Below are 72,089 nucleotides of genomic sequence, written 5' to 3' on the forward strand. Positions count from 1 at the left end.
ACAATTGCAGCAGAGATTGCTAGAGACAGTTCTCAAGATAGTCAGAGTTCTGCTTCATTGAGTCAGGATCCACTAGGAGGACCAATTATACAAAATGAAGCTGCCACTGCCATGGATGAAGTTGAAAGAGCTATGGAACAAGCTCAGGAGGATGGAGTAAACTTAGAAGATTTGGAAAAAGAACCAAACATTGAGCAGAGACAAATATATGACGAAGTCACAGAACACATTGAGCATGGTTTATCTCATGAGAAAAAAGAGTGCTCATGTACATCATTTATACCTGTCTGACTGGAAAAAGTTTCCTGATTAAAGCAATTGCAACATATCTGCAGAAAAGAACGGAGTCATCGCTCTCCTGTGTTGTTACTGCTCCAACTGGGTTGGCAGCACACAACATTAAAGGGATTACTTTACATCGCTTATTGTTGTTGCCAGTAGAGCTTGATAATAAATTACAATACCACAAGCTATCTGGAGAAGCTTGTTGTGAAGTTTCAAGAGTCCTACAGAAAATGAAACTTCCTATCATTGATAAAGTAAGCATGGTATCAAATGTAATGCTTGCTTTTGTGCATTTAAGAATGCAAGAAATTCCTAAAACAGACTATGATGTGTTATTTGGAGGAAAACACATCATTGTTTTTGGAGATCTACTGGAACTAACTCCAGTGAAAGGAGAGCCAATGTTTAAAATGCTTATGCATGAAGATATCAAAAAGTGCTTAGAAGCATTGGAAATGTTAACATATGGTTACATTTCAAATATGCAGAACTGCTTCAAAATATGCGACAGGCAAAGGATGAAGATTATAAAAATATTCTACAAGATGTAATAATTGGAAAACTAACTGAGCATGGCATAGAAGCTTTACATGGACGATTAATTTCAAATTTGTTTCCAAATGAAAATATTCTCCCAGAAAATATTTTTATGAAAATTCCTGAAAACAAATCTGTCATATGCTTGACGCCAACTCTGCAAGAATGTTTAATCTTCAACAACAAAATGTTAAAGTTGGAAAATCAAGAGATTGTGAAACTGGAAGCTATTGATAAAATCGAACATGAAGGAGCAACTATTATTTTGTCAGAAAAGTTTAAATCAAAATTGGACTCTTTAGAGAAGACAATATCTAAAACTGCTGGTTTGGAAAAGACTCTATATGCATCTTTAAATTGTCGTATAATTTTACGACGTAATTTACATGTGGAAAGAGGTTTAGTAAATGAGCAATGGGTCATGTTGTGGATTTTGTGAATTACCGAAATAGAGATGGAATTGAATTTATAAAAATTTAATTTGATGGTATTGAAGAAGTACAACAAATCAGTCGTTGTTCTGCCTGATTTTTGCTTGTGAAAGATTTATATGTCCGCAGAAAACAGTTTCCTGTTTCTTTGGCATATGCAGTGACTATTCATAAATCCCAAGGTTTAAGTGTAGATAGTGCTTTGGTGAATATTGGAAGTTCTGTGTTCAAGGAGGGTATGGCATATGTTGCTTTATCTCGAGTTAGAACTTTATCTGGATTGTACTTGATTGATTTGATGACACAAAGATTAGTGCAGAAGTAAATTGTGTAAAAGAATATAATAGGTTAAGAAGAGAGTATGCTCCAAATTTACCTCAATATCCCCTATTTGAAAAGCATGTAGTAGGCCGAAAAAGAAGAAATGAGAAAAATTGTAGTGAAGTTGTAGCAAAATGAAAAAAAGTAGATGAGCCAGTAATTGTAAGCAGAAAGGAAAAGGATTCAGTTAAAGATGTTGTTGGATTTCAGTTTGAAAACAGTTCTGGTGTCAACTGCTATGCTAATGTAGTGGTTAATGTTGTTTTTTTCTCCAAACTGTACAAGAGCAGATTGCTGAAAATCGAGATCAAAGATTTTGTTGTTTGTTGAATTATGTGTTTGAGAAATGTAGCAGTGATAGAACAAAAATACAAAGTGTTTCTGAAATTCGAAATGTTTTAGACATATGTTCTGGTCTAAATCAATTTTCACAGAATATTCAGCAAGATTGTCAGGAATTTCTAATGTATATGCTTGTTGTATTGCAAGATGAAGGTGTAGATGTAGAAAATCTTTTTGGCCTTTCTTATAAATGGCAACATTACTGCGACAGTTGCTCCTTTTCAAGTAGTACTACAATAGACACTGAACGATTTATATATTTGACTATACCAGACCGCAAATCAGTGTCTTTTAATAATCTAGTTAGAGAAGCAAATCAAAACATGGTCTGTACTCCATGTAAATCTGCAATGCTATCAACATTATTTATACAAAGTTATGGACAGTATGTCATTTTAATGTTCCAACGATGTAGACCTGATGGAACTAAATTGACAACTTTAATTAAAAATGTTGTGGCTTCTCAATTGTCAATTTCAGGAAGAACCTTTGCAACTGCAGCAATTATTTACCATGATGGTCCTTCTACAACATCAGGACATTACACAGCTTATTTAAAATGTCAAAAAGGCTGGAGTAACTGTGATGATACTCAATTGACTTCAAACAACGTTTGCCTTCAGACTTACAAAATTCTTACCTAGTGTTCTTACAACCGAAATTTTATGGAAGGTAACTGGCCTATGAAGATTGAAGCAGTTAATAAAATTTAGTTTGATGTTCAAAATTACTTTCCGAGTGAGAGTGCTGAAGATAATACAAAACATGTAGTTTTCATAGAGGTAGTATAAGTGTATCACGTAGTGTGTGATGTGAGTATTGTAGGAAATATTAATGAAAAATAAGCGAGGAGTTGGAAATAAAACTATTGTTTCATAATGTAAATGATGTTGAAGCTTTTCTTTCAGAAACTCGGGTAAATGGGAGATTAAGAACACTCTTGAGTAATTTCCAAAGAAAAGGACTTTCCATATACTATTTGGCATCGTGGAAAAGTACGTGGATCAAAAGTGACTTAAGATACGTTTTTTTCTAAATTTTACATTATTTATTCAAACGTTGAATGTGTTTTTTAAACACAATCATTTTGATTGTGTTTTTTTTGCCCGCTGTCATATGATGAGTAGTATTGAAGTCACTGTTTTAAGTGAAATTCAATATATTCTGAGAACAGAAAAAATAAACCATATAACATGTTGTACAAATTATTTTGTATTTTGTATTCTCAAATATATATTATTCTCCCCATGTCTTATGCTCACTCACCTTTTTCCACCCTTTATCACTCCTCTTAACTCACCCTCACTAGCCTTCTCTCACTCTCCCTGACCTCCCTTTCCTTATTCCACTTTCCTCACTTATCCTCATTCTCTATTTCCCCACTGCCCTTTCCCTCTCTCCCATCCACCACTTTCCAGCTCTCAGTCACTCTACTTCAGTCCCCTCCCCTTCTTTTCTTTCTTTGCTTCCTGAATAATTCCTGTTGTCTCACTAACCTTACTCCACTTTACTCACTACTTCTTTCACTCCCTCTGTCCTCTCACATCCTCACTCCCCTTACCTCACTCCCTCTCTCTTAGCCTCACTCTCTCGGTCCCCTCACTCTCTCACTCTTCTGCCATGACGGTCACTCCCTATAACTCACCCACACTCCCTCACTTACCTTTCTTAGCTCCCTTACTCAGTTATTTTCTCTCACTCTTTCTTTCACTACATCTATGTCCTCACTCCCTCAGTCCCCTTGTCTTATAATCACTCGCCTTTATCCACTCTCTATCACTCGTCTTTCCTCAACCTCACTACCCTTCTTTCAGTCTACATCACCCCCGTTCCCTTACTCCACTTCCCTCAGTTATTTTCATTCCTCATGTTTACTGTCCTTTTCCTAACTCCCCTCCCACACTTAACTTCTTTCAGTCTCCCTTCTTCACTTCCCTTCCCCTCTCTTTCTTTCATTTGCTCCCTCACTCATTCTTATTCCTTTACTCACCTTACTCAAATTCTCTCACTCCTTAAGTCACTCTCTTTGTCCTCTCAGTTCCTCAGTCCCCTTCCCTCAGTCCCTCTCTTTTAGCCTTACTTTCTCCGTCCCTTGAGTCTCTCACTTCTCTTTTGTCTCACTCACTCCCTATATCTCACTCACACTCTCTCACTTACCTTTCTTTGCTCTCTCACTCAGTCTCTTTTTGTCTCTCTTTCTTTCACTACCTCTATGTCCTCACTCCTTCACTCTCCTTGTCTCATTCTCACTTGCCGTTATCCTCCCTCTATCTTCCCTCTTTCCTCAACCTCACTGCTCCCCACTCACCCTCCCTCACCCTTGTTCCCTTACTCCGGTTCCTTCAGTTATCCTCATTGATCATCCTTAACTCCCCTTCCTCTTTCTCTCCTCAAGCACTCATCTTTTCCAAGTCCCTTTGCTTCACTTCTCTTCCCCTTCTTTCCTTCCTTTGCTCCCTCAGTCATTCCCCTTCCCTCACTCACCTAACTCCCCTTTATTCACTCTTTTTCTCACTTCTTTCATATTCTCACTTGTCTTCCCTCACTCCCTCTCTGTTACCGTCATTTCCATTGTCCTCTCACTGTCTTACCCTCACTGTCACCCTCACTCACATTCCATCCCTCAATGTCAAGAATCCGCCATCAATCACTCCTGCTTCCCTGTCACTCACTCCCCTTTCTTTACTCTCCTTTCTTTCTTTAGTTTTCCTAATGCACATTCCTTTACAATCTTACTCACTTTCACTTCATTTCTCTCTCTTTCTCTTGTTCTCTGTCACTGAATGTATCCATGACATTTTCCTCTTAGTAATTTGCTTGCCCTCTATTTCTGTTTCACTCTCTCTAACTTTCACCATTCCTTTGTTTTCCTTTCTGAGTCCTTCACTCCTACTTTATCTCTTACTACCCTTTTATGACCTTTAATCTCCTGCTTTCTCTCTTGTATTGTAAAATATATAGTATAAATATTATAACTTACTTTTCTTTCTCTTCCACAGATATTAAATTTACTGAAAATATGTAAGTAAGTTTACATTACTTATAAGGTAAGTTTGACATACAAAATTTAGTTTTTAAAACTCTTTTCCTTAACCTCACTACTGTTCTCTCACCCACCCACACCCCCGTTCCCTTACTGCGCTTCCCTCACTTATTCTCAATCCCCATGTTTACTCCCCTTTTCCTCACTCCCCTCCCACACTCACCATCTTTCAGACCTTCTCCTTCATTTCTCTTCCTTTCCTTCACTCCTTCACTCTTTTCCCTTCCCTTATTCTCCTTCATCCACTTCATTAACTCCTTCTCTTACTCCCTCTGTCCTCTTACTTCTACACTCCCCTTCCCTCATTCTCTCTCTGTTAGCGTCATTCTCTCCGTCCTCTTAGTTTCTCACTCCTCTTCTGTCACGCTCACTCCCTATAACTCAGCCACACTCCCACACTCACTTTCTTTTAGAGCTCCTGTTTTACTTACCTTCCTCTCTCTTCCCATCCTTCACTCCTTCACTCTTTTCCCTTCTGTTACTCTCCTTGCTCCACTTCACTAACTCCTTCTCTTACTCCCTCTGTCCTCTTACTTCTACACTTCCCTTCCCTCATTCTCTCTCTGTTAGCCTCATTCTCTCCGTCCTCTTGGTCTCTCACTCCTCTTCTGTCACGCTCACTCCCTATAACTCAGCCACACTCCCACACTCACTTTCTTTCAGCTCTCCTGTTTTACTTCTCTTCCTGTCTCTTTCCTTCCTTTGCTGCTTCACTCTTTTCCCTTCTGTTACTGTCCTTAGTCCACTTCACTAACTCCTTCTCTTACTCCCTCTGTCCTCTTACTTCTACACTTCCCTTCCCTCATTCTCTCTCTGTCAGCCTCATTCTCTCCGTCCTCTTACTCTCTCGCTCCTCTTCTGTCACGCTCACTCCCTATAACTCAGCCACACTCCCTCACTTATGTTTCTTTGCTCCCTCACTCAGTCCTTTACTGTCACTGTTTCCTTCAGTACCTCTATCCCCTCACTTCCTCACTCCCTCTGTCTTACTCTCACTCACTTTTATCCACCCTCTTTCATCCCTCTTTACTCATGCTCTCTGCCGTTCTTTCACTCCCATTCTTTTAGTCTGGTTCCCTCACTACCCCTCATTCCCTATCTTTTTCTCCCTTTCCCTTTACTTTCATCCCCCAATCATCTTTTCTCAGTACCTATGCTTCAGTTCTCTCCCCCTCTATTCCCTTCATTCGCTTACTCACTCATTCCCCTTACCTCACTCACCTTACTCTACTTCACTCACTCTTTCTCTCACTACCTCCGTCCTGTCACATCCTCATTCTCCTTCCCTCAATCCCTCTCTCTTAGCTTCACTACCTCCATCCCCTCACTCTCTCACTCCTCTTCCGTCACGCTTACTCCCTATAACTCACCCACACTTCCTCACTTACCTTTCTTTGTTCTCTGACAGTCCCTTTCTGTCTCTCTTTCTTTCACTACCTCTGTGTCCTCACTCCTTCACTCCCCTTGGCTCATGCTCACTTGCCTTTATCCTCCCTCTATCTTCCCTCTTTCCTCAACCTCACTGCTCTTCACTCACCCTCTCTCATCCTAGTTCCCTAACTCCGGTTCCCTCAGTTATTCTCATTCATCATCCTTAATTACCCTTCCTCTTTCTCTCCTAAAGCACTCACCTTTTCCTAGTCTCTTTGCTTCTCTTCTCTTCTCTTTCTTTCCTTCCTTTGCTCCCTCAGTCATTCCCCTTCATTCACTCACCTAACTTCCCTTTACTCACTCTTTTTCTCACTCCCTCTATTCTCTCATATTCTCACTTGTCTTCCCTCACTCCCTCTCTGTTACCGTCATTCCCATTGTCCCCTCACTGTCTTACGACCCTACATTCACCCTCACTCACATTCCATCCCTCAATGTCATGAATCCACCATCACTCACTCCTGCTTCCCTGTCACTCACTCTCCTTTCTTTACTTCCCTTTCTTTCTTTAGCTTTCCTAATGCACATTCCTTCAGTATCTTACTCACTTTCACTTTATTTCTCTCTCCTTCTCTTGTTCTCTGTCATTGAATGTATCCATGCCATTATCCTCTTAGTAATTTGCTCTCCCTCTATTTCTTTTTCACTCTCACTGACCTTCACCATTCCTTTGTTTTCCTTTCTGAGTCCTTCACTCCTACTTTATCTCTTACTACCCTTTTATGACTTTTAATCTCCTGCTTTCTCTCTTGTATTGTTAAATATATATTATAAATATTATAACTTACTTTTTTTTCTCTTCCACAGATATTACATTTACTAAAAATATGTAAGTAAATTTACATTACATATAAGGTAAGTTTGACGTACAAAATTTAGTTTCTCAACATTCTTTTCCTTAACCTTACTACTCTTCTCTCACTCACCCACACCCCGTTTCCTTACTGCGCTTCCCTCACTTATTCTCAATCCCCATGTTTACTCCCCTTTTCCTCACTCCCCTTCCACACTCACCTTCTTTTAGACCTTTTCCTTCATTTCTCTTCCTTTCTCTTCCTTTCCTTCGCTCTTTCACTCTTTTCCCTTCCCTTACTCTCCTTACTCCACTTCACTAACTCCTTCTCTTACTCCCTCTGTCCTCTTACTTCTACACTCCCCTTCTCTCATTCTCTCTTTGTTAGCCTTATTCTCTGCGTCTTCTTAGTCTCTCACTCCTCTTCTGTCACGCTCACTCCCTAAAACTCAGACACACTCCCTCACTCACTTTCTTTCAGATATCCTGTTTTACTTCCCTTCCTCTCTCTTCCCTTCCTTTGCTCCTTCATTCTTTTTCCTTCCCTTACTCTCCTTAATCCACTTCACTAACTCTTTCTCTTACTCCCTCTGTCCTCTTACTTCTACACTCCCCTTCTCTCATTCTCGCTCTGTTACCCTCATTCTCTGCGTCCTCTTAGTCTCCCACTCCTCTTCTGTCACGCTCACTCCCTAAAACTCAGTCACACTCCCACACTCACTTTCTTTTAGCTCTCCTGTTTTACTTCCCTTCCTGTCTCTTCCCTTCCTTCACTCCTTCACTCTTTTATCCTCTGTTAGTCTCCTTACTCCACTTCAAAAACTCCTTCTCTCAATCCCTCTGTCCTCTTACTAACTCTCTCCCCTTCCGTAACTCTCTCTCTGTTACCCGCATTCTCTCCGTCCTCTTAGTCTCTCACTCCTCTTCTGTTACACTCACTCCCTATAACTCAGCCACACTCCCTCACATATCTTTCTTTGCTCCCTCAGTCAGTCCTCTTTTCTCACTCTTTCCTTCGCTTCCTCTGTCTCCTCACTCCCTCACTCCCCTTGTCTCATGCTCACTTGCCTTTATCCACTTTCTATCTCCCCTCTTTCTTCAACCTCACTGCTCTTCTCTTACCCTTCCTCACCCCCGTTCCCTTACTCCGCTTTCTTCACTTATCCTCATTCCCCATGTTCACTCCCCTTCCCCTCATTCACCTCCCACACTCACCTTCTTTCAATCCCCCTACTTCACTTCCCTTCCCATCTCGTCCCTTTCTTAGCTACCTCACTCATTTTCCTTTCCTCTCTCACTGCACTCCTCTTCATTCAGTCCTTTTGAATTTGTAAAGAATACAGCTCTTTTTGGAGAATTGGAGGTAGTTCTAAAAAGAACTGGTTTTTTTCTTCTTTTTTTGTTTTTTTTTCTCAACAAAAACAAAAATAGGGAATGCCAAACTGCTCAACAGGAGCAAAAAAAAGGGAAAAATTAAGGCTGGGGAGGGCACTGATGGTCTTCTCTTTTGCGTACAATTAGCATGATACTTTGCTCTCGTAGCAAAGCAGTTCATCACACTGCTTACATTTGATGGTGATATCTGTAAATACAGGTTGAATGTTAGGCTCCACTGCTCTTCGTCTCCCCGATGTTGTTGCTCCTCTGGTGGATGTTGAGGCGCCATCCCTTGGGGGATTACGTGCCAGGTCCCTGACACTCTCACGGGTATAGTTCTGGGGGTGCCTCCTTTGAACATGCTGAATCATTGAGGAGTTGCCAAAACTATATTTCCTTCTAGGGTCACCCCGAGAAAGAACTGTTTGGCAAATCTTACACTCCACCTTAGGAGCATTAACCTTCTTTTCCCCTGGTGGAATTGTAAAAAATTTCCATATAAAGTGCTCCTTCACCATAGGCTGAGGAGGCTCCTCCTGGGTAAACTCATCAGAGTCTTCACTGATGCTGGGTGGTCTTGCAGCCATTCTTTCAACACTGATGAAGAGAAACAGGAAACAGGTCTTGCTCTCTCCAAAGTGAAAGAGGTAGTGAAGGAAATGGGTGGGGATTTCATAAGTTGAAAAAAAACTGTAAAGAACCAACGAAAAGTGTTATTTTAAGGTCACATGACTTGACGCGCTTACGCTGCGCGCACTGGAGCACTTTCGGGGGGGCTTACACGGCACGAACGTAGGCGCTTCCAGGGGCGCTTATGCGGCGCACCTACATGATGTTTTGCTACCTTTTCGGAAATACGTTTAAAGTTAAAATACGGGTATTTTAAATCAAAAATTGTACTTTTATAAGTATGCCACTAAATGTCTTGCATTATTTTTTACTTTAAATACAAATTTGTTTTTTTTCTCGCACGCAGGAATAACGCTCTCGCTGCGCTCTCGGGTGAGCTTACCGGTGCGCGCACCCTGAGCGCTCCGATACAAAATGATAAAAAAAAAACGACATGAAAAATACATTAAAAAATTAATTTTTGAAAATAAAAAATAATAATTAATAGTTATAAAAAACAGCTACAAAAAAAAAAAAAATTCACTTTAAAAATCGTAGGTTTCAAACTCGATATACAAAGGAATTAGCTTTTAAAAAACATTTGAAATTCACTGAAAAAACCATAGGTTTCACAATCGTTATAGTTAGGAATTAGCATTTAAAAAACCTTTGAGATTCACAAAAAAACATAGGTTTCACAATTGTTATAGTTAGGAATTAACATTTAAAAACCTTTGAAATTCACAGAAAAAAACATAGGTTTCACACCAGTTATAGTTAGCTGAACATTTAACTCATACAAAACCACTGGACTCACTATAACTCGCGCGCCCGCAATCCACTGCTGATGATGTCACATATTACATCATTCATGACATGGTCAGTGACATCACTGATGACATCACTGATGACATCTCAAATGCCATCACTGATGACATCATCCATGTGATAATATAATGCACCTCCTCACACTCTAATCTAAGCTTTGATACATCCAGTGTTGAATACAGACTACCATTCCTGAAACCATTGACACACCAATACCAGGTACGACATACACACTCACTGATTTCTAAGTCTACACACACATCCACTTATTCACCCATACAATCACTCATACATACAGTCACTCATCAATACAACACTATTGTATGCACTCATACACCTATACAGACACTCACACACTGCCACTCATTCATGGAGTTACTCACACACCTAGTCAGTCATGCAAAGAATCAATCATACTCCCATTTCCTCATCTATACAGTTATACACACAAAACCTTACTTATTCAAACATATACTAACACATACTTACTCTCTTTTACAATCACTGATACAAGTACACATTAATCCATACAGTCACTTACGCAATCACAGGCTCTCATGTTTAGTCATTTATATATGCCAACTCTCACATGCACTGTGTTTTACATATGTACTTACTTGGACATGTAGCACTGAGATATCCATTCACTCACCAACACACCCATACAGCACTTTCCACATGCACTCTTGAACCCATATACCAAGTGAATCAACTGCTCACACATCTATGCACAAAGTCACACACCTCCCAGCCACCCACACACACACTCACCCTCACATACAAATACTTGGGCAACCAATCAATAACCCATATTGCCACTCATATAGCTACTGATCAACACATGCAGCAGCTTACACAACAACAGACATACTGATGCACACATTCAGACAGTTTAGTCACTAACTAATGCATTCATTAAGACACATTTAATCACTCACTCATACAGTCAGTCACGCACCTACTAAATCCTTCATCCAGACACTCATACATCCACTCATTCTTCAATATATAAAACATATTTTAACTTTACAGAAACACACATTCACTGGATGATGTCATCAGTGATGTCATCAGTAATGTCATTTGAGATGTCATCAGTGATGTCATCAGTGATGTCATTTGAGATGTCATCAGTGATGTCACTGACCATGTCATGAATGATGTAATATGTGACATCATCAGCAGTGGATTGCTGGCGCGCGAATTATAGTGAGTCCAACTATCTATAACGTGGGAATTTCAATGGTTTTGTATGAGTTAAATGTTCAGCTAACTATAACTGGCGTGAAACCTATGGTTTTTTCTGTGAATAGATATATCATGTGACCAAGAGCCCGTTGGCTCGAAACGCGTCTGTTTTTTTGCCCAATAAACAAACCTTGAATGTACCTGGCTGGTGTGGCTTGTTGGTCCCTTCGGTAATATATTTATATATTACCTACTGGCGTTCGCCAGTAGGTAGTTATAGTTAGGACCTAGTTTCCATAGGAAATCCGCAACATTCTATTGGGAATAACTTTGGCGCCGGTTGATGAATCTTCGCGAATTTCTCAAAGAAGATGGCCCGCTCCGCTCCTTCCTTGAAAGTTTTGGGGGGATTTGTCAAGTGGGGGCTGAGAAAAAAGGGGGGTCCCAAAACGTGTTTTCCCCATGTTATTTTCCATAGGACGATTAGACACGGCTACAGCCCGAACGGCTTAATGGAATTACACCAAACTTGGCAGAATGGTAGGGACTGGTACACAGCATGGTCTTTTGTTTAAATTGTGTAAATTCTTCCAGTAGTTTTTGAGAAAATTGTATTTGAAAAAATTGATATATCTGTAGTTGCACACCATGCGCGCACCGTGCGCGCACCGGTGCTCGCACCTTCCCGTGCGCGAGTGGAATTTTGATTTGCTGTTTGATGTCTGTCAACATTCGAATCGGTAGAAATCAGGAAGTGTTGGCCGTCATCTTGTTTTCGAGGCAGAAGGGAGCCTAACAAAAAAAGTGGGAAACAGGGGCCAGGGTGGAGTCTCCCTGACCCCCTAGGCCTTCTCAGGGGGTCCCTAAAGGACCCCGAAGGGCCCCAAAAACATTTTTTATTTTTCAAAAAAAATCGTGGGGTGCGCGCACCGCCATTTTGTGTAGTTTTAAAACAGAGTGAGAAATAAAAGTGGAGAACGTGAAAAGGGGACAGGGTAGAGTCTACCTCACCCCCTAGGCCTACTGAGGGGGTCCCTGAAGGACCCCGAAGGACAAAAAAAACATATTTTTGTTTAAAAATCGCGAGGTGCGCGCACCGTGCGCGCACATCAGAAAGAAAACTGTAAAAAAATACAGTTAAATAATAAGTTAGAGTGTTTAGATGTTGGTTGGCTCTAAAAAGAGCCGTTGTGTTCATTGGGTGTTTTTTGTACCTACAGGTAAGTACCGATGCAGAGTCAAAAGTTTAAAAGGAAGACTCTATTCCCCTCATCTGTAAAATGTACACCATCTCTCCTATAGATGCCTTGCATGTTGTAACGCAAGTTGTTGTGGTATAGAGAACCCATACCATAGTCTCTGAGGAAAGCAGAAACAGACTTATTCACATGTTTCCTTGCTTTCTCAATCTGTGGACAAAATTGGTTGGACGAGTTCCATTTTTGCCTTTGGCATACATTAGAATATACCAAGGCTGTTTTTGGAAAAAGGGACATCAATTGCCCAAAGGTGTCCTTTAAAAGCATTTCCAGACCTACCCCAGTCAAAGTGCCCAGGTCATTGCCACCACAGTGCACAATTATGAGGTCAGGGTGTGGTAGATGCATAAAGGATTTAACCAATGGCATCAATTGATGACATCTCAATCCTCTCTGACCAATCCACATAATATCCACATTTGGTAAATCAAGGTTGTGAAAGCATCTATTTGCTACATACCTTTAACTCCAGAAAATATAGCTATGTCCTACTATCCAGACTTTCAGCATCTTGAAGGCAGATGTGGTTGTACTCAGATGGGTTGTGGAAATGAAATGGCAGTTTGAAAGTAGGAGTTTAGAAAAAAAGTGGTTGAGATTCAGTGCACTTGAAAAAGAAGAAATGATTGGTGGTTTCTGATAATTTAAGATTGAAAACTAGGGTGCATCCTACTGTTTTTATAAAGTAATAATGCTATTGGTTTAGAAAAAGTCATTGAAAAGAACATTGCACAGGATAAGCTGGAATGTTGAGAAGTCAAACACACTTGCTGGTTTGGTTTGCAACATTGAGTGATGAACTTTTAACCTTTTGAGTTCAGATAGGTGTTCTATGGAGAGTTGCCATGGTAACAGGCAGAGAGAGCAGTGAAGGAGGGTTGAACATTATGTGAGTTTGAAAGTGTTAAAATGTACAACCAATTAAAATGTTAGTTTGGTTTTGAATTTGTGTGGGAAGAAATTTCATTGGGTATGTACAGAGATATGTGTGTTTAATGAGAGGGAATCAGGGCCATTTGTGGTTGCAGTGTCTGAGGTACATTTCAGAGATTCTGCTGAAGAAAATCTGGTGTGTTTTTGGCACTGTTCTCAATCTTCAAAAGCATTTTGAAAGGTGAGTTATTAATTTGTGAGGGAATATATGTTGTGTATTTTAAGTTAATAATAAAAAAGAGTTGCAATGTGGAAGTTACTCACTCTCCCGCTCTTTCACTGTCTCTCACTGTCTTCCTTTCTGTACAAAAGTGTTGTTTTCCCTTCTCCTGTTTCTCTATAAATCCTTCTGTTTTACTTACACCTTTTGCCTTTTTCTTAATATGTTTTTTTTCTCTCACTCTCCTTTCATTACCCTTTTTTTTCTTCACTGTCATTATCCCTTTCCTTTACTCCTGTTTTTGTAATTCTTTCTGATCATTTGATTTAATTTCTTTTGTTTATTTTTTCCCTTTTATAGTCTCTCTCTTTTTGTCTTCCTCGCCTTTGCTCTCTTCATAGAACACTACTAGGAAGATCCTCTTCCCCCCCTTTCACTGTAGTAATTATTTGACTGAATTGCAAGGATTTCTGTTATGTGTCTAAGGTCCCAGTGTGAGTCTCATGTTTGGATGTAATGCTGGCAAAAAAGTAATGCTGCAAATTGGAAATGTATTTTGAAAATGACTCTGCACTGTATTGTAGCGCTGAAATAGATAGGATATGTTCTGTCTCTTAATCGTTTTAGTGTGGTAAATGTGTTTTGGTAAAAAGTTTGGTTTTAAACTTTTTGTCCAGGGTCACACTGAGTGTCTGTGTAAAGTAAAGAATTATATTTGAACCTTTTATTATAATCTCTCATGTCTCTTCTCACAGTCTACCTCCCTCGGGTTATACTGTTTTCTTTCATGAAAATATTGTGTCTTATGTTTGGATGTAATGCTGGCAAAAAGTAATGTTGCAAATTGGAAAAGTATTTTGAAAATGATTCAGGTTTCTGCACGGTATTGTACTGCTGAAATAGTTAGGTTGTGTTCTGTGTCTTAAATTTTACGTGTGGTAAATGTGTTTTGGAAAATAGTTTGGTTTTAAACGTTTTGTCCTGGATCACACTGAGTGTCTGTGTAAAGCAGACACAGAGATGGTACACATAGAAGAGAGATGGTGCAGGCAGAGACACCGATAGTGGAAGTAGACAAAGAGATGGTACACACAGAGGATAGATGGTGTAGGCAGAGACTCGGATAGTGCAAGCACACACAGACATGGTACACAATGAGAATAGACGATGGAGGGCTGTAGGCATAGGGACAGATAGTACAAGCAGATACAGACATGGTACACACGGAGGGTAGATGGTGTAGGGCTGCAGGCAGAGGGACAGATGGTGCAGTCACAGAAAAGATGGTGCAGAGAGAGGGTGAGGTGGTTCAAGCAGAGAGTCAGATAGTGCAAGCAGACACAGACATGGTACACACTGAGGATAGAAGATGGAGGGCTGTAGGCATAGGGACAGATAGTGCAAGCAGATACAGATATGGCACACACAGAGGGTAGATGGTGTAGGGCTGCAGGCAGAGGGACAGATGGTGCAGTCACAAAAAAGATGGTGCAGAGAGAGGGTGAGATGGTCCAAGCAGAGAGTCAGATAGTGCAAACAGACACAGACATGGTACACCCAGAGGATAGATGCTGGAGTGCTGTAGGCAGAGGGTCAGATAGTGCAAGCAGACACAGACATGGTATACACAGAGCGTTGATGGTGTAGGGCTGCAGCAGAGGGACAGATGGTGCAGTCACAGAAACGTTGGTGCGGAGAGAGGGTGAGATGGTTCAAGCAGAGACTCAGATAGTGTAAGCAGATACAGACATGGTACACACTGAGGATAGAAGATGGAGGGCTGTAGGCAAAGGGACAGATAGTACAAGCAGATACAGACATGGTACACACAGTGGATAGGTGGCGTAGGGCTGCAGGCAGAGGCACAGATGGTGCAAAAAAAGCCTGAAAGAATATTCCCAGCCAGACTCCCTTTGATTGTAGTAATCATTTTACTAAATTGGAAGGGATAGTGTTATGTGTGTAAGATCACAGTGTGAGTCTGTTTTCATTTAAGAGGAAGGTGGCAGATTAATTTGCGTAGTTAGTGTGTTTAAAAATATGGGAATATATGTACTTATAAAATTGATTAAGGTCGTTTTTATTATCTATTAGTGAAAACGATATAATTAAGTGTTTATATTTTTTTGCAAGGACCAGCAACATTATTATATTGGTGCAATGGAAGAGCATCAAGAGAACGTTGCTTTGAATTTTGAGATCTCAGGCGAATTAATAGAGGATGTCAAAGATGGACCTTTTCCAGAGGAAATTGATACTGAAAATGAAGATTTCTTTGATGAGAGTTTGGACAGTGTTTTTGTGGAAGTGGTAGAAGATTTTGAATTTGAAGATGGAAATTTTGTATTTGATGAAAATGAAATACCGGACGAAGTCCTGTTGGAAGTTTTATTGGAATATGAAATGTTTGATGAATAAATTTATAATTAAAAATTATTTGAGTGAGTCTTTTTGTAGTATTGTAATAATTAGGATCGTTGATGTGTTTTAAAAAAAGGAGAATAGATGTTCTGATGAAGTGTGTTAGGGTTTAGGGTATGTAGTATTAGAAACTGCTATGCAGTATGTCTGTCAGGCCTGTTAATTTGGAAAAAGTCTCCATGCTGTGTACTGAAGATCGTGGCTGTGCTGTAGAAATGCCATAGACAAAGAGATGGTACACATGGAAGAGAGATGGTGCAGGCAGAGACACAGATAGTGGAAGCAGACACAGAGATGGTATATACAGAGAATAGATGGTGCAGGCACAGACACAGATGGTGGAAGCAGACACAGAGATGGTACACACGGAAGAGAGATGGTGCAGGCAGAGACAGAGATAGTAGAAGCAGACAAACAGATGGTACACACAGAGAATAGATGTATAGGACTGTAGGCAGAGGGACATATAGTGGAAGCAGACACAGAGATGGTACACACAGAGAATAGATGGTATAGGATGCAAGCAGAGGTAGAGATAGTGGAAGCAGACACAGACATGGTACACACAGAGAATAGATGGTATAGGGTTTCAGGCAGAGGGACAGATAGTGGAAGCAGACACAGAGATGGTACACATAGAGGATAGATGGTGCAGGCAGAGACACAGATAGTGGGAGCAGATTCAGAGATGGTACACACAGAAGAGAGATGGTGCAGGCAGAGACACGGATAGTGGAAGCAGACACAGAAATGGTGCACACAGAAGAGAGATGGTGCAGGCAGAGACACAGATAGTGGAAGCAGACACAGAGAGGGTATATACAGAGAATAGATGGTGCAGGCAGAGGCACAGATAGCGGAAGCAGACACAGAGATGGTACACACAGAGAATAGATGGTGCAGGTAGAGACACAGATAGTGGAAACAGACACAGAGATAGAACACACAGAGGATAGATGGTGCAGACAGAGACACAGATAGTGAAAGCAGACACAGAGATGGTACATACAGAGGATAGATGGTGCATGCAGAGACACAGATAGTGGAAGCAGACACAGAGATGTTACACACAGAGGATAGATGGTGCAGGTAGAGACACAGATAGTCGGAGCAGACATAGAAATGATACACACAGAAGAGAGATGGTGCAGGCAGAGACACAGATAGTGGAAGTAGACACAGATATGGTACACCCAGAGGATAGATGGTGCAGGTAGAGACATAGATAGTGGAAGTAGACACAGAGATCTTACACACAGAGGATAGATGGTGCTGGCAGAGGGAGAGATAGTGGAAGCAGACATAGAGCTGGTACACACAGAGAATAGATGGTGCAGGCAGAGACACAGATAGTAGAAGCAGACACAGAGATGGATCACACAGAGGATAGATGGTGCAGGCAGAGATACAGATAGTGGAAGCAGACACAGAGATGGTACACAGAGAGTATAGATGGTGCAGGTAGAGACACAGATAGTGGAAGCAGACATAGAGATGGTATACACAGAGGATAGATGGTGCAGGCAGAGATACAGATAGTGGAAGCAGACACAGAGATGGTACACAGAGAGTATGGATGGTGCAGGTAGAGACACAGATAGTGGAAGCAGACACAGAGATGGTACACAGAGAGTATAGATGGTGCAGGTAGAGACACAGATAGTGGAAGCAGACATAGAGATGGTATACACAGAGGATAGATGGTGCAGGCAGAGACACAGATAGTAGGAGCAGACACAGAGATGGTACACACGGAATAGAGATGGTGCAGGCAGAGACACAGATAGTGGAAGCAGACACAGAGATGGTACATACAGAGAATAGATGGTATAGGACTGCAGGCAGAGGGACAGATAGTGGAAGCAGACACAGAGATGGTACACACAGAGAATAGATGGTATAGGGCTGCAGGCAGAGGGAGAGATAGTGGAAGCAGACACAGAGATGGTACACACAGAGGAGAGATGGTGCAGGCAGAGACACAGATAGTGGGAGCAGACACAGAGATGGTACACACAGAAGAAAGATGGTGCAGGCAGAGACACTGATAGTGGGAGCATCTTGAAAAACAACGAAAAGAAAAGTATTAGAGAGAAAAGAAGGCAGAAAAGTGTGTGGCAATGAGAACATCTTTAGTAATAGACGCAGGAGTCAATTTGTTGAAATAAGGAAGAGAATGGTTTATAACAGAAATTTCTTAAATTTATTGAAAAGTGGAAAGATTTGTAAAAAGAAAACTGCGTTTTTATAAGCAAAAAAAATTAATCGAAGGTATTGTGGATGAAGTGTTAGAATTAAAAAAGAAATTATATATTTTAGTAATCAATAGACTTCGTACACTAGACAAGGCAATTAATGTTTTGAAAGGGAAAAGTAAGTGGAAAAGACTAATTAATAGAGCTAATTTTCGTAATGTTTTTTCTGGAGAATGGTAGCATAGTTCAAGTTCTGAGCCAGTTTTTTAACAAAGAGAGTTACTTTCAGATTAATGATTTGTTGCATGCAGTTGACACCAGTGATCGAGCATATGAGGTGAAGGATGGTTGTCCGATTGAAAAAGAGAAAATTGTACCAAGAAATTCAAAAGAGGTGTTAGCTGATGAAGTTTTAGGGAGACGTCCTAAGGCTCCAGTGTACACTGGGAATTGTAGTAGTATTTGTAGTGTACGGCAGGATTCAATTGATTTTTTCTGCAATTTCTTACGTAAGTATAGTAAGAAAAGTATTAAACAGAAGTTGAAGATGTTGCAAGAATTAGACTCCTGCCTAGTGAGAGAAAAAACAGGTTTGCAAGGTCATTCACTGGCTTGTCTTTCTAAAAAAGTATGTCAGAGTGTGTTTCACCATTTTAGGATGTTAGCAGTGCGTCATACTGAAGTGAGGAAATTAGTGAGAAGGTTGTATTATGCAAAAAGTCCAGCACTTAAGCTGAAACAGTTAAACAGTGCTCTTTTACATGGATCTGTATTAGATGTAAAGAACATTTGTTAAGAAATTGAGGTTAGTTATTTTTTTGAAAAAGAGGGCAGTGCAGAAACTGATACAGTAATAGAAGGAAATGTGGATTAAAATGTTCAAAATTTTGGTACAGAGAATTTTGACCCAGAAATTACAAGGTTTAAGGTCACTTCAGGAGAAAGGCCCAATTTTTCTTGTATTTGTTATAGAAGAATTCATTATAAAAATCAGACCAGGTTACTTGATCTATATTTAAGAAGTGAAAAGGAGAATAATAATGAGTGAAAGGAATTTGCAACTTATTTGTTGGTAGAGAATTGTTTTGATTTGGGTTCTGATCAACGTATTTGTAAATATTGTTATAAAAAATTAAATGAAAACTAAATGCCAACTAGAGCTGTACATAATAATCTTGAGTTGGTAAATACTCCTTGTGAACTGATGGGTTTAAATACTTATGAGTCTATTCTGATTCAATGTGCATCTATTTCAGGCTATTGTTCATATGGAGCCTAAGACAGGGAAATTGCCTCTTTCAGATTTATTGAGAGGTTTAAAGGGAAGAGTTGTATATTTACCTCTAAATATTAAAAAAAATACTGAAACAATTGGTGTAGAAAATGTGGAAGAGGAACCTCTAGGTATTCTAGTTAATGGCGTTCCTTCAAAGAGTAAGAAAATCTGGCAAGAATTAGTGGATGTTAGGAAAGTCAAAAAGGCAACGTTGTATTTGGTAAAAAACAATCAATACTACAAAAATGTATATGTAGAAGAAGAGGAAACAACTGTAGAGGAGGACAGTGATTTGTCAGCAGGACAAATTGAAAAAGTGGATGTGTCCAGAAGTGAACAAATCTACGAACATTACAGTGTTCATCCACTGCATTCCAAAGAAGTAATGGGGAATGCTATTGAGTTATTCCAAATGAAAGAAGCAAAAGGAAGTCCCATTAGTGTATGGGAAGAAAGCTTGGAAGCTCGTTGTTTTCCTCAGTTATTTCCAACAGGTCAAGGTGGACGATATGATGACCGACCTGTGCAGATACCAGCATCTGAATACCGGACATCAAGATTATACGCAGAAGATCCAAGGTTTCGTCAATGTATTCCATATTTGTTTCAACTTCTGTTTGAGAGTGACTTGTCTAGACTTTCTTATGCAGTGAATCACATACTAAAAAGTGGAGTACATCTGCAGAATGTTTCGGCAAGGGTCTTTATAAATAAAGTCCAACAGAATGACACTGTTTTGGAATCTCAGCTAATTAATCTGATTGCATGTCAGCATGGTACTAACGAGTATTGGTACCATCGTCATGAGGAATTGAAATGTATGTTAAGAAACTTAGGAACTCCTACATGGTTCCTTACTCTAAGCTGTGCTGAGTATGCTTGGGAAGATTTACTTCAATTTCTTCGAGAGGCAAATGCCTACATAGAAAATATAGAATTCAAGACACCTGGAGAATTGTGCTCTTTGGATCCAGTTAATGTATGAAGGTATTTCAATCATAGATTTGAAGCTATGATGTCTTTTATCACAAACAAAAAATATCCTCCTTTGGGAGAGGTTCTGGATTTCTTTTGGAGAAAGGAGTATCAAGCAAGAGGTGCTCCTCACATACATATGCTGCTATGGATCAAAGATGCCCCCAAATTCGGAACAGATTCAGATGAGACAGTGATGAGTTTTATTGAACAATATGCTACATGTGCTGTACCAAAAAGTACAGAAGAAAAGAATTTAAGACAACAAGTGTTACGATTTCAAACCCATCGTTGTGGAAAATACTGTCGTCGAAAATACAAATCTAAGGATAAGTTCTACACAAAATGTTGTTTTGCATTTCCACGTCAAGTAACATCAAAAGGAAGAGTGAACAATTTTATGTCATCTTTACGACATACTGTGACTAGAAAATCACCGAAAAATACCTACAACTTAAGGAGAAATGAAGAGTCAAAATACATAAATGACTATAACCCAGTCATATTGTCAATGTGGAATGCTAACATGGATATTCAGTATGTTGCAGACAACTCTATTGCTGTGGCTCGATATGTTACATCTTACATTACAAAATCTGAGAAGACAGAACTAAAGGAAATGTGGGAGAAAATTTCTCATGAAAAGAGCCTAAGTAAGAAATTGTACAGCTACAGTTTGAAGATGTTGTCTCATCAAGAAATTGGAGCATATGAATGTTCAGATCGCTTATCATCTGCAAGTCTATATGCCAAATCTAGAACAATTATTTGGGTGAGTTTAGGACTTGCAAGAACACGAAACTGAGTTTTGAAATCTGTACAAGAAATTGAGTATTTAGCAGAGAAAGAACCAAACAGTACAGATATTTTGAAAACAAATATGTTGGATACATACTATCCAAATAGAAGTAATCATCTTGAGAACGTTTGTCTCTATGAAGTACTGCAAAGCTATATATTTAAGAGGAATAATTCAGAAGATATTAATAAATGAGTATATGCTGTAATTGGATGTGAAGGATGTCTGGTGAAACAAAGAAAAGGACATTTGATTAATCACCGAAAACTGAGTTGCAAAACTCCTAACAAAAGGGAATTTTACTATTTAGCTCTTTTGCAACTCTTTAAACCATGGCGTACAGAAGAGGAACTACTTGGAGATTTTCTCAGTTATGAAGATTCATTCAACGCAACCAAAAATACTATAGAATGTCCTGTTTTCACTAATTATCTAGAAATGTTGAACGAGGAAATACAGCAAAAAGCTACAATTGCAGCAGAGAATGGTAGAGACAGTTCTCAAGACAGTCAAAGTTCTGCTTCGTTGAGTCAGGATCCACTAGGAGGACCAATTATCCGAAATGAAGCAGCCACTGCCATGGATGAGGTGGAAAGAGCAATTCAACAAGCTCAGGAGGATGTAATAAACTTAGAAAATTGAAAAAACAACTAAATGTTCAACAGAAACAAATATATGATGAAGTGACTGAGCAGATTGAGCATGGTTTACTTCATGAGAAAAAAGAGTGCTCATGTATGTCATTTCAACCTGTCCGACTGTATGTGAGTGGACAAGCAGGAACTGGAAAACGTTTTCTAATTAAAGGAATTGCATCTTATCTTCAAAAAAGAACAGACTCATCCCTCTCTTGTGTTGTTACCGCTCCAACTGGGTTGGCAGCGCATAACATTAAAGGGATTACTTTACATCGTTTGTTGATGCTACCAGTAGAGCATGAAAATAAATTAGAATACCACAAGCTATCTGGAGAATCTAGTTGTGAAGTTTCCAGAGTTCTAAAAAAAATTAAACTTCTTATTATTGGTGAGGTAAGCATGGTATCAAATTTAATGCTTTCCTTTGTGCATTTAACAATGCAACAAATCCTTAAAACAGAGTATGATGTGTAATTTGGAGGCAAACACATCATCGTTTTTGGAGATCTACTACAGCTAACACCTGTGAAAGGACAACCAGTGTTTAAAACTGTTACACATGAAGATACCAGAAAGTGCCTGGGAATTATTGGAAATGTTAATATATGGTTATATTTCAAATACACAGAACTGACTCAAAATATGCGACAAGTATTCTTGAAGATATAAGGATTGGAAAAGTAAGTCAACGTGGCAAAGAAGCTCTACAGACACGATTACTTTGTAATTTGTTTCTAAAGGAAAATGTTGGTGTAGAGATTATATATAGAAAAATTGCAGAAAAACAATCAGTAATATGCTTGATGCCAACTCTGCAAGAATGTGGAATCTTCAATGAAAAAATGTTGAAGTTAGAAAATCAAGAAATTATAAAATTGGAAGCTATTGATAAAATAGAGCATGAAGGATCTACTATTATTTTGTCAGAAAAGTTAAAGTCAAAATTAGATTCTTTAGACAAGTCAATATCTAAAACAGCTGGTTTAGAAAAGAATCTATATGTATGTTTAAATTGTCGGATCATTTTACGACGTAATTTAGATGTGGAAAGAGGTTTAGTAAATGGAGCAATGGGTCATGTTGTTGATTTTGTGAATTACCCAAATAGAGATCAGATTGAAATTATGAAAATCAAATTTGAAGTTCAACAATTGTGTCGTTGTTCTACTTAATAATTAGTACATTTAAAAATGATCTTTTACAAAACTTTGAAATTCACTAAAAAAAATATATAGGTTTTAAATATGTTATAGTGAGGTAATAGCATTTAAAAAACCATACAAATTAACTGAAAAAAACATAGGTTTCACACACGTTATAGTTAGGAATTAGCATTAAAAAAACCTTGCAAATTCACTGAAACAACCAGAGGTTTCACACACGTTATAGTTAGGAATTAGCATTTAAAAAACCTTGCAAATTCACTGAAAAAACCATAGGTTTCACACACGTTATAGTTAGGAATTAGCATTTAAAAAACCTTGCAAATTCACTGAAAAAACCATAGGTTTCACACATGTTATAGTTAGCTGGACATTTCTCTCATACAAAACCATTGGAATTCCCCAGTTATAGTTAGTTCAGCTAACTATAACTCGCGTGCCCGCAATGCACTGCTGATGATGTCACATATTACATCACTCATGACATGGTCAGTGACATGACTCATGACATCACTCATGACATCTCAAATGACATCACAAAAATAAATATATATCTGGATGGGGTCCAAGGGACCCTCCCGTTTTTTAATATTATATTTGGCCTTGGGAAATAGAGTCCCAGGGACCTGATAAGGCTCTGGAAGGGGGCCTTGCAGCCTTCTCCTATGTTTTTGTATAATTGACCCCAGGAGATGGGGTCCTCAGGGCCAAGAAGGCTTGGGGAGGAGGGCCAAGTCACCCCTCCCCATTATAATTACATGCAGCCCCAGGGCATGGGGTGCTTGGGACCTGATAAGGCTTGGGGAGGGAGGACCATGCGTGCCCCACCCCTATATTATAAATGGTCCCAAGGGATGAGGTCCCCTGCCATGCATGGCAGTAGGCTGGTTTTACATATGGGTTATAAAATATTACTTCACCTCGAAAAAATACCTAGAAATTCACTGAGAACTTAAATGTTAAAGTTACTTTATAATAAGATGTTTTTATTTAGAAAAACTTTAGAAAGTCAGTGAAAAACCACAGGTTGAAGTGACATTATAGTTAGGTGACTATGTGAATGACAACATTCACATTTTGAACTAAAATAAAACACAGAAATTCATCAGTTAATCAGTGATGTTATGAATGATGTTATTTGAGATGTTATCAGTGATGTCATAAATTATGTCTTAGAACATGCCATGAGTGAGGTCATATGCAGTGCAGGGGAGGGCGTAAGTTATAGCTACCGCTGCTAACTGAAACTGGTGGATTTCTTTTTTTTTTGTCAAAACAATGTTGTCACAGACATATTCACCTAACTATAACATCACCACTGTGTAGTTATATGTTACTTGATAGTTTCCATCAGAAAAGCATTTTCTTTTTTGTTTATAACTTTGCCACTGTTTGATGAATCTTCACAACAGAATTACACCAAATTTGTCAGAAAGCTAGATATTTTCTCCAAACACATGTTTTTCTGATTTAGTGTCAATCTGGTTGGCCATTTTGGAAGGTTCTTAATTAAGTAATATCTGAAAGGTTGATCCAGCGGGAATACCATTATACTACCATAGTAGCACAAATTTAAAAAATAAAAATACACTAAAACGTGATGGATGGAATGGTTGAATAAATCTCAGACAAAGGCAAGTAATCAGGCTGCATACCAGTCCATCTTTATTTTGCACACCATCCCATCTCAGTTTGGAGCCAACCATATTCAAATCAGTCTTGTCCATGCTCCAATAGGAAGATGCTTCTTCCAACTGCCAGGCCTGATCCTCCTTGTGCCACAACACTGGTAACCAAAGTCCAGTTTCTCCCTGTTTGGGGCTCGCTAGTTAGGTGCAGATTGGTCCCAGTGGCACAGTGAGCATGGGACACACATCCACATTCTGATTGGCTGAGAGTTTTTTTTTTCTGTAGGCCTCTTTGGTCCTATGAGACACATATCAGACCTGTGGGACCGATCAATGTTATTGGCTGGCCATACCATGAAGAGAATTGTTGTGCCCTCTGTCCATATGTCTTGTATTTTGAAAAACAAAAAGTATTAGTGGGCAGTGTAGGTGTACCCTGACACCTTGGCCCTTGGGAAGAAGTATTGTGGACAAAATTAAAAAATGAATTATATTCTGCCGTTCCCCCTGTCCTCTCACAGGACATAGCACAGACCCCTGTGAAGAACATGGAAGCAGGACTTCCATGGGAACTGTGATCTGCAAGACCTCATGCTACAGGTCCGAAGGACATGCATGGCATTTTGGTTGGCCATTCATGTGGGTTGGGCTCAGGGCTTGGCCAATACCCAGGCCCTGCACACAACCTTACCTGGCACACAGCAAAGGCCATGCACGACGGGGCTTCGCTGCCAACACCCATGCACAGTACAGGATTTGGCAGTCAAGGTGGTTTAGTCCAAGGCCTGGCTGTAGGCCTGGCCCTGAGGCCAACCCCACAAAGAGCAGGGCTTAAAGCTATGATCAGTGAGAGAGTTAAACAAATATGATAAAAATTCAATGACAAAAACAAAAGTTTAAATTAACATTATATAATTAGGTATACTGATGAGATTTTAAGTTATGTTAGAAAACCTCAGAAATTCACTGAAAACTCAATGGTTAAAATCAAGTTATAGTTTTGGTAAAGTCAAAGAATGTAAGCTTATGTTTATAAATAGCATAGAAATGCACTAAAAAAGACAAAGATTATTGTGACATTATAGTTAATCTTTGTAACATTTAAAAAACTAAAAAACACCTACATTCACAAGTTACACTATATTGATCGACTATAACTTGTGAACCCACCATGCACTGCTTATTATCTCAAATATTGCATCAATCTTGACATGTTCAATGTTAAATGCCAACACTGGTGGCATCTCAAATAACATTATTTATGGCATCACTGAATATTCCCATACTTTATCCATGTGAGTACACTCCTGGAGGAAAGCAAGTATTTGAATTGAAAAGGAAGATATTGATGCAAGAGAAATGCTAACCCCACCTATCCCTGGAGAACAGAGATCTGTCTATGCTGTACAAGTCAATCAGGCATAGCACAAGCCATGATTGGAACCCCTTGATCAACTCATGTAGGACACTTGCTCAAATCCCAGAAAAGTTAAAGGAACTGTCACCAATAATTCTGAGTGCACTAGAAATATTCTGAGAAGTGAAAATATCCCTGGCAGAGGCAACACCTAGAAGTAAACCAGGATTGGTAATCAAGAATAGACACACCAGCTCTGAAATAGGACAACTCTAGCATGTCTCATTCTACTTCTATACAATGTGATGAATCATTTCACCACAGTAAAGTGCTACTCTGGATGTGACAGCAAGAAACCATAAGCAGTGAGGACCCTGTGATAGTTATGGTAGATAACTATGCACATGGAAGTTATTAGGAGCAGTTAAAAAGGCAAGGGGCACACATAACTGACATAATCAAACAGGAAGTGCCAGTCATAAGACAAGGAATATAACCTCAACCCTTTTTCAAAAAGCAAAGACACCTCAAGAATGCAAGATGTGAGGAGATGTTCAAATGATTCTGTGTCCAGACAAACCACAACTGAACTGTAGTACAATTTAGGATTCAAACTTGACGTTGAGGTTGCCAGTATAGAAATGACTTTTTCCAAGATGGGCATGGATTATGGCTACTGGAAAAACCTTTATGGTACCTGGGCTTTTGTAAAAAATAACAGGACTTACTAGAGAAAAGACAGACTAACATCAGGGACACAAACATTTGTTGCCAGGGGTCAAGCTCAACATATATTCTGACATATCTCTTGTGTCCAAAATATTGTTTACAAAAGTATTCCCTCTTTGGAGTTGTTAATCGAAAATCTACACCCAAAGGGTAATATTTATGTAGATAATGTTTAAGACATGCTATTGTCATAAGATGATAGTTCTGTCTGTATATAATATTCTGGCATATGTGATGTCAACCAGTCTTTCTTTTCACGCAAAACTTGTGTGACACTCAGGTGAATTGGAGGTCGGCGGTTGTGCAGATGACATTTCCATTCTAAGACGGCCAAGACACAGAAATATCTGACCATGGCTGATGTACAAGCACGCTTCTATGACAGACTCAATTGATGGCATTTAATTGAGAGAGAAAGAGGGTGAGGGAAGGTTATTTGTAAATATTAAGTCATGGAAATTCCAATATGTGTTTTCTATGAGTTTATGTGTTTTAAACATGTACAGTAACCACCAGCGAAGCAGAAGGAAGGGGCCACACGGGGTTTTCACAAGAGAAGGACTTTAATTGGAAAAGCAGATATGGGCTTGATGCATTTCGACAGTATTGTCTTCTTCAGATGCCGCCGCCACACTGAAAACAGCCCCACACCTCTGTTTTAAATTAGTCTGCAGTACCTCCCTTAATTAGAAGGTCACACCTCCCCTGTCATGTGCTCGTTCACCGGCCGAAAGTACAAGGGGAAACTTGAAAAATTAAGTCTATGTGGAAATAGTGTGCTGCAAAACAGGGCGCGCTGTCTCCTGTGTAAATAGTTTCCTCCGGCCTCCTCAAGTCCTCGCATACGTTCCAACCTCCAGGGCACAGCTTAGCCGGGTAATGGGCTGATTTCAATGAACCCAGCCACCTTGTGAAGTCACAAGCTGCCTGCTGACAGTGTCCCTTGCCTGGCCAGTGCTTGAAGAGGTGGGCTTGGAGCAATCCGATACCTCGGGTGAAAAAACAATCTGCTTGCGCAGACACCAGTGAAATCTCCAGCCAGATTTGTAGAACGGGGCCTCTTAACGCGTCTTTGGTTGACGCAAAAATATGCACAGGACCCTCCAGCGAAGCAGAAGGAAGGGGCCACACGGGGTTTTTACAAGAGAAGGCCTTTAATTGGAAAAGCGGATGAGGGCATGATGCATTTTGACAGTGTCGTTTTCTTCATATGCCGCCGCCACACTGAAAACAGCCCCACGCCTCTGTTTTAAATTAGTCTGCAGTACCTCCCTTAATTAGAAGGTCACACCTCCCCTGTCATGTGCTCGTTCACCTGCTGCATAACAGAATAGTCCTACAGCTCCCAGAATGTATCTTCTCTGGGCCAATGGTACGAGGGGAAACTTGAAAATTTAAATCCATGTGGAAATAGTGTGCTGCAGAACAGGGCGCGCTGTCTCCTGTGTAAATAGTTTCCTCTGGCCTCCTCAAGTCCCCGCATACGTTCCAACCTCCGTGGCACAGCCCAGCCAGGTCATGGGCTGACTTCAATGAACCCAGCCACCTTGTGAAATCACATGCTGCCTGCTGACAGTGTCCCTTGCCTGGCCAGTGCATGAAGAGGTGGGCTTGGAGCAATCGAATACCTCGGGTGAAAAAACAATCTGCTTGCGCAGACACCCTTGAAATTTCCTGCCAGCTTTGTAGAACGGGGCCCCTTAACGCATCTCTGGTCGATGCGAAAATATGCACAGGAACCTCCAGCTAAGCAGAAGGAAGGGGCCACACAGGGTTTTCACAAGAGAAGGCCTTTAATTGGAAAAGTGGATAAGGGCATGATGCATTTCGACAGTATCATCTTCTTCAGATGCCGCCGCCACACTGAAAACAGCCCCACGCCTCTGTTTTAAATTAGTCTGCAGTACCTCCCTTAATTAGAAGGTCACACCTCCCCTGCCATGTGCTCGTTCACCTGATGCATAACAGAATAGTCCTACAGCTTGCAGAATGCATCTTCTCTGGTTCGATGGTATGAGGGGAAACTTGAAAAATTAAATCCATGTGCAAATAGTGTGCTGCAGAACAGGGCGTGCTGTCTCCTGTGTAAATAGTTTCCTCCGGCCTCCTCAAGTCCCCGTATACGTTCCAACCTCCATGGCACAGCTCAGCCGGGTCATGGGCTGACTTCAATGAACCCAGCCACCTTGTGAAGTCACAAGCTGCCTGCTGACAGTGTCCCTTGCCTGGCCAGTGCTTGAAGAGGTGGGCTTGGAGCAATCCGATACCTCAGGTGAAATAACAATCTTCTTGCGCAGACACCAGTGAAATGTAAACATATATACTAACCTACTACGAAAGTTAGATTAGTATACTAGGTGTACTAGTAATGAGTGATGGTATTTCTAACATATTTGATCTGAGTAGCTGTGTGACTTTCTGTATCAGTGTTTGAGTGGGTGTCTGAGTGCCGGTATGGGTGTGTGAATTGGTGTGTGTGTGAGTGGATTTATGAGTAGCTGTCTGGGAGTTTGAGTGGATGTGTGAATGGTTATATGAGTGTGCAAGTAGTTTTGTAAGTGTGTGTGGGTGTATGTGTGTAGTTGTATGAATGTGAGTGGGTGTGGGGCTGTGAGTGGTTGTCTTGGTGCATGAGTAGGTGTGTGAGTGGTTGTGAGGGTGTGTCAGTAGTTGTGTTGATATATGATTAGGTATGTAAGTGTAGGTGAGTGAGTGGGTGTCTGAGTAACTGTATGGGTGAGTGAGTGAGTGAGTCAATGTCTGTATGGGTGAGTAAGTGTGTGTGTGAGTGCCTGTATAGGTAACTGACTGCATGTGTAAATGGTTGTGTGGGTGTAAGAGTTGCTTTGTGAGTAGCCGTATGATTGGGTATGTGAGTCGCTGTATGGGTGAGTGAGTGGATGCATCAATTTGTCTATGGATGAGATAGTGGGTGTGTGAGTAGTTGTGTGGTCTGTGAATGAGTATTTGAGTGGTTATGTGGACTGATGAGTGGGTGTTTGAGAGACTGCATGGGGGTATGAGTGGGTGATTAAGGGTGTGTGTCGATGATCCGATCAGTGATATCATTTGAGATGTTGTGCCCATCTCATAAGTGCTGAATTTCATTGACTTTGTAAAGGTGAAACCTTGGGCATAACTATTCTGTCCTTGTAGCCTTTGTTTTTTCTGAGAATTTCTAAGGTGATTTTAATTCTATTTCTGAACTATAACTTCCCTGGAAACGTTTGTTTTTTTCAGCGAATTTCTATGTTTACATGTTTTATTTTATCCCAATTGTAACCAGTCACTTTTGAGAGTGTGTGTGAGTGACTGTGGGTCTGTGAGTGCCTGTGTGTATGAGAGGGATGTATGAGTGTTTGGGTATGTGAGTGCCTGTGTGAGTGTCTGAGGGGGCGTGTGAGTGCATGTGTGGCTCTGTGAGCAGGTCTGTGAGTTCCTTTGTCGGTAGGTGCAAGGGTGCATAAGTGCCTGTGTGAGTGCCTTTGTGAGTGTCCGAGTGGTTCTTTGACTGGGTGTGTGGCTCTTTGAGTGGGTCTGTGAGTGCCTGTGTGGAACTGTGAGTGAATGTGAGTGCCTGTGTGGAACTGTGAGTGGATGAGTGGCTGCCCGTGTCTATCTGTGAGGGGGTGTAAGAGTGGGTTATGCATTTCGGGCATTTGCATACATGGCGTATATAAATGGGAGAACCATGGACTCTGCTCTCACCAGGAGATGAGAAGAAAAAACAACTCATCACAGTAACTACCCATCAGATTGTGCTTCAATAGATCAACGATTAATGTATCTCTATTAAGCATTCCATATTGTTTTTCAATGTGGAATACGAGAGCAAAAACACTTGCTTTGCATTCACTAAGCCCAAGAAGGTAGGATCATTTTTTCTTTACTGAAGTAGCTTAAACTGGGGCACCTGCTATGTTTGTATTTGTAAGTGCTTCCCGTTGAGCTTAATTTCTGTGAAATTAGCACCAGGACCAGAATCAAACCTCATTATTTCCAAAAAGAATCTGCAGTTTTGCAGAAAACGTTTACCTAACTGGAGTACTTTCATCTGGTTAATTAGTAAGTGCTACCCCACTGGATAAATGTTTCATGCATATTCTGCACTACAGCTATGTAAAGGGCCACAAGGTAATGTTTCCAGTGACCTTAGGTGCATGTAATTTCTGCAATGTGATTGTTCCTTGAGCCACGAATCTGTGATAACATGAATCCTGTTTAAGAGAAGTTGACAATACTACAAATAGGTGAATCTCCACCATTTAGGGGTACTTCCTCTTAACTAAATGAAGTAAGTGCTTCTTTTTTGGTGGTGATGTCCTTGTATTCCTCTGCATCAATAATGCATCCTCAAAATTGTCTAGAAAGGCGCTTGCAGGAAGACCTTTACATACTAATAAGGAAAATGGGGTGGGGCCAAATGGGCAGATCTTGAAGATGATTTGGGGCATTTGGGTTCTCAGGGTAATTAAAAGGGGGGAGCATGGACTTTGCTCTCACCAAAAGACAATGAGAAAGAAATCACTCATCACAGTCACCCCAGATCAGATTGCACTCAAATAGATTACCAAAGCATTCACCTCCAGTAAGGATTTGATATTGTTTCTCAATGTGGAAAATGAGAGGAAACACACTTGATTTGTCTCCACAAAACCCAAGAAGGTAGATTTTTTTTAATTAAGGGAGGGGGCCATATGGCCCACCTTCCCTGGCTGATTGTGTGCCCAGGGACCCATCCTTTGTGGCCTGGCCATAATTCAATAGAGGATGGGGGCAGCGTGACCCCATACCCAGGGCCAGTTTCAGCCCTGCAGACTCCATTCCCCGGGCCAAGAATCCCTGGGTGCCCATGAACCCACCCAGGGCACCCAGTGTGCTATGATGTGGACCGCAAGGGGAGCCTCAAGGCTCCTTCTACGGGAACTGGCATTGCTCTTGCATACAGGAAGCTGCTATTAATACAGCTCCCTGTGTGCAAGAGCAATCTATCATCTGTCTCCATGCCCACATGACAGCAGGCAGAGAAAAAGTTGAAAACACTGCTCCTAGCAAGCAGGAGCAGTTTGACAGCTCCTGCTGGTTGGGACTGGACTTATGTTTGATCTCGCTGACTGCTCCAGCCCAGCAGAAGCAAACTGGAAAAGCATCTTTTGACTTGTCTATATCTTTCTAGTTGTACATGGAAAGTTTCTGGGTGAGCTGTCAAGTGGGGGCAAGAAAAAGGGGGATCAAAAAAGTGTTTTTTCCATCTTAATTCCCATAGGGGTTTTGAAAAATCGTCCGCTGCTAAATTGGTATTAGGCAGGTCAAGGAGGTCCTCTGCCTCTGGAGCATTGACGGAGCTGCACTGGCTCCCCGTGACACAGAGAATTAAATTCAAATCTCTGTGTCTAGTATTTAAAGCCCTGCATGGAAAAGGACCCATCTCTTTCCAGCAAAAGTTTGAGTGGGTTGTTCTGGGCAGAGTGCTCCGCTCCTCGAGAGGAATGTTAATAAAATTCCCACGCTTCAATAAAGTTAGAGCAGGGGGCAGATCATTTGGGGTGGCTGCGGCCAGGCTGTGGAACACTTTACCTCTTGAACTGCGGCAACACAAAGATCTCCTCGCGTTCAGAAAGAACCTTAAAACTTGGCTTTTCCCTAAGAACTAGGCCTGTGCATTAGCCCCCTTCCTGTGTTGACAGTGTCTCTGAGTTACTAGCGCCAAGATGCCTGTCAGGTGGTAGCGCGCTTTAGAAATTGTATAAATAAATAAATAAAAAAACGACTTCAGCCCAAATTAGTGAACCGAATCACACCAAATCCGGCAGAAAGCTAGCGCTTGGTCCAGAAAGAGCCCTTTTTTAATTTGGTGTAAATCTGTTTGGTAGTTTTAGAGGTATTAAAGGAAAAATACATTTGTATATAGAGGGACGCGACCCCTCCACAAATCGTCCATTCTCGTGCAGAGATCTGATTTTTGCCAACACTTCAAACAACAATTTTTGACAGCCATATACAAAAGAAAAGGGGGCAGGATAGGAATACCCTGACAGCCTAGCGCTGGTGCTGGGGTCCCGCAGGCACCCTGCCAGGGCTAAAAAGTATTTTTATAACATTATTACAGTGAAAATCATGATAGATCCCTGAATTTGCAGCAACATTTAAAAAAAAAAAACAAGTGTTGGCTTCTGTGCTCGCTTTCAAAAAAGCCCCTGGCCGGGCCAGGTCCCGGGAACATACACATACATTTAAAAAATAAAATAGGGGGCACACAGGGCCACCGTCCTGAAGCTCTTATGAGCTCTGGGTACCACCACCTCCCCAGGGCTTTACTGAAATTAAGGAGTGGGCCATACCCCTCAATTGGGCTCTAAGAGCCCAAGAGACTGCCAACTCCCAGGGGCTTCATTTTAAACAAAGAGAGGGCGCACCGACCCCCCAGAGGCTTACATATGCCCTCAGGACCACCACCTTCCCTGGGCTAAATAAACACTAATGGAGGGCCTGCAGATCCCCCAGGCCCTGGGGACCACAACCTCCCCGGAGCCAAATATATATTTGAGAATGGGAGGGCAGTCTGGTGGCATCCCTCACAGGACATATATGACCTCGGGGGCCACCACGTCACCAGGGCTGGCCAGTGCTTTTAAAGCAGGGCCCCCTCGTGAAGCCATTAATGGCCTCAGGGACCGCCAACCCAGAGGGCCGGCGCTGTATGTCCCAGTGTGCCCACCCTAGAAGGATAGCGGTTTGCTTTTGCTTGGCGGGAGCTGTGAGAGCTCCTGCCAAGGAAGAGCAAACACTAACCCTGATCCCAGCAAGAAGGAGCTCTTAAAGTGCTCCTACTTGCCAGGAGTGTAGTTTTCATTTGTTTCTCTGTCTGCTGTCATGCCGGAACGGAAACAGATAAACAGATGAAATAATTGCACACGGACACGGAGCTGCATATTTAGCAGCTCCCTGCATGCAGGAGAAATTCCGGCTCCCACAGGAAGTGGGGAGCCAGCTAGGAAATGGGGGATTAAGGTTCTGCTATGGTCTTCTTCAATGCACACCGGTTGCTCTAGGTGTGGGCACGGAACCGACATGCACGTGGCCAGTCCGCGGGCAATGGGGTCCCCAGGGTTGAAATTAGCCCGAGTAGGGGGGGGGGCACATGGACCCCCTCCCACATTGCACTAAAGATTAAACAGAGGGCAGAAAAATGAGCAAAATAGCCAAAACGAAGCAAAAGAGGACAAACAGGAGCAGAATAGACTAAACAGAGTGCAGAAAATAAGCATACGAGCAAAATGAGCAGGGTGGCAAAACAGAGGGCAGAAAAATGAGCAGGAAAGACAAAATAGATGGCAGAAAAATGAGTAGAAAAAGCAAAACAGAGCAGAAGAAGGCTAAACAGAGGGGAGAATAGTGAGCAGAAAAAGGTAAAACAGAAGAGACAAGGGAAAAACTGAAGGCAGAAACACACAAGAAGCAAGGCAAAACGGAAGGCAGAAAAATGAGTGGAAAAGGCAAAACACCAGAAGAGGGCAAAACAGAGGGCAGATAAATGAGCAGAAAAAGGTAAAAAGGAGAGCAAAACAATGAGCAGAAATGGCAAAACAGAGGGCAGAAAAACAAGAAGAAAAAGGCAAAAGAGAGAACAGAAAAACAAGCAACAAAGGCAAAATAGAGAGCAGATAATGAGCAGACAAAGCAACATAGAATATATTAAAACAAGCAGCAATGGCAATACTGAGCAGAAGAGGGCAAAACAGAGAGTAGAAAAATTAGCAGTGAAGGCAAAACGGAGGGTAGAAAAACTAACAGAAAAGGCAAATCAAAGGGCAGAAAAATTAGCACAAAAGGAAAAACAGAGCAGAAGAGGGTAAAACAAGGGGCAAAAAATGAGCAGAAAAGACAAGACAGAGGGCAGACAAGCAAGCAGAAGTGGCAAAACAGAGGGCAAAAAAATGGAGCAGGAAAGGCAAAACAGATGGCAGAAAGCAAGTAGAAAAAGCAAAACAGAGCAGAAGAGGGCATAACAGAGATCAGAAAAACGAGTGTAAAAGTCAAAATGGAGGGCAGAAAAACATGCAGAAAAGATAAAACAGAGGGCAGAAAAACTAGCAGAAAAACACAAAACAGAGTGCAGAAAAATAAACAATGAAGGTAAAACAGAGCAGATGAGAGCAAAACAGAGGGCAGAAAAATGAGCAGGAAAGGCAAAACAGAGAGCAAAAAAATAAGCAGAAAAGGCTGAACAGAGGGCAGGAAAATGAGAAGAAAGGGAAAAACAGAGAGCAAAAAAACGAGCAGGAAAGTCAATACAGAGAGCAGTAAATCAAGCACAAAGGGCAAAACAGAAGGCAGTAAAACAAGCAGCATAGGCAGAACAGAGCAGAAGAGAGCAAAACAGGAGCAGAAAAACGAGCTGAAAAGACTAAACAGAGTGCAGAAAATGAGCAGAAAAGTAGAAGAGGGCAAAATAGAGGGCTGAGAGTTGAGCAGAAAAGGCAAAATGAAGGGCAGAAAAATGAGCAGTAGTGGCAAAACAGAGGACACAAAAATGAGCAGGAAAGGCAAAATAGATGGCAGAAAAATGAGTAGAAAAATAAAACAGCAGAAGAAGGCAAAACAGAGGGCCGCAAAAACTGGTAAAATGGAGGGCATAAAAACGAGCAGAAAAGGCAAAACAGAGGAGATGAGGGAAAAACACAGGGCAGAAACACAAGCAGCAAGGCAACAAGGAGGGCATACAAATGAGTGGAAAAGGCAAACATCATAAGAGGGCAAAACAGAGGGCAGATAAATGAGCAGAAAAGGTAAAATGGAGAGGAAAAAAATGAGCCGAAAAGGCAAAACAGCGGGCAGAAAAACAAAAAGAAAATGGCAAAACGGAGAACAGAAAAACAAGCAGCAAAGGCAAAATAAAGCGCAGAAAATGAGCAGAAAGCAACATAGAAGATACAAAAACAAGCAGCAACAGCAATACAGAGCAGGAGAGGGCCAAACAGAGAGCAGAAAATGAGCAAAGAAGGCTAAATGGAGGGTAGTAAAACAAACAGAAAAGACAAAACAAAGGGCAGAAAATTTGCACAAAAAGAAAAACAGAGCAGAAGAGGGCAAAACGGGGCATAAAAATGAGCAGAAAAGACAAAACAGAGGGCAGACAAGCAAGCAGAAGTGGGAAAACAGGAGACAAAAAATGGAGCAGGAAAGGCAAAACAGATGGCAGATAAACAAGTAGAAAAAGCAAAACAGAGCAGAAGAGGGCATAACAGAGATCAGAAAAACAAGTTTAAAAGGCAAAATGGAGGGCAGAAAAACATGCAGAAAAGGTAAAACAGAGGGCAGGGAAAACTAGCAGAAAAGCACAAAACAGAGACAGCAGAAAAAAGAACAATAAAGGTAAAGCAGAGGAGAGCAAAACATAAGGCCGGAAAATTAGCAGGAAAGGCAAAACGGAGAGCAAGAAAATAAGCAGAAAAGGCTGAACAGAGGGCAGGAAAATGAGAAGAAAAGGGAAAACAGAGGGCAAAAAAACGAGCAGGAAAGACAATACAGAGAGCAGTAAAATGATCACAAAAGGCAAAACAGAAGGCAGGTAAACAAGCAGCATAGGCAACACAGAGCAGAAGAGAGCAAAACAGAGAGCAGACAAATGAGCAGTGAAACCAAAACGGAGGGCAGAAAACAAGCAGAAAAGGCAAAACGCAGGGCAAAAAAATGAGCAGAAGAGTCAAAATAGAGGGCAGAAAATGAGCAGGAAAAGCAAAACAGAGGGCAGAAAACAAAAAGAAAAGGCAAAACATAGGACAGAAAAACAAGCAGAAAGGAAAAACAGAGAAGAAACGAGCAAAGGAGGCACAAACTGAGGGCAGCAGGTAGACAGGCAGCAGAGGGTAGCGGACTGTGGGTAAGCTGGACAGGAGAACGGCCACAGGGGGAGCTAGCATGAGGACCTGCTTAATTTTCATAGAAATTTAACCTCAATGGGAAACACATACAAATATAAATATATCAGGTGCCACAATTGAAGATCCCCTTCTGTAAAGAACAAATGATCTTGACCTTCTGGGTTTGACAAAGGTGAAGCAAGTGCATTTTCTCAGTGTTGATCTACTGGAGTGCAATGTTTAATGTTTGTGATGAGTGGCTTCTTTTTTGATGTTACCTGGTGAGAGCAGTGTGCATGGTTCTCACCTTTAAATGACTACGAGTATACAAATGTAGAAATTCACCTGAAGTTCAGCTTATTTGGCCCCACCTCATTCACCATAGTTGTATGCAATGGTCTTCCCAACTTTTGACAGGATGATGGCAAGCTTACCAAAAGGCCCAACAGTGTTTTTCCCACCAATTTTGGTGACAAGTTCTTGATGTTGTGGAATGTGAGGACATTTCCACCAACCAAACAAGGACTTACATATAGTTAAGAGGATTTACCCTGTTTGGTGGAGATTTACCTCTTTGTACTCTCTTCGTCTTCTCTATGGGAAGATTCATGTTATCAACTCTCTTCTTCTCTATGGGAAGATTCATGTTATCATCAATTTCTGGATAAAGACGCATGAGAAATTTACTGCCAAAATACACACAACGTCACTAGTGATATTTCCTCATGCTCCATTGCTCAGCAGTAGTGTAGAGTATGTAATGGACATTTATCCAAGGAAGTAGCACTTAGAAATTAACCAATAGAAAGTACTCCACTTGGGTAGGTTTTACGTGCAAAACTGTTGACTCATTTTGAATAAAGGGGCAGGTCCAGTTCTGTTGTGATCCAGTCACTGACACAGCAACTGACACACCCACACAGATACCCATGAACACACTCAGGCACTCACATACCCACTAGCAGACCCACTCAGACACTGATGCACCCACTCACAGACCCATTTGGATACTCGCCCACCCACTCACAGACCTACTCACACACCCACTCACAGACCTACTCAGACACTTTCACACATATTCATAGACCCACTCAGACAAATCACACAAGAAAACTGGGATGTAATAGCTAGGTTCAGATTTTACTAATAGAAAACCAATGAAATTCAGCAGTTTTATTTACCTGACCTTTACCTGACCTAACTATAACATGCACCCCGCAATGCACTGTTTATGATCACACACATATTACGTTACTAATGACATAGTCAGTGACATCACTGATGACATAACAGAGCACGATCGCTGTGAGTACTTCAGGGCCATGCCCAATTTCTCCACCACTATTCAAATGCACCTCCTGGTGCACTGCTGCGTGAGAGATGAAGTGCCCTTAGCTGCTGAGGAACGTTGGGGGCCAAGAAGACATCCTGTCACCTCCAGTAAGTCCCTTACAGCTGGATTCCCGAGAGCTGGTTGGAGGTACCACCCCCTTTCTCCAACACTTTGTAAATGCAACTACTAGTTAAACAACCATACAAATTGACTAAAAAAAGCAAAGGTTTGAGGGACATTATAGTTAGGAAATAGAATTTGAAAAACCTCACTGTTTTCTAATTCCTTTTTCCTAACTATAAAGCCTCTGTAACCTTTGACTTTTTCAGTAAATTATCTATACACATGCATATATATATGTCACGGCCCTATACACAAGCATTCGACATTGTGCCAGAATTGAGGCCATCAAACATTACCTTGAACGAAGGGACGCCACGTTTGATCAGCACAATTGTATGCTGATCAAAATGTTGACTTTTTGCTTGGAACACAATGTGTTCATGTTCAACAGTCTTCTGTACAGACAGCGACAGGGCGTGGCAATGGGGGCCAGTTTTTCACCTAGCTTCGCATGTTTACACATGGGAGCTTGGGAAGAACTGGTCCTCAAAACCAGCTTTAAATACAAAATGGCCAATAATGTCATTGCGTGGTACCGCTTCATTGATGACTTATTTGTGGTGTGGAGAGGTAGTCGTGAGGAAGCGGTAAAATTTGTGGAGGAAATTAATGATAATCAATATAACATCAATTTTACTGTCAAGATGAGTCAGGAATAAGTCCCCTTTTTGGATATTGAAGTGTATGCCCATAATAACAAATTGGAAAGCAGACTATTTCGAAAGAGCACGGCTGGAAATACCACACTACATGCCAAGAGCTCCCATCCAGCACACCTTATAAAAAGCATTCCGTATGGGGAGGTGCTGCGTTTGAGAAGGTTATGCAGTGATGATAGGGAACTGCTAAAAGCTCCGGAGGCAAGCACCACCAGATTTCTGGAAAGGGGTTACCATATCCACACCATAAATAAAGCCAGGCAGAAATCCCTAGAAATGGACCGATCTAAGTTACTGGCCAAATATGATATCTCGGCTGAGATACCAGAACAAAGGGCATTGGCCAGTATGAGTAACACAGAAGCAGTTGAACCTTTTCGGGTCATCATAGGCTATTGCAATCAACATCAGGAGATTCGCTAAATTATCAACAGGAATTGGCCTATAGTATGTAAGGACCCTATCATAGGCCAGGCCCTCCCAAAGAAAGCTTCTATTACTTTTAGCAAAGCCCCAAACATGAGGGAGAGGGTGGTTGTCACGTGCCCAGAGATGTTAGACAACTCATCGTGGTTAAAAAATAACAGAGGGTTTTTCAGGTGTAAAGCCTGCAAAGCTTGCACACACGGTGTGAATAAATTATCATATAAGGATGGATTTAGTGATCGTGACCATCAGATCAGTAAAGTATTGACCTGCAAACGGAATTTGCCGTTTACGTCCTGGAGTGCCCATGTGGGCTCAGGTATGTGGGGAGCACAAAGCTCCCCGTCCACAAAAGGATTTTACAGCATCTCAGGGCAATATCATCTTAGGACAACACCTACCCAGTGGCGCACCACTTTAAATTGTTACATCACAGTAACAATAAGGAACTTACGTATTATTTGGTGGACGCAGTTGTATCAAGTAGACGGGGCGGCAACAGGGAAGCGAAACTACGTAAATTAGAAACCGATTATATCCTGAGATTCAACAGTAAACAGCCTGGGGGATTGAATATCACTGAAGATCTTTATACATGTTTATATTAGGATCTTTCAGTAAGTAAGGCAACACCCCCATAAATACCATAAAAATATGAATTCATTGTTAGTTATTAAATGTATCCGCTTTTAAAGGACTTTTAGGAGTGTATAGTATTTATTATCTTAAACATCATCTTGGATTTTACTGTACGGATTTGACAAAAAGAATGGTACACTGTAAACAAATAGCACTGTGTTGGTGATCTCATTGGACTTCAGGTTTTTGACTTCTCTGACTGCCAGCTTAAGTATATAACTAGAAGTAATGAAGCAAAATATTGGAATATTGAGGAAGGGCGGGTGACAAAGAAATATTTGCATTTTCGTTTTTAAATGGTTTCTTCCCTCCTACTAGGTGTGAATAGATAAAAACTACATAAAAAATATGGAATAAGGAATATATTCAAAATATCTCTATATACGACAAGAATTATATCAAAGGTTCTCTTTAAGTTTTATAGGGATGTGTTCTATCCTATTGGATTTAAGCAGTGGGGCAATGATACACAAGCAGCACTTTATCACGTGATTGAGGAGACTGGGCTCAGTCAGAACTCAATCTCAATTAGAAAAAAAGTTTTTTAGCACTCAGTAATGAGAACATTATTTTTAAAGTTATCACTTTTAACACATACACACCGATTTTATTTTAGTTTATCTGATTGGGGTCAATAAAATTCGTTACATTTGTAAATAGGTGGGCACTTTGTGGCCCAGTGGGGATTTAACCCTGGATATGTAATATTGTACTTTTTGGGATTTAACCCAGTATTGTTATCAATGCAATATAATGAAATTGCCAGTACATGAGGTTATTTATTAATTTGCAAATTGCACAAACATCTGTAAGGTGTTGTTTTGAAGTCTTTCTTCATTGTCTGACTCAAACAATACCCAATCAATATGTAGCACTTGCACTTTAAATACTCACCATTAGCTCTGATGCGCTGTCATGTGATCAAGGCTTCGGCCGAAACGTTATGGCGACAGCTGAATAAACGAAAAATCATCCTGATACTTTGGTCCGTGTCTGCTTCCTGGTGTGTTGTCGTGAGAGGACGTGCGCGCGAGGGAGACGGAGGTTGTTTATATATATATATATATATATATATATATATATATATATATATATATATATATATATATATATATATATATATATATATACCCACTATTACGCCCATTCAGGGCGTAATAGCTTTGGGCACTCGTGCTGAGGTCATGCATTGTTTATATTATTATTGTTAAACAAGCATATACTATCTTCTTTACTTTTTTCTTGTCTTTTTTATCGATAAGACAGGATAGTCCAGTGGATATCAATAGTAAGATCGGTATATATTTTTTCCGTATCTTTCTATGTTGATATTTATTTGAGTATTGGACATATTATTGACATTATGTCTTTAAATGTTATCCCAAAACTCTAAATATATGCTGATATCGAGTAACAGAGTGCCTTTGACATGGTTTATGGTGAATACATTTGTAAAACATGCTAAGATGGCCGACTTGTATACATTGCTAAAAGCACTGAATTATCTCTCTTTCATGTTTACTGTTGTTTTTAACGTGCACACGCACTTTTTTACTTTAAAATGGTGTAACTTTATCAACGCATTTGACATTGACAAAGCCTGAGCGGCGAATGGGATGTTTGATTTACAAAAATAAAAGAATTATTGCACGGAACTTGCGTGGTGCTCCTGCTTGTGTTGGCTGACACTTCATGGTGGACTGTGTGCTGAAGTCTTCACGGTTCACCACCGCGTTCAGGACGCACTCAAGGTGCGTGGTGCAGCGACGGTGACTTTGCTGCTCTTTTATATATATATATATATATATATATATATATATATATATATATATATATGTAACCAAAAATGCCCAGAAGCTTGAGTCCGCACAGCACTGCAGGTGAGTAACAACTCTATTTAAACCAAGCAGGCAGCTTAACATCCCTTTGAAGTCCATGGCCTGACGCGTTTCGATGCCGCTGTTTGCATCTCCTCAGAGGCCGTGTCAGCGGAGGTGATTTGTGGCTATCGCATCTACCCTGCGTGTTTCCGTAATAGGGGGCTTCAGTGCTCCTCCTTTGGTGGCAGTTCATTTTTAAATGCACGCTGGGATTTGAGGTCTCATTTTGCCAATTAACGCCCTCTAGTGGGTTACCTCCGCTGCAGCTAATTATGGACAATTTTTCTCGGCCCTCCATTGAGCCTTGGATGAAACTCTGCCGGCTTCATTAAAGGTGGCCTGCAGCATTGGAAAGATAGAAATATTGATATAGACATTTATATACCTATTACCTAGTGGGGATTGCCAGAGGGTAGTTAGTGTTATGACCTAGTTTCCATAGGAAAAGCGTTTTCGTTTTGCAAATACCTTTGGTGGTGTTCCACAAATCTTCACGCAATTATCAAAGCTAGTTTTCCACTCACTTCAGCTGCTGTCTGGTAAGTTTTGAGGTGTTTCATCAAGCAGGGGCTGAGAAAAAGGGGGAGCGTGTCACAAAATGTGTTTTTTCCATGGAATTTCCCATAGGGATTTTAGACATGACTGCAGTCCAAACCGCTAATGGAATCACACCAAATTTGGCAGAAAGCTAGAGCTTGGTCCAGAAAGATCTCTTTTTGTGATCTGATGTAAATCTGCTGAGTGGTTTGGGAGTTATTAAAGAAAAAAGGTTAGTGCTTGTCCAGTGATATGGAGAGTTTGTGGATCCAACAAATCTTAAAATGAGATCTGGAGGAAGTGGTGGCAGCCATCTTGGTACTCAGACTCAGCCAACTCCCAAGTAAAGATGTAAAAAACCATTAAGGGGCAGGGTGGAAATACCCTGAACACTGAGCCTGTTGGTGGGGAAAATAAAAACTATTACCAAGTATAGCTTCCTGTTTTAACTAGCCCTGCTGTGTGGGACTTACTGGAGGTAACAGGAGGAGTTGTTGGCCCCCAATGTGTCCTTGTGGGCCAACTACCCCTCCTGTTACCTTCAGTAAGTCCCACACTGCAGGATTGCAGAGAGGTCGGCAAGAGGCCATGCCCCTTTTCTCCATCACTCTGCAACCATGCCTCCTGGCACACAAGTGGTTGGGGAATGAAGTCCTCTTGGATAGTGAGGGACCTTGTAGGCCAAGAAGCCTTCCTGGTACTTTCTATAAGTCCTACACAGCGGGATTCCTGGTAGCTGATCAGAGGCTGCCCCCTTTCTCCACCATGCTGCAAACACCATTAGTACTTAAAAAACATAGAAATTCACTGAAAACAAAAGTTACAAGGACATTATAATTAGAAATAAGCACTGAGTGTGCATATGGCTGTAACGGTAAGTGATTGGATCTGTCACTGGTATATGGGTAAGTGGATATGTGAAAGGCAATATAGGTGAGTGTTGGAGTATATGAGTTACTGTATGTGTGAGTGAGAGATTGTGATAGTGGCTGTATGTGTTTGTGAGTGCATGTGTGAGGGGCTGTATGGGTCAGTGGGTTTGTGTCAGTATCTATTTGAAAAAGTGAGTGGGTGTGTGTATAAATGTATAGGTGAGTAAATGGCTGTCTGATTCACTCTATAGGTGAGTGGGTAGCTGTGTGAGTAGATCTATCAGTGACTGGCAGTGTGTGAGTGGTTGTATGAGTTTATGAGTGGATATATCAGTGACTCTATTAGTCAGTGAGTTGGTGTATGGGTGAGTGGATATGTGTAAGTACTGGTAGGGGTGTGTCAAAGGTTTTGAGAATGGTAATGTGGCAGTTGGAGCGGGTGTCTTAAAGGTTAAATTGGGGTATGAGTGTGTTTGTCAGGGATTCTGTTGATGATGTCATCAGTGATGTCATTTAATTTATCATCAGTGATGTCACTGATCATGTCATGAGTGATGTAATATGTGAGGTCTTAAGCAGTGCAATGTGAGGGTGTGAGCTATAGTTAGCTCAGCTAATTATAACTGGTGAATTTCTCTAGTTTTGTCTGAGGGAAATGTCAGCCTGAATATAACGTCCCTGTAACCTTTGTTTTTTTCAGTGAATTTCTAAGTTTTTTTATTCTATATCCTAACTATAACAGGCCTGTAACCTTTGGTTTTTCAGTGAATGTCTAAGGTTATTTTAAATGCGAATTCCTATCTATCGCGTCCCTATCACCTTTGTTTTTTTCAGTATATTTCTATGGCTTTTTACAATTATATTTCTTAATTGTAACAACCATTTTTGTTTAAGTAAACCTCTTAAGATTTTTGTACTTTCTTTCTATAATTGGATATTTTATATTAGATTTGTATTGTATACCACTCATTTTTTTATTTGGAATGTGCTTATCAGAGAGAACATTAATAACTGGTTTTAAGTTAAATAATTTTTTGAGTCAGCAAAACATTGTCACATTTGCTATAGTGAATCTGTAATCAGCAAATGTATTTCACGGTCTAAAGAATCCACTTAAAGAAATGTTTTAAATTAAGTTTAAGTCTGAACATTTAGTAAGATATTGTTTTAACTTTTCTTTCTGTGATCAATTTTGGAGAAAACCACCTATACAAAAAGAAATTATATTTGCGACTACTGACATCATTGCGGTGAAATCGGAAGTCATGAAGAGCGCATGATTTGTACAAAGTGTAAAACATATATATATATACACATTCTACAGTATATTTAACAGTAGAACTTCATCAGTGTTCTTTTCAAACTCATTGAATGACCACTACCACATTCAAAAACTTTATATTAAAAAATTCATTTCTAACTATTACAATACACACATTAGTAACCACGGGGTAGATGTATCAAAATTCCATTTTGCGATTTCTAAATAGCGATTTTTAAGGAATCGCTATTTAGAATTCGCAAAATGGAATGTATGTAAAAAATCGCTATTTTTTTAGCGATTTCTTAGTTTTCCTTATTTTCGAATTCGCACTTTGCGAATTCGCAAATAAGGAATAATTTCCCATGCATTCCTATGGGCCAGGAGGCCCATAGGAATGATTGCGAAATATTTATCAATTTGCGAATTGCATTTTGCGATTTCGCAAATTGAGAATAATGTCAAGGGTGCAGGGGTGTCTCAAAGACACCCTGCTGCACCCCTGAAATGTATATGTGTGTGCATATGGCGCACATACATGCCCTATGGGCATCTATCTGCGTCACATGCCACCTTCACAAATGCCAAATAGGGCATTTTTAAATGAAATCGCAAATTACCACCAACTACAAGTTGGTGGTAATTTGCGATTTCTTACCCAAAATTCGCAATTTCAGAAACCCACATACATCGCATTTAAGGAATCGCAAATTATTGCGATTCCTTATTTTGCGATTTTTTAATACATTCTAAAAAATGCAAAAAAGCCTTCTTTCCAAACATATTTTTCTAGTAAGTTTTATAAGAAACTTTTCAAACCCTATTTCCCATTTTCACGATTACACCCAGAGTGGTGATGATTCAAGTAACTGTGACGATCATGTCTTTTTTAGGGGATACATCAGTCTATCAATACTTCTGAAATTAAATGCATGACTGCATGAGTACATCTATGAGTGGGTGCATCAGTGTCACAATGGGTCTGTGATTAGTTGTGTAAGTCTTACACTCAATATGTAAGTAGGTGTATGAGTGCCTTTGTGCATTTGTAAGTAAGTATATGACTGTCTGACTGGATCTGTGAGTGAATACATGATTGTCTAAGAGGGTGTTTGAATGGGTGAGTGAGTGGGTGCATGAGTGTCTGAGTGGATCTGCGAATAAGTGCATGAGTCTCTCAGTGGGTCTATGATTGGCATTGTGAGTGTCTGAGTGGTTCTGTCAGTAGATGGCTGGGTCTATGAGTGTGACTGCGAATGGGTACATGAGTCTCTGAGTGTAGAACCGACTGGGTGCATAAGTCTCTGAGTGGGTCTATGAGTCGCTGTAAGAGTTACTATACAGGTGTGTGAGTGTTTAACTAGGTCCATGAGTGGATATACGTGTGTTTGGGCAGATCTGTGTGTGGTGTATGAGTGACTCAATGGGTCTGTGAATGGGAGCATAAGTCTCTGAGTGTGTGAGTGAATGGGTGCATGCATGAGTGTCTGAGTGGGTCTGTGATTGGGAGGGCAAGTGGCTGGGTGGGTCTGTGAGTGGATGCATGATCCTTGACTGGGTGAGTGAATGGGTGTGTGTATATCTGACTGTGGTTGTGAGTGGGTGTGTGAGTTTCTGAGTATATGAGTGACTGACTGAGTCCATAAGTCTCGGAAAGGGTCTGTGACTGAGTGTGGGAGTGACGGTGTGGATGTATGAGTGGCTGCATGAGTATCTGAGTGGCTCTGTAAGTGGGTGTATGAATGTTTTAGTGGGTCTGTGAGAACATATATGAGTGTGTGAGGAGGCCTGTAAATGGGTGCATAAGTCTCTGAGTGGGTCTGTATATGGCTGCATGACTCTCTGAGTGAATCTGTAAGGTGGTGCATGAGTATCTGAGTGGGTCTGGGTTGGGTGCATGAGTGCCCAGGTGGGTTTGTGAGTAGGTGTGGGAGTCTCTAAATCAGTATGAGACTACACGTCAGTCTATGCATGGGTCAATTAGTAGGTGCATGAGTCTGAGTGGGTCTGTACATGGGTGAATGACTATCTGAGTGAGTCTTTAAGTGAGTGCATGAGTATCTGAGTGGGTCTATGAGTGGGTGCATGAGTGCCCATGTGGGAATGTGAGTGGGTGTAAGTAGGTATGAGAGTGTACGCATAAGTCTATGACTGAGTCTCTAAGTAGGTACATGAGTCTCAGGGGGTCTGTACATGGGTGTGTCACTCTCCGATTGAGTCTGTAAGGGGGTGCATAAGTACCTGAATAGGTATGTGAAACCACTCGATAGATGATGTGTTCAACTGATATTCTCTGTAATAATATAATTTGCTGACCAATGATCTGTACTTTCATCTAAACAAAAGCATTTCTTTTTTTTTTCATGAAAAATAATTTTTATTGATATTTAAAATAATAAGGACTGTACTGTCTGCTTTAAACACAATACTAAAAATGCCTGTTTTGAAAAAGTCCTAAACCTTTTATAGATTAGGTGGAAGAAATGCAAAGAAAATGGAAAATAAACTCCTCATTGGCAGTGGATCCACAACAATTAGGAAAATGAATAACTGAACGTAAGAGGTCGGCCATCATTTTTCTTGCTCTGGAACCATTGAAAAACGTGATGAAGGGTGAGAACTGCGTATAATAATCCTCTTGCTGCAGTATCAATTCACAGGAATACACATCAAACACATTGAGTGAAATGCTGATCCATTCATAAAAATGAAGTAGATTTTTCTTGCACAGATAGATTTTCCACTGCTGGCCATATATAGAAAGGCAAGAGCATGTAAAGCTCCGGTAAGTTAGTCTTTTGCCAGTGTATTTTTGAGGCACAAATTATGGATTTAGTCTTTACAAAAGCATTTCTAATAATCAATTTAAAAGCATGAATGGATGATGAATGACTGAAGTTAAATACATTGCTCAAGTCATTTTTTCTTATAGATGCATAATGATCAGATCTCTTTTTTAGACTTACTACCATATATAATAATTAAATAAATTTGTATCTTTCAAAAATTTAGTGTCACTATCTTTTACTTTTGTATCGTTTAGCATGAGTTGAGCTTTTTATAAAGTTGAAGTTGCCCTACTTTATTTACAGTAGATATATGAGTGAGTGCATGAGTATCTGAGTGGGTATATGACTGGATGTATAAGTATGGGAGTGGGTATGTGAACGGGTGTATACATGTCTGAGTGAGTTTTTAATATAGTTTCACTAATGTTCACGATGACTTCACGATATTCACGATGTCCCGCAATGGTACACGGGTGGTGCTCTGGCAGTCACGGCATTGTCATGAATATCATGCACAATTAAAAAAAACTATTTTGGAAACATAACTTGTGTCACTAACACACACATTTCTCAAACATGGGGTCAGAGTATCTCCAACCTAACCCCTTATGCTAGCTTTCACACAAATATTCTGCCCCGGGAACTGTACCCGAATGATAAAATGACTGCTACAACTTTCTGTTGAGGTTATGTACAGTCAATCACAGCATTCCCAATGGCGTGCGTATCTATGATTAATCGCAAAACCTCCACAAAATACCCGCATCCAGAGATCTAGCTAATATTTTCGGTTTCAATTTCCCTTAAACTACTGTCCAGATTTGGTGTGATTCCATCCACTGGTTCAGGCTGTAGGTTCGACAATGCTTTCCTATGGGGATTAACATTACAAATGCACCCTTTGTTTGCAACCCTATTTCTCAGAACCCAGGGCACAGATCCGCCCCAAACTGTCCATGACATACAGAACCTACATTGACACATTTTTGGGAACATTTCATGAAGATTGGTCAAATAATGCTAAAGGCAAGTAAAAAAATCCTTTTCCAATATATCAGTCACTAATGCAGCTATTACCATATCCACTCACACACCCATACAGGCACTCACACACTGAGTGAGTCGCCCATAGAACTACTCACACACCTAGACACTCACCCATACAGTCAATCACACAGCCACTTACTCACCCAAACAGTTACACACACACACCCACTTACTTACTCATACAAATAGTAACACATACTCACTCAGCTATACAGTCACTGACAAAAGCATCCACTCATCCAAATAGCCACTCTCACATTCACTCACTCACACATACAGACACTCATATACCACATTACTCACCTATACTGCCTTTCACATACTTGCCCATATTGACACATGCACTCAATCACCGACACAGTCATACAGACACTCACATACCCAAACATCTTCTCACACATGCAGTTTTTCTGAGTAAATTCTGACCCTAACTTTAACGTCCCTGTAACCTTTGTTTTTTTGTGGATTTCTATGTTTTTTAAATTCTATTTGCTAACTATAACGTCCCTGGAACCTTTGCTTTTTTAGTGAATTTCTAAAGTTTTTTAACTAGGAGTCACATTTGCATAGTGGTGTAGGAAGGGGACTGGGCCTCCAACCAGCTCTCATAAATTCCGCTGTGTAGGACTTGCAGGAGGTACCAGGAGGGCTTCTTGGCCCCCAAGGTCCCTCTGGAGCCAATGGGTCATTATCCCTCAACTAGTAGGGCACTGGAAGGCACATGTGCAGACTGGTGGAGAAGGGGAGTGTGGCCTCTAACACCTTCTCAGCAATCCTGCTATGTGAAACTTACTGGAGGTTACAGCAGAGGTAGTTGGTCCCCAAGGAGGCCCTTGGGGGCCAACTACCTCTCTCCTTATCTCCAGTAAGTCCCATACAGCAGCACTGATGACTTCTGATAGCAGGCCATGCCCCTTTCACCACCTCTTTGCAAACACGCCTCCTGGTGTGCTCTTGGTTGGGGGATGAAGCCTTTTTTGCTGCTGAAGGGTCCTAGGGGCCAAGTAGCCCAATTGTTACCTCACGTAAGCCCCACAGAGTAAGATTGTTGAGAGCTAGTCACAGGCCAGACCCCTTTCTCCCCTTTCTGTGTCCGATATCAACCCTAGGGACCCCATCCCCCGGCGCCAGGCTTCTATTTATAAAACAAAAATAGGGAGGGGAGCCTGTGCAGCACTTCTCTCTGGGCCAATTTTGGCCTCGGGGACCACATCCCTGGGGTCGTGGCCACTTTGTTGGGGATCACAGGGGAGCCTGAAGGCCCCCGCGGTCCCAGCCGTCCCTCTACGTCCTGCGGGAGGCGACATTGCTTTGGGATCCAGATCCCAAAGCAATACCAGTTTCCTTGCTTGATTTACAACAGACACTTGCTCTTCTTTCAACAATCGAGTGCATTTTATGCTGTCTCTTGTTAAAATCAGAGCAGGTTTGCTACAGCTTGGCTGGAGCGGTGCTCCTGCCATGCCATAGCAAACTAAAATGTCCTGGGGGTAGGCACCCGGAACATTGCTTGAGCAGGTCCTGGGGGATGTTGGTCCCCTGGACCATGTAGGGCTCCACAAGGGGGGTCATTCTCCTTTGTAACGTAGGCCCAGGGGAGGTGTTGGTCCCCAGGGCCAGGGGGCCACAATGGACCCCATTCATTACAGTATTTGTGCCCTGGGATGATGGCAGTCCCCAGGGCCGCATGGGGGGGCAGACCCCACACACATTAATACTTATTTTAGTCCAGGTGAGGTGGCAGTCCCTGGGGCAGTGGGGGAGAGTTGAGGCTCTCCCGCATATAATTAAGTTACTGCCCGGGGAGGTGGCAGTCGCCTGGGCTGCAAGGGTTGCCAGAGGGGCCTCCTCTCATGATTTTGATATTACATTTTTTCCCCGCTGAAGTGGCAATCTCCAGGGCAGCTGGCGAGCTGCTATGCTCCCCCACATAAATTAATGATACTGTCCCGGAGAGGTGGCGGTCCCCGGGGATTTGAATAGTCCTAGGAGGGGGGCCCAAGCACCCCTCCTACATTTGCACAATTTCTCCAGGATCTGGTCCACCTGGGTGTCATTCCAAAGCAAGCGTGGGAGACCGTGCTTGCTAATAAAACTTTTTGAAGCAGATTCATGGATCTGCCCACGAGTCTGTTTCAAAATATTTAAAAAATAGCTTTTTACCCCCGACAGGATCTCTGAGGAACCCCTCACCACCATATCTGGGGTGTCCGGGTATTCCTACCGTGCTCCCTTTTCTTTTTGTTTTAACTTTTCTTCTGGGACTTAGCTTCAAGCCAAGTCCCAAGATGACTGCAACACTTCCTGGTTGAAGTGTTGACCGCCAATGAAATTTTAGTTGGATCCGTGAGTCCACTGCAAGGAATCGTGTCCCCATATATATATATATATATATATATATATATATATATATTTTTTTTTTTTTTAAATAGATATCTCAAAACTACTAAATGGATTTACACCAAATCACAAAAAGAACACATTCTGGACCAACATCTAGCTTTCTGCCAAATTTGGTGTAATTTAGTACAGCCGTTCGGGCTGTAGGCGTATTCATAAAATGAAAAATCCCTAAAGACTTAACATTAGGAAAATGCATTATGGGACCCCCCCTCTTTTCTCTCGGACCCCGCTTGATGGATCACCCCAAATCTTTCAACACAGCAGCGGAACCAAAAAGGGGATGTTTTGTGAACATTTCGGGGCAATTTGTCAAGCGCACCAAAGTTATTGGCCAAACAAAAAACACACTCCTATGGAAACTTTGGTCCTAACTATAACTGCCTACTGGCCACCATCAGTATGTAATATATATATACCCGTGACCAAGGCGAGTGTATCGCCGAAACGCGGTGGGTTTTTGCGGTTTGGCTTGATGTGAAATAAAGTCTTCCGAATTACTTCTGTGACTGGCGGTACTTATTACGAGGAGCGCATCACGTACGAGTAAAGTGTGAGGTGGAATTAATATATATATATATATATATATACACACACACACATATATAGATATATTACCTATATTACCTATACATTATAAAAAATTATATGTATTATACCTACTTATAATTTGTTTTCTACCATTGTTCCGAATTACATATATATTCCACTGAGTAGTTATATTTAGGAAAATTTTCCATTGAGAAAGCATTTATTTGGTTTACTAATAAGTTTAGCACCATTTTGGGAATCTTCACAAAACTTTCAAAAACAATTTCACTTCAGCTCCTTCTGGGAAAGTTTTAGGGTGATCCATCAAGCAGGGGCTGACAAAAAGGAGGGATCCCAAAACAAATTTTCCCAATGGAATTTTTCATAGGAAAATCATTTAATAATAGCGCAAGACTGATTGGCATTATACCACATTACCTAGAAAGCTATATCTTGGTCCAGAAAGTGTGCTTTTTGTAATTTGGTGTAAATCTATTCAGTAGCTTTGGGGAAATGTAGGTCCAAACTTTTTGTATATATAGACTGCAAAGGATGCGCAGACCCAACAGATCTCAAGAATAGATCCAATTGGCCACCACCACATCAACAAAGATGTGGCAGAAACAATTTTAGGACTCAGGGACTCTGTACCCTGTCTGACAAAAGATAAAAAACATACAGAGGGCAGAGTAGAAATACCCTGCCCCATAGGCCTGGTGGGGGTGATTGCAGAAAACATGTGTTTAATGGTACCGTGGATCCATGGAGGATCCATGATCCAGTTAAAAAAAACTGCCCTTTTTAAAAATAGGCCCTCTGACTGGGCCAGGGCCCAGAAGTTCCACAAAATCTTTTTTGAGGGGAAGGGGGCATGTGGGCTTCCTCCCTAAGCATTTAGGAGGGTCTGGAGACCCCATCCCCTGGGGCCATTTGCATATTTATGGGAGGGGTGTGTGGCCCCTCTCCCCAAGCCTATAGAAGGTCCCAAGGACCCAATCCCTCAGGGCTGTTTTGAAATTTAGGGGAAGGGGGCACGGGGCCCACTTCCCTGATCCTTTAGGAAGCCTCAGGGCTGATTTTGTAATTTTGGGAAGGGGAGATGAATAGGGCTCCTCTCCCTGAGCCATAAGAGGGCCCATCCCCCAGGGCCTGAAGAGAGCAGTGTCCCGGGAGCCCATTGTCCTAGACACTGCTTTTTTCAATGCATATTTAATTCCCTGCCTACACTCTCCTGGGAAGGGAGCACAACTTTGCTCCCACCAGCCCGAGCAGAGACAAAAGAGAAAAGGTACAGAGCTAGTGTTAAACCTGACATCCTTGGAATGGTTTCCCCCCTAACCTTTTGGCTGCACTCCACCTGCAATGCTGAATTCATTTTTGTTGGCCTTAGGACTGCTAGCCAGTCCACAGTGCTTGTGTCCTTAGGATAACGTTGGGTTACCTTATTATAGCTAATGAGTGGTAACATTTGTCTGAAATCAGGTATAAATGTCATGTTTACACTCAAATGAAAGGTGATTCAAACCCCTCTTACTGATAAAGTCAGATTTTTAGTCACTATTCTGAAATTACCACTTTTAAAAATTTGACATTTTCTTGACCTATCCGTTTTTTGCCTGCAGCCTGTATCGAGGGTCACATGACTAAGTATAGTTGGCATTTGGCCTCTGTGTGTTCCTCCCAAACAGTATCAAAAAGGAGGACTGGCTGTTGGCAGGACAAGCCATCCTGACCTCATGGAAGGGGCGGAGCTTTCACCTACCATACTTGCACTTCAAAGAAGCTGCCTCAGCATGCTCACAAAGAACTTCACCCTAGTGTTTTGTGACTCCAGGCATCCTGGGACCAGGGCAGGGTGGTTGAAAATTTCAGAACTAGACAGGGGGGAATGCAGGGCGCCACCCCACTTAGGGGGCGTGGCGCCGTTAGTGGCAGCCAAAGGGCCGCCTAGGCAGGGAATCACTTCCGGGTCGCTCGACCCGGAAGTGATAGCGAAGGGGCAAGCAGGAAATACGTCACGAGTGCCCCGGATGCAGTTAGGAGGGCGCGAGGCTTGAAAAGCCAGCGACCAACTTTATGACCCCCTCTTTGTCTGCTGACCGCCCAGGAGTCGGACGTCGCAGAAGGAAGTCACAGCGGGACCGTCGCGTTGCTGTTGGTGCGCGAGGGTCAGTCCGACTCTTTGGAGCAGGTGAGTGGGCCTCGCAGTGTGACTGTGGGTGTGTTGGTAGTGCGAGTTATTTAGGTGTGTGCGCTTGCATGGAGCGCGAGTTGTTGATCGCGTGAGTGTGGGGGGCAGGGAATGCCTGTCGTGTGAGCGAGCCTACCCGTGGCTGATTGGGTATGCTTGGGGAACCGAGCCGATGGTGGCGAGCGAGTGTTGGTGGCAGGGAACGCACATCGCGCGAGTGAGCCTATCCGTAGCGGGTCCGGGAGGCCGGGGAGCCGAGCCAATGATGGAGGGGGCCAGGGCACGTTGCGGAAGTAGAGCGGAATACAGGGCAGGATCGCCAGAAAGGCTGTTTGCTTGCAGATCGGAGCACGCCTCCTGTTTCGAGCTGCCCTGGTATCAGATGAGGCGCTCCCCTGTTTTAAAAGCATAGCGCTCATCATTGGTCGAGCCGGAAGCCCTCCCCCCGCGGCCAGCGGCGCAGTCGAAGCATAAGTTAAGAGGGTATACTTTATGCAGTGGCTTCTAAGGCGGGGTTACTAGTTCAGCAGCCAAGATTTTTGTTGTCGAATTTCCATGTTGCTTATCGTGGTCTGACAGACGCACTTCACATACACCTTTCTGTGCATAGGCTCTGTTGTGAGTGGGATTATAGGTACTTACATCAGTTTTATTGCCGATTCTGTTATGCTTCAAGGTGTTTTTCTGAAAAATAATGCACAATATCTGGTCGAAATTTAACACTGCTGAAACTATAAAATGGTGAGCATCTCATATTCCCTTGCCCTCTGATGACCTGCCTGAATTCACCTTTTCCTTGAATTTTATATCGAGGTTTGCGTAAAATTACATCGTATATATATCGTATCATTTGGGAGGTAATAAATCCTGTCATTCTGGGCAAACTTCCAGCATCAGCGCGATGGTCGAGGTTAGGGAGGCTAAAGGGTTATGTAAGGAGAGTTGGGTACATGTTTCAATTTGGTGGCTAATCCAGATGCACGTATGTCATTTAAAGTGGTAATAACACATTTTATCTTTTAAGTGCAGAATGCCGCCAAAGCGGCCATCGAAGGGCAAAGGGGCCCCAGCCAAAAGAGATGACTACCTCACTCTAACAGAGCTGCTAGAGTTTACGAAGGAAAAAGGCATGGATTGGGCGTTAAAGACAATGAGAGAAGGGGCAAGAGCGGACGCGAACGCACAAGAGGAAAGAGCGAGAGGCAAGCGAATGCGGCCGACACCGGAAAGATTGAAAGAGGCGTTGAAAGAGAAGCGGCCCAGGGCAGCAGAGCCCCAACCAGCATCCTCAGGTGAGAAGGAGGTGCTAGAGACAATAGACTTGAGCCCGAGCATGAATAAGGACAATGGCGCGCTTGAGGGAAATCCCGCAATTTCTAATGCTGTGCAGACGGGAGTGGCGCCCGTCGCTAATGCGGAGGCGCCCGGCTCTCAGGTCCCCTTACCGCCAGTGGTCGCGCAACCGGGTAGCGGAATAGCACAAGTTTGGGTGCAATCTGGAGGTGTGGCGCAATTACCAGGGATGTTGTTAACTAATTTACATGGTCAGGCAATCAGTAATGGCCCTGCTAGCACGATGATACCCACCACAGCATACCCGGGAAGTGGGGCTCCTATACTGATGGGCGCTTTCCCGAATGTAGGAAGGGTCACCCCAGGCTCCAACAGCTAACATCGCCGTAAATTTGGTAGGGCCATCAAGTACTCATACGCAAGTGGGGTCCGGGCTGCAGATGGCGGGTCAGCCGACTTTAGCGTACAGCCCGTTAATGTACGGTTCCGCATCCTTGACCTTATCGCCATCCACGGGGATCACTTGGCATGTACCCGCAGACATCAAGGAAAAGATACTAAAGGGCGAATATGTTGATGTGTTCGATCTTATTAATGCAGGGTTTGTTCCAGGTAAAGCAAGAGGAGGTAAGGAGGGAGAGTACAAACAGAGAAAGGTATGGGTTGACTGGTCTATAAAAAATTGGATCACAGGATTTGCCATTTATGCCGCAATTATGTTGGAGAAATACCCCGCGTTGGGCCCTCAGATAATCAGTTACATATCCTTGATATATGGGGCGGCCGCAGAGTTCCCAGGCGTGGGGTGGTTAAATTACGATAACAAGTTCAGACAAATGAAAGCAGTACACCCAGGGATAGCATGGGATCAACGTGAGATCAATTTATGGCACACAGTCTTTTATTCCTTCCCATCGGCGCCCAAGACCAGTTCCCCTGCTCAGAATCAGTCCTTTCGGAGCGACAGGGGGGCTGGAGATAAAAAACAGGCCTGCTGGCTGTATAACAAAAATGAGTGCGCTAGGGGGACCTTGTGCAAGTTTAAACATTGCTGTTCCTACTGTGGGGGCCCGTCTCACCCAGAAATCAGATGCTTCAAGAAATCAGGAAATTCAAAAGAGCAGCCGGCCCATGCCACTCCAAAAGGAAGGCCACCTCAGACGTCCGACAGGTCTGCCAACTCCCATTAAAGGACATGTTTTGACACACCTCATTAGCAAATATGACAAACTAGAGGAGGCTCAGTTTCTACATAATGGTTTTACGACCGGTTTCCGCATCCCGTCTTCAGCTGCCCCCACCGCGCAACCAGAGTTCGGTGCTCCAGAACATGGAAGCAGCGCAAAATAAGATAATGAAAGAAGTTGCCTTGGGGCGGGTAGCTGGTCCATTCAAACATCTTCCAAACCCTGATCTGGTCTGTTCACCCCTGGGGTTAGTTCCTAAAAAAGAGAAAGGGAAATTCCGCCTGATACATAATCTATCAAGCCCCCCAGGGTTATCCATCAATGACAAGCTGGACCCAGATCTCTGCACGGTGCGTTATACAACATTTGACACCGCAATTGAAAAACTGCAGGCCTTGGGAGAAGGGGCCTTAATGGCAAAATCCGATATTGAGGCCGCATTTCGGCTCCTCCCGGTTCACCCGGAGGATACCAAGTTCTTGGGCTTCACCTTCAAAGAGAATTATTTCATTGATTTTTGCATGCCCATGGGCTGCTCAATCGCTTGTGCAGTATTTGAGACGTTTGCCAGGTTTTTAGAATGTGCGGTGGAACAATTCCTTACCTCAGACAAATCCCACGCAGTTGTACACTACTTAGACGATTTTCTATTTCTCGGTCCTAAGGGTTCACAGTCATGCAGGAAGGCCCTGCTGGGCTTCCAGCACCTGGCTGAAGCCCTGGGGGTACCACTAGCAGCAGAAAAAACAGAAGGGCCGGCTACATGCCTGACATTCCTAGGCATTGAAATCGATACCAGAGAAGGGGTTTGCAGGCTACCTAGGTCAAAAGTGACTGCCTTCAAGGCTGCTATTGATGACTGCTTAAAGTCAAGGAAAGTTACATTACACCAGCTACAAGTCTTGGTAGGGCAACTGAACTTCGCCTTGAGGGTCATACCAATGGGCAGGGCTTTCTCCAGGAGCATAGCAAGGGCAATGTCAGGTCTTCGCGCAAAGCACCATGGAGTTAGGCTGTCAGCTGATGTGAGGAAGGACTTGAGTATTTGGAAGGACTTCCTAGAGAACTTCAATGGCTCTGTGATATGGCGGACACCGAGCACCTCGAATGCGGAGCTCAAATTGTTCACAGATGCGGCAGGGAGTGTTGGTTTTGGGGCAATCTTGGGCCCCAGGTGGTGCATGCAGTATTGGCCAGAAGACTGGACACAGCAGGGTCTGACACGCAATGTTACTTTCCTGGAACTGTTTCCCATAGTTGTGGCGTTACACTTGTGGGGAGATACGCTCGCAAACAGACACATTGTATTCTGGTCAGACAGCATGTCAGTGGTGATGGCGAACAATAACCAGAGAGCAACTTGCACATGGGTGCTGCGCCTATTGAAAGAATTAGTGTTGCAATGTTTGAGTCGCAATGTACATTTCACTGCAAGACATGTGCCTGGCATTGAGAACCAAGCAGCTGACGCCTTGTCTCGTTTTAAGTTGACAGAATTCCGCACACATTGGCCACAAGCAGAGAGGAGAATGACAGCCTTTCCAGTGGGGCTATGGAAGTTTGGTGCCCCACAGCCTCCGAGTTGATAACAGCATCCCTGGCCCCCAAGACTAAGAGTATGTATCAGAGGTCGTGGGAATGTTATCAGGAGTACTTAAGAGGGGCGGGTCTAGTGGATGCATTTGTACCCCTGAGCGTATTGGGCTTTATAGTACACCAGAGAGGAAGTGTGAAGTCAGTGGCATTGATGAAGAGACAGCTGTCAGCGTTGGCATTTTATGCGGGCTTAAAGGGGGTGGCAGACCCAACGAAGGATCAGAGAGTGAGGAGAGCCGTGAAGGGTTGGGAACGGTTAACACCAGGGGTGAAGGATTCGAGAAGACCCATAGACGTGAGCAGGTTGGTGAATATCCTGGAGACCCTGCCTTTGATTTGCTTTTCCCCTTATGAAACTCAGCTATTTAGGGTAGCGTACGTGTTGGCCTTTTGTGGGGCACTTAGGATCTCGGAGTTGCTCCCTGCCTCTATGGCGGATAAGGAAGGGGGCATAAGGTGTGAGGACCTAATTGAGTCAGAAGACGTCCTGAGAGTCAGGGTTTGGAGATCAAAAACAGATCCCTTAGGCAAGGGGACGTGGCTACAATTAGGCAGGGTAGCGGGGGAGTCTTACTGCCCAGTTAGGCTGACAAGGGAGTTTATGCAAACCAGGCCTCAAGGGGGCGATGACAGAGTGTTGCTCCATAGGAACGGTTTACCCCTCACCAGATTTCAGTTCACAAGGGTAGTTAAACTGACCTTGTCAAGGATGGGCGTTGACCCGGCCGACTTCACATCCCATTCCTTCCGTACCGGGGCAGCAACTACAGCCGCAGGCCTGGGGCTGCCAGAGGAGACGATTAGGAGATTAGGACGTTGGAAGTCAGCATGTTATGAACGCTATGTGCGCCCGCAATTAGTATGAGTGTCACCCTTCTTAACCCCCCCCTCTATTGTCAAGGGCGGTTCTGACCATTTCTTTCATTTCGATATTTACCCTAGTTGCTACTTTACAAAGAACCCAAATATGTTGGTGCGGCCACTCCTTTATTCGCAGGGCAGGGTTGGTCTTCAAGAAATCGCTCGAGAGAAAGGCGCACGAGGCGCAAGGATGGGACCACCATTGGGTAGGGGTAGGTGGTCAACACTTAGCCGACGTACCGAATGACTTGAGGGCGGCTTTGAACAGAGGCATGCCCCCTCCTGATGTATTGGTGTTGCACTGTGGAGGCAACAACATGATCCCGGCCGGAAGGAGGGGGGTGAAAGAGTCTTTGTTTACTACGCTAGCAGCAATCAGAAATATTTTACCAAAGGCCATGTTACTATGGTCCGAAGTCATTCCGAGACAGACATGGTCGCGGGGCGCGCCCACGAAAGCAGTGAATAAGTCAGTCAAAAGATTGAACCAGTCAGTGGCCGAAATACTTCAGAAGTCTAGCATTCGCACCATTCGGCACAAGTTTATACAAACGTCCAGGCCAGAGCTGTATGCGGCGGACGGAGTGCACCTATCGAAGGCGGGCAGTGAACTTTTTATACAAACAGTTTTAGGGGCCATTTCAGAAGCTCTTGAGTGCAGGGGGGGAGGTCGAGTCCGCCAGTAAGCGCCTCGCCCTGTGGCGGGGTCCTGGACAAGAGTATCACAGGGACTTCTTTGGTCAGTGCCAGTTTTTACCCCAGAACAGGTCTTAAAAATCATCATGGGCTCCGGGCTGGCGGGAGAGTTGGGGCTGACCTGCTGGTGGCCCTGGATTCTCTAGCCCTACCCTGGAAGCCGCTGGTTGCCACAAGTGGTGGCAGATTATTTACCTGCGGCTCTGTTGACTGGAAGGTGGTTAACTTAAGGAGAGCAGGCTAACTTGGTTGTGGCCTGCTGGCACAACCCGAAGGTCAACCAAAAGCCCATTGGAGAACGGGCTGTAAAGATATAAATATGTATATACGTGTGAGTATTTTAATACTGTGATGTGAAAATAATTTTGAGAGTTTTAAAATAAAGAAATGGAGGCCAATGGAGTAATTGGCCTGTGAACTTATTTTAATAAAAATATACACACTGCGGAAAACCAAATAAGGCTCAGGTGTTTAATTTTGAGAGGGGCCTAAAGGTGCTAAGGGGAGGGTGTGCACTTTGTATGCCATCTATGCAGGGCGCCACCCCACTTAGGGGGCGTGGCGCTGTTAGTGGCAGCCAAACGGCCACCTAGGCAGGGAATCACTTCCGGGTCGCTCGACCCGGAAGTGATGGCGAAGGGGCAGGCAGGAAATACGTCACGAGTGCCCCGCATGCAGTTAGGAGGGCGCGAGGCTTGAAAAGCCAGCGACCAACTTTATGACCCCCTCTTTGTCTGCTGACCGCCCAGGAGTTGGACGTCGCAGAAGGAAGTCACCCACCCACCATCCCAGAATTAAGGCTTCAGGCAGGGGCAGTAGCGGGGTCCTGGACAAGAGTATCACAGGGACTTCTTTGGTCAGTGCCAGTTTTTACCCCAGAACAGGTCTTAAAAATCATCATGGGCTCCGGGCTGGCGGGAGAGTTGGGGCTGACCTGCTGGTGGCCCTGGATTCTCTAGCCCTACCCTGGAAGCCGCTGGTTGCCACAAGTGGTGGCAGATTATTTACCTGCGGCTCTGTTGACCGGAAGGTGGTTAACTTAAGGAGAGCAGGCTAACTTGGTTGTGGCCTGCTGGCACAACCCGAAGGTCAACCAAAAGCCCATTGGAGAACGGGCTGTAAAGATATAAATATGTATATACGTGTGAGTATTTTAATACTGTGATGTGAAAATAATTTTGAGAGTTTTAAAATAAAGAAATGGAGGCCAATGGAGTAATTGGCCTGTGAACTTATTTTAATAAAAATATACACACTGCAGAAAACCAAATAAGGCTCAGGTGTTTAATTTTGAGAGGGGCCTAAAGGTGCTAAGGGTAGGGTGTGCAGTTTGTATGCCATCTAAAAGAGGGGAGATAACTGGCATAATTCTCTGTAGCACATTTTACTCATTATTACTGTAAAAAAGTACTCGTAATTATGCGCAAATATGTGAGTAGTGTAATCCAGCATTTAATGCTATTTTCTTCCTATAAAATGCAACCTTGCATCTAAAAATGGCACAAGGATGAAGTTTGTGGCATGAAAATAGCACTAACTGCTATAGGAAATGGACAGCAGTAGGCAGCACCCGCTTGCCTTCTCCTAGTTTGCTGTTAATGTGACCCTGCAGTAGATTTTTGCCCCAAATTACTCCTATTGACTCAAGCTTGTGTACTCGCTTAATTTAAGTAATTTTTCACAAGAGTAATGCATAATTACTGAAATTACTCCAATTAGTCTGGCATAATTACAGTTTCAACCAGGCCTAGGGAAAACCTCAGGAGCGTCTTTCATTTCAAAGCTGGCACCAGGTATGAAATTAGGAACCTCAGACTCACTCTTCAGTACACTCCAGGACACTACACAATAAAGACTGCCCTGCTGCCAGAGAACTGGCCTGATACTGGAGGTCGGCCCTGCTGTCTGAGAAGGAAGACTGGACCTTTTCCCTTCATCACAGGCTACCTGAAATGACTCCATGGGTCAGCTGACTGACCTCCTGTTCAGTGACATAACAAGCTCCTGAGGCCTCCCTGCAACTACTCGGCTGACCTGCTCCAACTGGACCTGCAACTCAACTTGCCTGAGCCCTGCTCGCTTCTTCAAGATAAATCCCTGTTCCCCAAGTGGCACCTTCCCAGGTCATGGGGCCTTGGTTGGCATCAGAGTGCACTACTCTTACTACATGGGAGAATTCCTGATGTTTTGGGCAGAAGATGTTCATTTTCTACTCATGACTACAAGCAAGGGGTGCCCCATAATGCCCTCTGAGGGCTTTTTAGTTATATATTTGGATCCTGGTGGATCCCCTAGAAGCGGCAGGGAACCATCAAGCATTTTGTTTAACATTGTGGAGGGCTGAAAGGAGTGCAAAATTCCCCCAGCAAGATAAAAAAAAACATAATAAGTCTCCTGGGTCATTGAATCCATGACCCTAGAAAATCTTACTGTATTTTTTAAGCATTTCAAGCTGGAGCAGTAGGTGCTACAGCTGCAGTACAGAGACCCCTTGTGACTTGATTATTGTTAAAAAAGGACTCTGAAATGTTTAATGCGTTATTGAAAATTAATTGTACCCAATTATTTAACATTGCAATGTATGAATTTTAAAATATGCATTACTTTCTAGGTATTGGTGACTTGTTGACAAAGCAAATAGGTCTGTCATTTTAATATCTTGATGTTCTGACCCTTTAACAGAGCCAAGTGTTCTGCCTTACTTAAAATTACACCTTTTATAATGTTACATGACATAGTCATACAGGAGTGACTGTAGTGGGTTGGGTGTTTGCGGGCGGTTGCGCGCAGTGCCTGGCCACAGACCAGTCCCTGCCCCAAACCTCATGCTGCATACAGGAAATCACTTAACAAAACATAGGTTAATGTGACATTATAGTTAGGAATTGTGATATTACCTTACTTTATATTAAAAAAAATACTTGGATATTCACTGTAAAAAGCAAAGGCCTCACAAGACGTTATAGGTAGGAGAAAATGTCAGTTACAACATACCATTTTAAACTATCAAAACATGCTAGCTCTCTATGCGCACTGCCAATCTCTCCTTTCTCAGATATCACTCAGCAGGGCATGGCTGGAGCACAGCGCCATTGCACTCTCAGAGAGCCAAATGGTTTACCCTGCCTTATGACTGATTCAAAGAATAACGTGATTTGGGGACATATTTCTAGAATAAAAACTGTTAGCTGCATTTTTACTTAAAACTTTCTAATCTCTTTCTGGAAGAACTGAATGTATGCATTACTCTACCTCATAGGGCAAGAACTAAATATATACACTACTCTGCCTCCGGATGATTACAATATTTAAGCAAGTCAAGCTATGCACTGTGTTGTAATGAATCACCACATCCGGTAGGTTACTCATGTATTTTTATTAGTTAAATGATAACAGGTGCTTCCAGCTTGGCGGCTAATCTCACACGCCGTCAACGTTCTAACTCGCCCTCCAGGGAGCAGTGCGGACCATACCAAAGAGGAGAGAGGGAGAGGGGTGGGTGCGGGAGGGTACAGCTGGTGAAGTTACAACACACCTTCCCCCCTAAGGAGAACAGAGGGAAGGAGATCCCAGGGCCCCTGGCTAGGGAGAGAGGGAAAGAGGGAATGGAGGAAAGAACCCCAGAGGAAAGACAAAAAGAGAACGGAAGAGATGATAGGGGGGGGGAAAGGAGGAACTGCGCCAGAAACCAAAGCAGGTGGGACTGAAGGGTGAAGAAGGGAGACAGGGTAAGGCGACCCCCATAAACTTGCAAATGAAGAACAACATAGACTCTGAAACTTGAACCCCAAAACAGGAGACAGGTGGCTCCTTACGCATTATCCGGAATGGAGGGGAAAAAATCCAACTGGGCGCCTGTCTAGTAAGATAGGAGATACTTGCACTACCAAAAGTTAGTTCTTTTAGCGACCCAGTTATCCCGGGAAAAGTTGACTGCCTCCCAATTCTCTTCTGAATTTGGCTACTTCCGTCATCGAGGTGATGATCACCACCGCTTCCGGCGGCGGAGTTGCTGAGAGATAGGGTTGCTAGTTCCACGTGGTCACTGGCCACGCTTTGTCCCTTCCACTGAGTGGGTGACTGTTCCGTCCCTTAAGATGCTTATGTTCGGACTGAAAGCACAACATTTGCCCTCCTTTCTGTTCCCTTTGGCTAGTGTCACATCCATGTTTGGTTTAAGTTGAGGGTTAGGAAAGGGAACTGATGCCTAATGGTACTCTGAATTAATGTCCTCAGGAACCGCTCGACCAAAATGTACTCTGCCGACATGCTCAAGTCCTCCGTTACACATACCTCCTCATCCTGCTGGCAAGCATCTATCCCTTTGAACAATTTAATCCTTTATATCTATATATTTTTTTTTTTTTCTCTTCGGAAGTTTCCTGGACCATATTTCACTGCCTCTGACCCTGCCCCTGTGACCGGTTTCCTTCTCATTGGTCTCCTTGTTGTTGTGTTCCACATAATTTCTCTTGTGGAACGCCGTGCCTGTGCTTCCCGTACTTCCACCTGTACAAGCCTCCTCGGGGACTGGACTTCCCTCCAGCTTCGCCCCTAGGATAAACCTTGTGAATCTGGCCTTGTCCTTAGTAAACTCTAACACAACTTCTTCCCAGCCTACTGGGAGCCCATAGACTCTTCCAACCGGACCTTTAGGGTACTGGCTTGGTCCGTTTTTGAGTGAATTCTCACACCCTCCTTGACGATTTCCTTTTCCCAGGCTCGTGTGAAGGTCAGATCTCTTATACGGTCTGAGTTGGTAAACAACCCTAGCGGCATAGTTCCACGCTATCTTAACCCAGAGGCAGATTGGTTTGGACAGTTCGTCCACTACTCTCGTGGACTGTGTTACCCCGTACGTTTCCTCCTTAACCATCTCCTTTTCTTCTAGAATATCATGTTCCCTGTTCATTCTCGCAATGTTTTTTCTCATCTTGTTTCCAACATCCTTTTCCTCAGACATATTCTGCTTTATTTTGCGCTTGACCATCGCGGTTTCTGTTTTCTTTTTGTTCCTCCAGACTTTTCTTCTTCTTACTTCATGACCTAAGGATGGATACGTGTTGACCTTCAAATTCTCCAATCTAGTAAGTGGGTTATTTTTATTTACATCCAACCTTATCTTGGACTCAGAGCTTTTCGGATTTTTATTTCTACTTAATTTCCTTCGTTCCATCCCTTCCTGTGCTGCAACCACCTCTTCTGCATTATTCACTTTAAATTTCATACTTCTCTTCATGTAATACCACTCTGTCCCGTTTTTTCCTTTCAATATCAAATTTCCCTCTGCGTCTGCTGCTCTCACTTCATTTCCTTTGGTTAAAGACAAATCACTCTTCCATCTGTATTTGTCCATCACTGTACTTTGCGACTCTGCATCTATGAGAGCTCCCTTAAATTCACCACCCCTATTGATGGTAAGCCTCAGTTTTGCTTCGCTTTTGTTTCTTACCGCTACTATATCTCCCCTCTCTCGGCATATTTTCCTCCTTTGCACTTTGGCACTTCTTTCTCGTTCATTTTGTACATTTGCATAATTCAAGTTCTTTTGCCGACCTTTTATTTCTGCGTCCTTACCATCTCTCCCTTCACTGTTACTCTTCGCTCTCCATTCTTCCCTTTCCCTACAGTTAGTCCAATCTACAGTTTCCCCTATCTCTTTCACCACAGGTTCCTCCTTCTCCTCCGAACTGATTATGACGAATGGTATGCTTTTCTCATCCCATCTTCCTCTCCTTGTTATCTGCGGTACCAATTTTATTTTCTTCTTGGTTAATAGCTTAGGATGCGATAATTTTCCCATAGTGCCTCTTCTGAAGACTTCTCTATGCCTTTATCCTTATGTCCTCCTTATGTTTTGTGCTTTTCTATGGAGGCTCTGGTGGAAAGGCCTAGTTTCTTGCACTACACTGAGATGTCTTCATATGCTTAGCTCCCAACTCCTGTAGCTTCCTGATCCTTGACCCCCACAAGTTAAGGATCCTCGAAAAATATCATATCTCACTTGAGATGCTCTTCCTCCAATCTGAACAAGACTCTTCCCTTAGGGTTCACTGCACACTTTGCCCCTCAGAGATATCCTCACGCAGCTACTTGACGCTGTTTCAAAGCGCTACCTCAGTTCCTTTTCACGCGTTGCAACGGGGATTGACAGCCTTCCCTGAAGTTCTGAGGGGAAGATTATGCTTCCTGCTCCGCCTCCTGCTTCCCTTCTCGGCTTACAGAGTTTACTCAAAAATGCTTTGCGCCGATACTCGTGTGAGCTGACTACATGTGCTCGCATTTAGATTCATCTCACTGTTATTTCATATATTCCCTAGAAAGAGGCTATCATGTACTTCTTGACGCTTGTAAAATCAACAACCTTTTCAACCATCGGTTACAGTTCTTGAGGAAATGCGCATCACCTCACGGCTCGCTGCCTCAGCTCAATTTCATACGTTGCCCCAGGGGTTTGCTGGACACCCTGTTCTCCATTTCTTCACAAGATGCTTATCACCTCACGGCGCGTTGCCTCAGTTCACTTTTATACGCTGCACCAGGGGTTTGCTGGACACCCTGTTGTTCTTAATTTCTTCACGAGATGCTTATCACCTCCCGGCGCGTTGCCTCAGTTCACTTTTATACGCTGCACCAGGGGTTTGCTGGACACCCTGTTGTTCTTAATTTCTTCACGAGATGCTTATCACCTCACGGCGCGTTGCCTCAGTTCACTTTTATACGCTGCACCAGGGGTTTGCTGGACACCCTGTACTTCTCAATTTCTTCACAAACTGCGCATCACCTCACGGCGCCTGCCACAGTTCAATTTCTTCACGCAGCACACAAACGTCGCCTTAGATCAGTTTCAAACGCGGGAACAGGGGTTTACAGCACACCCTGTCCCGCTCCCGTCTCCTCTCACGGTTTCAATGGCTACCCACATGCACTTGCACCACTTTTTTTTTTTTTTTTTGTTTTTTCACTTGGGTTCAGCCTTCGGGAGTTTTACCTCACCCGCTTATACAAACGTGCCCAGGTTGACATAAGCTGTTCCACTCACTCATGCTTAAATAGCTTGACGCACTGCCTCAGGTCAGTTTCCACTGCGATGTCTGAGGTTTGACTTAGTTCCCTGCACTGAACACCTCTCCTCCGACAGCTTCAAAAGTCTCACCTCCTTGACTTGCACTGATCCCCCCGTTCTCCTCGCCTCGGATAAAACTGTGAGTGCGAGATCTCCGCTTCCCCGTGCTGTTATTCAATCACTCACAATAACCCAGCACTCTGCCTCGGACTAGCGTCACATCAGCTCCTTTTTCCACACGCAGATTCCTAAGCTCACCTCATGCGCTTAGATGAATCCCTCTGTTATTGTCTTGAGTTTTGCTTCCCCCACTCCGTGACAGTTTCCAGAGGCACCACAGGGAAACCGAGTTGACTTTCTCCTTTCTTCCTTTTCTCCCACAGGCCACCAGAAAGGGAAATATGCTGCAAAGTCCTCTTTCTTTTTCCAGGATTAAGTAACAGGAACTTCCTGTCGACGACTAAGCAGTTCCTCGGAGCAAGAAAGTCCTCTCCCTGAATGATTTTTCCTGCTTCTCACGACCTGCGCCAAATCCTTTCAGAACACGGGGGGGGCACGGCGCTGTTCGGGAAATCACCTCATAGATGCCAGGAATGGAACATTTCCTCCGTTATACGTGCGCCCTCACAGCTTCACTCCTAGCGCCACGTCCCTTGCCGGCAACACTTCGGGTTGTAGACTGGGTGGGTTCCAGATTTCAGCTCCGATTATTGGCTATAGACCATAGATCTTCATACAGCACTTTACAAGCCTCAACTCACTTCGTCTCTTCGCACAAGCATAAATTCATCCAGGGGGAATGCACCTAACTGACCCTGGCTCAGCTCCACGTCCTCGTCGCCAAAATGTTGTAATGAATCACCACATCCGGTAGGTTACTCATGTATTTTTATTAGTTAAATGATAACAGGTGCTTCCAGCTTGGCGGCTAATCTCACACGCCGTCAACGTTCTAACTCGCCCTCTAGGGAGCAGTGCGGACCATACCAAAGAGGAGAGAGGGAGAGGGGTGGGTGCGGGAGGGTACAGCTGGTGAAGTTACAACACACTGGTAGATAAAAAATCCAATGAGAGTTTGAAAAGAAATCCAATTAGTCAACAATACCAAAACTTAGTTTGTCACAAAATGTAGCTGAGCTATAGGCTTTTTTTCAACAGCCATTTCCATCTGGTAGTTCAGCTGGCCTCAACCTATTACTCTTCAATAGAAGGCGGGAGGATTTCGGACACAATAAGCATGTTTGAAGAGATTGGTATTCAATCCTAAGGATTTAAAGAAATAGTAAGAATTTATTGTCAAAATAATGTTAATCTTTAACAGTAGAAAACTATCTCTGGCTGTATATGGCTGTTTTAACATGATTCAACTCAAAAGTCATGCTGGGTCAAAGGGTGAACTGAATGACTGTCAGTGGATGTGGACCCTGCTAAAAAAATTACTCTACTTGCAATAGCATTTCTGGAGATCATTTAAATCATTTGAGAGCAGTTCATGCATGAGTTGTGATGGAGGCCCAGTATCATCAGACTGGCTGAACTGGATACTACGAAGAAGAAGTGTTCAGTTAAAGAAAAGCTTCCAATGATAGCATTTTTCAAGAAAGATGGGGCAAACTCTCCCATTTCAAATAGATCAAGAATTCGTTCAAGCAAGGAAGGGTCACAGATGGAGACTAATGAAGTTTCAAAAGTAGCAGATTATCCCATCATCCAAGTGTTCACAATGCCCTTGGCAGAAGCAGCTGCTGCAAAGACCAAAGCAAACTTTGATGTCTCCTAGGAAGTATGACTTATTCTGCAATTGGTTCATTTGGAAGTTTAAGAGAGTCAGAGAGTTCTTGCTTCGGTGAGGTGTACTCAGCAATTCATGCTGTCCTTAGCTGTGTTAAAAGGAGTGGCATGTATGTGATGAAGTAACTCATCTGTCACAGTCTACATGGGGCCCTAAATCTGGGAAAGGTTTATACTAAAGTAACAGAATAGAAAAGTCAGAAGATACTCAACTGACATTAACCACATGCGCGCGGCGCGTTTTCCCGCTGTGCGCTGAGAATCGCGGTATCCCGCGGTTCATGACGAGCTCAGGGAAGGGGTTAATGAAACATTTCTTATTCAGCAGCAGCTATAGTGCCCGTGTGAGAAGGGGATGAGAAGTGGTTCTGAGCAAAGATAAACAAAGATGACTTATACAGCTTACGCGTTCATCTGTTAATCACTGGGTTTGACCTTCCACAATTAAACCAGGGGAACACCTCGGGATATAGATGTCAATGTCCTGTAAATTACTGACTGTGATCAATTTTTCACCTCTTCTAATTGCGATCACTTCACAAACAGGCATTTGCACAGTGATTATAAAATAGCGTAGCACTTTTATTCAAGGTCTTAGTGAATATATTCATGCCCTTCTGTAACATATGTAACAGATTAGACTGAATGGTAGTAGAAGGGCTTGAATGCAATTACTAGGCTAGCCTTTCTAGCCCACAATATCAGGGAAAGTAAACTTAACACATTCTATTTCCTGGTGCACACCAGCCTCTAATTAGTTGGAATATGCACGGTCCTGGGTGATGGAAGATATGAGTGATGCTATACTTGGTGGTTCCCAGTTCTGCCCTGTAATGCTGAGGTCCAAAACCTGCTAGCCAGATGGCTTGAAAAGGTTCTCTGAGGGCCCTAAGTATGCAATTGTGACTGAAGTCTCGCACATCATTGCCCTCTAAGGTCAAACTTTTTCTGTCCCACTACTAAATCTAGATACATACCCCTGGACATAGAACCATAAACCCAGGATCATTAGGACCCCCAGAACAAAATATATGAGTTTTATAGTGTACAGGCAAATTCTAATGTAAACCAGTAGATGGGCATATTTCTGGATTTTATAACTCTTTAATATGAACAGCGAGGGACTTGATTTCACTGCGTTTGAAAGCAAATAGTATTTTAAGAGCGACTTTTTTAGTTCAAGGATCACAATTCTCTGTGTTTACTTTTTTTGTACCATCACCACTGTATGTGTTATTTGTGATCAGACAACTTACTAGGTTGGGATAGCCCCATTAACGAATTTACTGGAAAGACAACATAAGCTAATTCTGTCCCTAGATTTATCTTGCAGGCAACCTAGCCTAGCAGGGATAACTCCACTCCTGGTTTTATCTAACAGACAACTTATGCTGAAATTATTTATTCCACTGCTGGGTTTACCAAAAAAAAACACTTACACTAGGTGGTGATAACTCCACTCCACAGCTTACTCTAGTAACATAAGACTAGGTTGGGTTAATATCACTCCTAGGTTTACCTGGCAGACAACGTATGCTTTGTTGAGCTAATTTATCACCAGGGTTTACCTAACAAACAAATTAGGCTGGGATGAGCTAGTCATCCTGTGATTACCCTACAGAGAACTGTCTTGAACCACATCCGCGTTTTTGCACCTACAAATACAACAGCCTACGACGCATTTTCCCAGGCATCACCACACTAACCTCCCTAATATCATCCTTGGCCCTCTGCAGAGAATGAACTCCAGCATTCAAACCAAGGATAAAACAATCTAGTTTGCCAAAAAAGCAGGAAATAAAATACAATGTTCATGTAAACTGGTAGTTATGCTGCTACCACTCCAGAGAGGTCTGAAAGGTAGCAGACTGGATGTGAATCAACTGACTGCAGCTCACTTCCAAGAAGACAAAAGTACTGGGCTTTGCCCCATGGGACTCCACCTGGTTGCCATCAGAGCTAGGGTCAACAAACACACATAGACTGACCATGCAAGAAATTGATGATCATCCTAGATGACAAGCTCAACATGATGACTCTCTTCAATGCAGTGTGCACCTCCTGCTTTCACATCCTATGTGCGCTATGAAAGATCTTCAAAATGGTTGTCTCATAATACCAGACAGACAGTCATGCAAGCACTCATCACCAGCAGGCTAGACTACAAAGACACTCTCTATGCTGGATTTCCCAAACAACCATGCTCCACCCATGGAATGCCTCCCTGGTGCAGACTAATGCAAGGCAGCAACTTGCTTTGCCTTGTGTTACTCCAGATTTACGAAACACCGCAGGGCCACCCAAGTTGACCTTGCTTGGCAAATCTCAACTAGGTTTTGCGTTGCCCTAGCGTTACCTTGCATGGAGTAACGGCAACAGATAACTTTGATAAATATGCCCCAAAGGGTCTAAATGGTGGATGTGCTCATTGCTGTATTCAGAATAGTAAGGGGGTTAAAATCTTTCAATATTCAGCTTAAATAAAAAATGGGACCAGCAGTGAATCTTAAATCAGTTAACTAATATAATCGAAATGGACCTCATCTATCACCCATCCTTCCCCATCACTAGGCGAGACACAATAGGAGCACCTCTCTAGCCACACACAGAACAACAACAAAGTGTTTCCAACATAGGCACACAGAAAGTACAGCGATGCCTTCCTTGCTACTACAAGGAAAGTACACAGATCCAGATGGGGTGGTCACTCCCTCTCTCTGAATGCTTCCAACCTTTGGAACTCTCTTCCCCTCACTCTCCGCAGGGAATCCAATTTACAAATATTCCGTAAACTGCTTAAAACGTACCTCTTTAGTGCCACTTAACAAACCTGCTGTGCTTCTGCCTGTCTGCTCATAAGCGCTACGAGGCCTCAGGATAGTTACGCACTATAGAAATCCTATTTCATTCATTCATTCAAAACAAGCACTCCCCACGGTGTAGGATGCTATTCTACAATGTGCTTTGGCACTCCACCATGGGATATGAGGCACTATACAAATGCAAATACAAGTACTACAATGTATTATTAGTAACCTGAGAGTCCAATGTTGTAAGTGATTTAATGTTAATTGTTTTATTCAATGTGTGTCTGTTATATTTTTACTGTACAGATATTTAGATAAAAAAGATATTTTTAAATGTGTTATGCTAAAATGACACCCAAAGCTGAGTATTTCATCTTTATATTAACTGTAATAACCACGTTGCACTGTACAAAACATCACCCCTCCTCTTTTGAGCTAGGCTTAGACTGAGCAACCCAAGTAACCAGAATTCAAGATTCTTGAAAGCCAAACTTCCAAACACAGGGCAAGAACTCAGGGGCATATTTATCACAGGTTTTGAATTGCCCTGCACCAGGGAAGGCGATGCAGGGACTCATAAAACCTACAATGAGATTTATCAAGCCACACCAGGCCACCCCGCGTGGCTTGATAAATCTAGTGTAACACAGGGCAGCTCAAGCCGCTGCCTTGCGTTACACTGCTTGATGAGGTGTTACATCGGTGGAGTGTGGGTGTTCCCATGCATCCACCCAAGTATTCTAACGAATTCCCAGATTTCCCAAGAGTCGTAGACCTGGGAATGCGTCAGAATTGTGTGCCTCCCCAATAAAGGCGCAACGAGGAGAAATGTCTTGTTTCTGTATTCTGCTTGTGCTGCATTCTGTGCCAAGGTGCAAGGGTGCCCTGTGTTGGTGCCAGACACCACCCTGTGCGCCAGCACTGGCAGACAGAAGGAATGCACTGTATAATGTTAAATACACCGAATTCCTGCCCTCCTCCTTCCTCACAGTGCAGCGCAGCACAGTGGCTTGCTGTGCTGCGCTGAGTGAACGTTTATTAAACATGCCCCTCAGTGTCCCGCTTACGTACACATTTTTGTTGGTAGATTGTCCTTGTGACTGCAAGTACAGAGGATTGAATGACTGAAATATCTGCTGCAGGTCAATAATCTCTTGTGGACCCTCACAAAGATCCTACAATCACAACAAAGCAGTATCACGAGTGGTGTTAATTGATATACAAAACTTTGTATGTAGACCAATTAAAATTAGGCAGCGTTAACAGCAAAAATTAATGAAAGGATATCAAAATTGTCTGCTTGACTACCCTACGCGGAAATTGTAAGAGGCTTCATGGCCCAACTTCCCTTTGATATAAAAAGGTTTTACGGTGTAACATATGAAAAACTCATTATACATGAGTATTTACCTTCATAATATTAGCAGTGGGCAGATTCCAGGACTGGTAATCTGGCCCAATCCGACGACTTCCCCTGTCGACATTATATGAGACTTGTACTCCCAAGAGGTGAGACCTCATTC

Source organism: Lissotriton helveticus, chromosome 6 (genome assembly GCF_964261635.1).
Source record: "Lissotriton helveticus chromosome 6, aLisHel1.1, whole genome shotgun sequence".
Lineage (NCBI taxonomy): Eukaryota > Metazoa > Chordata > Amphibia > Caudata > Salamandridae > Lissotriton > Lissotriton helveticus.